At 47.6% G+C, this 72,089-nt stretch overlaps 1 protein-coding gene across 1 annotated transcript; it reads right to left on the bottom strand.

Moving 5' to 3' along the window:
- Positions 1–24,436: 24,436 nt before the first annotated feature.
- ltc4s (leukotriene C4 synthase) lies at positions 24,437–54,316 on the bottom strand. Its single transcript, XM_070877145.1, has 5 exons — positions 54,156–54,316; positions 34,204–34,303; positions 29,693–29,763; positions 28,293–28,374; positions 24,437–24,660 (listed from the first exon to the last, which is right to left on the bottom strand). Exons 1-5 carry the CDS (start codon positions 54,211–54,213, stop codon positions 24,522–24,524), a joined length of 450 nt encoding a protein of 149 aa, XP_070733246.1. The 5' UTR covers positions 54,214–54,316; the 3' UTR covers positions 24,437–24,521.
- Positions 54,317–72,089: the final 17,773 nt, after the last annotated feature.

Genomic DNA, 72,089 nt, shown 5'->3' with positions numbered 1-72,089 from the left:
CAGGTGCCTAATGCCTAGTATTCTGGTATATTCTAAAGGTGCCTACCTCCTACAACAAACTAAAATAGTTGTAAAACGTTGGTGGTGAATCTTTTAAATTTCTGGCCTTTTTGGCCCATAAACAGCAGCCAGATGCTGCTGAGGGGCCTGGAGTGCCGGGCCCCTCTGAGGACAATGCTCCCAGTGTGAATTTAATCAGGGGAAAGAATGTCTTGAGAAGGGAGAATAAAAGGCCCAAAGATTTGGGAAAGGAAACACGGTGGTGGTTCAGTGCCAGATAAGGAGATACGAGCTTGGGATATTATCCAGGCAGTACACGAGGACTGTAGTGAGGGACGTTGCTTTGCCTGCCGACCAAAGCTGAATGTCGGGCTCGAGGTGACGGTCAGTGGGCGAGAGGAGGTGGAAAGACATTTACTGAGCCTGAAGGTTGGTGAGAGGCACTTGGATGTATCTCTGCTGGATTCTGAAGAGCTGATGGTCTCATTCTGAAACCTGTCTGTTTCCGTTCAGGTGCTGATAAAAAAGTTATAGGCATGGGACATTAAACTTTGCTCAGTAATAAAGAGGAGATACCATCCTGGAACACGGGTAGCCGATGGAACCCATTATGTAAAAGTGCTGTTCGCAGAGGGGGTGAAGTCACTGCCCGACAGCATGAAGTTCGAGACAATGGAAGGAGTGCAGTACTTCCGGGTTCTGCATGATAACCAGGTGAAGGTTTGCTATTACTGACTTGGACACGACCACCTTGGAAGAAGCTGTCCAGACCTGTACTGCAATAACTGCGGCAAGTCTGGACACATCGCTCGGAGCTGCAAGGCAGAGAGCTGTGCGGTTTGTCACAAAGGCCCCACCCGCTGTGAGTGTGAGGCAGAGGGAAGCCCCTAGAGCGATGAGGAGATGGGAGAAGGAGCAGGAGGTGGGAGTGGAGTGGCCGGAGGAGCGGAGCAGGCGGAGGACACAGCCGCCCGAACGGAATGAGGAAAGAGCGAAAAAGAGGCAGAAAATTGCGGAGCAGAAAACAGGATGGAGATAGTGGGAAAACCAAGTATGGTGGAAAAGGACAAAGTCAGCGAAGGACATCACGGGTCAGGGATAGAGTCGAGCCATAATATGGCTCACCTCTCCCTAAAGAATCAGGTGTCCGTGGGGGGAGCAGAGGCAGGTGCGGGGGGCAGGGTAAGTGTAAGTACTCCAAAGAGAGACGGGGAGTTGGACATCTTCGGGAGCAGGAAGGGGCAAGACCAGGAGAGGGTGCAAGAGGCAGGAGCCTTAAAGGGGCAGCAGGATGGGAGCAGGGAGTCAAAGACGGCAAAAGGGAGCAAGATGTGTGGAGAGGCGCCATTGTCCCAGAGAGAGAAGAAACGGAGAGCAAGGGTCAGCGGTGGGGGTGAGGCCGAAGGGAATGGCACTGTTGGAGAAACCACATTAGCAGGAGGACTCTCTCAGGGAGATTCTGTATCTGACGGGGAACAGGGACGGGAGATTACAGAAGAGCTGGAGAGTGAGGAGTCAGAGGGGGATGGAGACTGGGGGGTGGGGGGGAGGGGGAGCTTTGGCCACGGTCTGGGGATTGAAAGGGTTAAAAGTTTGAAGATTGCAGTTTGGATTAAAAACAGGATGTTTGGATCGAAAGAGGCTGCTACACGATCAGAGCCACTTAGCCATTCAAATGTGTCTCCCTGTGTGTATTCAGCACTTCATGATGGGAATCGATTTATGGCCGTGAGACTTGACTTCAGGATAATGAGTGGCTGGTCATTGTCTGTATATTGAGTATTTGAGTGTAACTTGTTACTATGCAAATAACAATTTGATGACATCGTCTGTATGTTAAAGGATGTGGTTTGTGTATAGTAATTCAGAAAGCAGTTAGCTGTGATTTCAGGACAATTCTACATCGTATGCATGTTAATTGTCTAAATGTACTATGCAAAGAAATAAGGGTTCAAAGGCTTTTTCGGTATAAAGATGAGAGTTTGGCACACACACATTGGACTGTTCTGACACTGGAATCTCATAAGCAGCCACGGAAATCAGAGCAAGCAGAGAGCTGCCTTTGCAAACAGGAAGTTGGTTTGTGAAGTGTTTGTGTCTTCACACTGTAACTTTCATACTGGGTTTGTATAGTATGAATGTCTGAATAAAAGATCAGATCCTGCATTTACTACAACTGAGTGTATAGTGTCTGTAAACACTCGAGTAATGACTCCACGAGGTGAGGTATTGTACTTGAACTGTGGTGACCTCAGTCCATTTATTGCAGCTCCTGAGTGAGGGTACAGTATGGTGAGCTCCCTTTTGTACCTGGTTACCTGCAGTGTGCAGGTGACCCCTCGGTCTCCACCAGTTGCACCCTCTGGTGGTACAGGCATAGAGTATACAGTGTGAAGGTACATCCAGTAATCTTATGTAACTGTACATTGAGTGTACAAGGACTATACTTATATCATACATACACAACATCATGTGTATGTGTGTGTGTGTAATTCGATGTTTAAAGCAACAAAGTGAAAAGAGCAAGACTGCCTTACAATAGGGGGCATTATGTGGAAAGGGCAGAAGGAGGGAGAAGGGGCAGTTCCTCGGCCTAAATTTAATGTAAGGAAGTGGCTGAAACTGCCGGGGAAGTTCAAACTGGAGGTTCAGAAGAAATCAACAGCTGTCCAAAAGGTTGTGGAGGAGCCCGAGAGGAGGGAAGGGCCGGAGATTAAATGATGATGGGGGGGGGGGCGGGATTATCGCGCACACTTCTTTTATTAGGAGCAATGATTACATTGGTCTCGATTAATGTGAACGGACTGAGGGGGGAGAAGAAATTGCAGCAGTTGCTGCAGTGTTTTAAAGACATGGACCTGTTGTGTCTGCAAGAAACCTTTTGGGATGAGGATATCCTCGAAAGGGTTCGGAAGGTTTGGAGAAGTGTTTGCAAGTTGCACAAATAATAACCGTAGAGGGGTGGCTGTGTTAGTGAGTTCGTCCATAAAAGAGAACGTTGCATTGGTGGACAAGGACACTGAGGGGAGATTTTTACAGCTAAAGGTACAAATGGATGAATTGAATTGTGATCTCTTTAATATCTATGCACCAAATGAACATTGCAAGCGGCGTGAGTTTTTTCGGTGGTTATTCAGAGAAGCGGCAGAGGCAGAAAACCCTTGTATAGTGCGGGATTTTAATGTATTTTTATCTCAGATAGATATTTCAGCCCAAATAACCTTTAAGGATGATAACTCTATGTTTCTATGGGGTATGGTGAGAAAGCAGGAATGGGGTACTGAAGTTGAATGTTCAGCCATGAACTCATTGAATGGCGGTGCAGGCTAGAAGGGCCGAATGGCCTACTCCTGCACCTATTTTCTATGTTTCTATGTTTCTAACTCCAGAGAGATGATTGTAAAAATGATGGAAAATTTACATTTGAGAGACTATGGAGGGATCAGAACCCCATAAAAAGGGAGTTCTCCAGAAGAGGTTGTGTGAGTGATGCTTTAAAACCGAGCCAAATAGATTGTGTGTTAATGCGGGAAGGGTTAAGTTCTGAGGTGATGGAGATCTATTATAAAAAGGTATTTTTTAGTGACCACTCAGCTTTGATTCTTAAAATCAGGACCAGCAGTGTTAAGATCGGTCCAGGGGTGTGGATTTTAAACAGTCAGTACCTGAAAGAAATTGTTTCTAAAGAAGAGATTTAAAATATAATGAAGAATGCTCGGAAGGAACCTTTATTCTTAGAAGAACAATTTCAAATATGAGGTAAAAGTTTTTTCGGTACGTTATGGGAACGAGAGAGCAACAGCTAACCGGCGTCAAAAAGAGAATATAAACCGAAGGTTTACAGATATCTGTAAAGCAGTTGGTGGAGGGGATAGAAGGGATCTGAAGAATTGGAGGCCCATCACATTATTAAGTGTGGATTCTAAGATCTTGGCGAGGGTTATGGCAAACCGTATGAAGGCGGTGATGCCAGAGATAGTTTCACCCTCTCAGTCCTATGGAGTCATTGGCCGGGACATCGCTGACTCTGGTCTCAATCCCAGATGTGATAGAACTCATGGAAGAGACTGGGAGGGAAGCTTATGTGATAAAGTTGGATCGATAGAAATCCTTTGATAGAGTCGCTCATGAGTTTTTCTTGATGGTTTTGGAAGCATTTGGATTTGGGAAAAATTCCATTGAGTCAATAAGGATTTTTTATTGTATTAAATGTAATGTTTTTTTTAAATCCAAGTATTTTCCAATACAGAGATCAATGAGACAGGGTTGTCCCCTGTCCCCACTGTTGTACACATTGGTAGCAGAACCAATGGGTTACATGATGCGAAAGGAACAAGGTATAGTCGGAATTGTGGTTCCCAGTTCTGGGCAGGTGTCAGTGATACACCAATATGCAGCTGACATGACCTTAACGTTGAGAGATGGGGGGAAAAGCTATGGGAGCAGTGGAGGAGTATTGTAGAGCTTCAGGAACCGGAGTAAATTATAGTAGGATGCGATTATTTGTACTGTAAAAATGACCGCCTTTTGTCTCTGATTGGCCCCCTTGGACGATAAGCCACACCCTGAAGTTCTCTGTAATGTGTAACTGGAACTGCCCAACCAAGTTCTCACTGACTTTGCAAATTGTAACTCGATCCATTTTGACTTCCAGAAGCCACAGAGGATAGATCTCCCCTGAAACCACCAAGTGCCGGCCGAAGTCCCTTACCCCAGCGCAGGTGCATCCCTCCACCCACCCCAGCCAAAGTCCCTTGACTCCACCCCAGGCTCTCTCTCATGGCCCCCTCCCCCCAGACTCTCTCTCTTCCCCCAACCCCTCCCCGAGACTCTCTCTCCCTCCCACCTTAGACTCTCTCTTCCACCCCGCAGACACACTCCCTCCCCAGGCTCTCTCTTCCCCCCCTACTCTCTATCTCTCTCTTTCCCCCCCTCCACCCCGACTCTCTCTCTCTCTCTCTCTCTCTTCCCCACCCCCCCCCCCTCTCCCAGCCTCTGTCTCTCTCCCTTCCTCCCACCCCAGGCTCTCTTCCCCCCACCAACGCTCTCTCTCTCCCTCACCTCCAGACTTGCTCTCTTCCCCCTTTCCCCCCCCCTGCCCACACTCCCGCAGGCTCTCTCTCTCTCTCCCACCACTCCTCGCACCCCCCACCCCCCTCCGCCCTTCTCGGTTGTGCGTCAGGGGCTCAGTGGGCAACGTGGTCGGAATGATTCAGGTTCGGGGTCACACTTCCGATCTGGCACTTCTGGTTCGGGCGGGGGGCGGGGGCCGGCTGATCGGGGGCGGGGAGGAGGATCGGGGGTTGGGGGCTGATCAGGGGCGGGTGGGAACTCGACAGAAAAAGCAAAGTACAAATATACACCATTTTTAAGATGGTGGAGGTTCTGGGAGTTTTGGAGGTTCTGGGGGTGCATAAAGGTTAGGGATGAAGTGGATCGATTAAATTAGGAACCAAAGACTATGAAAATGGGAAGATGGGAAAGAAGATGGTTGAAAGTGCAAGGAAGAGTGACAGTGGTGGCAGCTCTCCTGCTAACTGAACGATGGTATTTGACGGTGCAGGATATTCCTGAGTGGGTGGAAAAGTAGAGAATGGGGATTTAAGACCCCTCTGGTCAGGAGTTTGGGCAGAATATATTCCCTCAGCTGGACTTCAACAGGACTTGGAAGGGCGTGTGGGCGAATTTTAAATGTGCACCATGGATTGAACTGGATTACAAATTGGCTCATAACAGGACTTTTACCGTGATAGTCTTATGTAAGATTGGGCGAGTAGAGGTGGCAAGTTGCCCAGTGCATGCGACACGAGATCCATTTGTTGGTGTTATGTCCGCAGTTATAGGACTATATTCGACAGTTGTGACCTTTTCTTGCTGGTGAGGACCGATGAGCAAGAATGGGAATACCGTGGGACTCAATGTTGAGATGGGGATTGCAGGAGAGTCTGCCCGAATCGAGCGGAGCGGTAATTCATTTAATGTTCAGTTTGGCGAGATTTGAGATTGTGCAAAGAAGGAATGTTCTGTTTTTTTTTAAGGGGAGGAGAATAAATCTAAGAGTTACATAGAAACATAGAAAATAGGTGCAGGAGTAGGCCATTCGGCCCTTCAAGCCTGCACCACCATTCAATAAGATCATGGCTGATCATTCACCTCAGTACCCCTTTCCTGCTTTCTCTCCATACCCCTTGATCCCTTTAGCTGTAAGGGCCATATCTAACTCCCTCTTGAATATATGCAATGAACTGGACTCAACAATTCTCTGCGGTAGGGAATTCCACAGGTTAACAACTCTCTGAGTGAAGAAGTTTCTCCTCATCTCAGTTCTAAATGGCCTACCCCTTATCCTTAGACTGTGTCCTCTGGTTCTGGACTTCCCCAACATCGGGAACATTCTTCCTGCATCTAACCTGTCCAGTCCCGTCAGAATTTTATATGTTTCTATGAGATCCCCTCTCATTCTTCTAAACTCCAGTGAATACAGGCCCAGTCGATCCAGTCTCTCCTCATATGTCAGTCCTGCCATCCCGGGAATTAGTCTGGTGAACCTTCACTGCTCTCCCTCAATAGCAAGAACCTCCTTCCTCAGATTAGGAGACCAAAACTGTACACAATATTCCAGGTGAGGCCTCACCAAGGCCCTGTACAACTGCAGTAAGAGCTCCCTGCTCCTATACTCAAATCCCCTAATATGAAGGCCAACATACTATTTGCCTTCTTCATCGCCGAAGCTGCATGCTAACTTTCAATGACTGATGTACCATGACACCCAGGTCTCGTTGCACCTCTCCTTTTCCTAATCTGCCGCCATTCAGATAATATTCTGCCTTCGTATTTTTGCCCCCAAAGTGGATAACCTCACATTTATTCACATTATACTGCATCTGCCATGTGTTTGCCCACTCACCTAACCTGTCCAAGTTACCCTGCAGCCTTTTAGCATCCTCCTCACAGCTCACACCGCCACCCAGTTTAGTGTCATCTGCAAACTTGGAGATATTACACTCAATTCCTTCATCTAAATCATTGATGTATATTGTAAATAGCTGGGGTCCCAGCACTGAGCCTTCCAGCACCCCACTAGTCACTGCCTGTCAATCTGAAAAGGACCCGTTTATATCGACTCTCTGCTTCCTGTCCGCCAACCAGTTCTCTATCCACGTCAGTACATTACTCCCAATACTTTGCACACCAATCTCTTTGAAAGTCCAAATACACCACATCCACTGGTTCTCCCTTGTCCACTCTACTAGTTACATCCTCAAAAAATTTCAGAAGATTTGTCAAGCAGGATTTCACTTTCATAAATCCATGCTGACTTGGACCGATCCTGTCACTGCTTTCCAAATACAATGCTATTTCATCTTTAGTAATTGATTCCAACATTTTCCCCACTACTGATGTCAGGCTAACTGGTTTATAAATAACCATTTTCTCTCTCCCTCCTTTTTTAAAAAGTGGTGTTATATTAGCTACCCTCCAGTCCATGGGAACTGATCCAGAGTCGACAGACTGTTGGAAAATAATCACCAATGCATCCACTATTTCTAGGGCTTAAGTACTCTGGGATGCAGACTATCAGGCCCTGGGGATTTATCGGCCTTCAATCCCATCAACCGCCCTAAAACAATTTCCCGCCTAATAAGGATTTCCTTCAGTTCCTCCTTCTCACTAGACCCTCGGTCCCCTCGTACTTCCGGAAGGTTATTTGTGTCTTCCTTCATGAAGACAGAACCAAAGTATTTGTTCAACTGGTCTGCCATTTCTTTGTTCCCCATGATAAATTCACCTTAATCTGACTGCAAGGGACCTACGTTTGTCTTCACTAATCTTTTTCTCTTCATATATCTATAGAAGCTTTTGCAGTCAGTTTTTATGTTCCCGGCAAGCTTCCTCTCATACTCTATTTTCCCCCTCCTAATTAAACCCTTTGTCCTCCTCTGCTGCATTATAAAATTCTCCCAGTCCTCAGGTTTGCTGCTTTTTCTGGCCAATTTATATGCCTCTTCCTTGGATTTAACACTATCCTTAATATCCCTTGTTAGCCACGGTTGAGCCACCTTCCCCATTTTATTTTTACTCCAGACAATTGTTGAAGTTCATCCATGTGATCTTTAAATGTTTGCCATTGCCTATCCACCATCAACCCTTTAAGTATAATTTGCCAGTCTATTCTAGCCAATTCACACCTCATACGGTCAAAGTTACCTTTCCTTAAGTTCAGACCCTAGTCTCTGAATTAACTGTGTCACTCTCCATCTTAATAAAGAATTCTACCATATTATGGTCATTCTTCCCCAAGGGGCCTCGCACAACAAGATTGCTAATTAGTCCTTTCTCATTACACATCACCCAGTCTAGGATGGCCAGCCCTCTAGTTGGTTCCTCAACACATTGATCTAGAAAACCATCCCTAATACACTCCAGAAAATCCTCCTCCACCGCATTGCTACCAGTTTGGTTAGCCCAATCTATATGTAGATTAAAGTCGCCCACGATACCTGCTGTACCCTAATTGCATGCATCCCTAATTTCTTGTTTGGTGCTGTCCCCAACCTCACTACTACTGTTTGGTGGTCTGTACACAACTCCCACTAGCGTTTTCTGCCCTTTGGTATTCTGCAGCTCCACCTATACTGATTCCACATCATCCAAGCTAATGTCCTTCCTTACTATTGCGTTAATTTCCTCATTAACCAGCAACCCTACCCCACCTCCTTTTCCTTTCTATCTATTCTTCCTGAATGTTGAATACCTCTGGATGTTGAGTTCCCAGCCTTGGTCATCCTGGAGCCATATCTCTGTGATGCCAATTATATCATATTCATTAATTGCTGCCTGTGCAGTTTATTTGTCCACCTTATTACGAATACTCCTCGCATTGAGGCACAGAGCCTTCAGGCTTGTCTTTTTAACACACTTTGCCCCTTTAGAATATTGCTGTAATGTGGCCCTTTTTGATTTTTACCTTAGTTTATCTGCCCTCCACTTTTACTTTTCTTCTTTCTATCTTTTGCTTCTGCCCCCATTCTACTTCCCTCTGTCTCCCTGCATAGGTTCCCATCCCCTTGCCATATTAGTTTAACCCCTCCCCAACAGCACTAGTGAACACTCCCCCTAGGACATTGGTTCCGGTCCTGCCCAGGTAAAGACCGTCCAGTTTGTACTCATCCCACCTCTCCCAGAACCGATTCCAATGTCCCAGGAATTTGAATCCCTCCCTTCTGCACCACTCCTCAAGCCACATATTTGACCAGCACATGGCACTGGTAGCAATCCAGAGATTACTACTTTTGAGGTCCTACTTTTTAATTTAACTCCTAGCTCCCTAAATTCATCTTGTAGGACCTCATCCCATTTTTTACCTATATCGTTGGTACCTATATGCACCACGACAACTGGCTGTTCACCCTCCCCTCCAAAATGTTCTGCAACCGCTCCGAGACATCCTTGACCCTTGCACCAGGGAGGCAACATACCATCCTGGAGTCTCGATTGTGGCCGCAGAAACGTTCATCTATTCCCCTTACAATTGAATCCCCTATCACTAGAGCTCTCCCACTCTTTTTCCTGCCCTCCTGTGCAGCAGAGCCATGCACAGTGCCATGAACTTGGCTGCTGCTGCCCTCCCCTGATGAGTCATCTCCCACAGCAGTACCCAAAACAGTATATCTCTTTTGGAGGGGATGACCGCAGGGAACCCATGCACTACCTTCCTTCCACTGCTCTTCCTGTTGGTCACCCATCCCCTTTCTGTCTGTGTAACGTTTACCTGCGGTAAGACCAGCTCACTAAACGTGCTATTCACGGCATCCTCAGCATCGCGGAAGCTCCAGAGTGCATCCACACATAGCTCCAGTGCTGCAATGCGGTCTGTCAGGAGCTGCAGCAGGACACACTTCCCGCACGTCAGTCCCTCAGTTCCCACATAGCACAGGAGGAGCATGACATGTCCGAGCTCTCCTGCCATGACTTAACCCCTAGATTAACTTAATTTGACAACAATGACAAAGGTTACCTACTGATAAAGGAAAAGAAAAAGAAAAACTGCTCACCAATCATCAGCCAATCACTTACCCCCTTGGCTGTGACACCAGCTTTCGATTTCTTTCTACTTCTTTGTTTACCTTCTGCCCCTGCACCAGCTGTCCTCTCAGATGTTGCCGACGCTCCAACTGCCCGAACTCTCGCTTCCGCCAACTGTTGGGCCTTTTATTATATAAGCTAAAAGATTATAAGGCTCTATGGATGTTTTATTCAGAAAATAATTTAAAGATGGTATTTTATGATCAATTTGTAAAGCACAATAGATTATTATATGTTACAGGAGACAAATTAAACTTCAGGTTTTGATGTTAATATGTGTTAGAGGAACGGCTGTGCAGAGGGGCGGAATGGAGTTGTATAATACAATGGAATGATCACGATTTTGTAAATGTTTTTAATGTGCAATAAATATATATTTTTTTAAGTGGGTAGCACCCTTGCCTCTGAGCTAGAAGGTCGTGTGTTCAAGTCCCACTCCAGGGACTTGAGCACAAAAAAGTTTAGGTTGACACTCCAGTGCCGTACTGAGGGAGTGCTGCACTGTTGGAGGTTCCGTCTTTCAGATGAGACGTTAAACCAAGGCCCCGCCTGCCTTCTCAAGTGGACGTAAAAGATCAGAATGATTATTTGCACCAGTTTTTTTTTTTTTTTTTTTGAGCGTCCTTCTGTGTCTGTGCGCCCCTGGACTCCGCCCCTTTCCTCCCACACTTGCACAGATTCCTCGAACCCGACACCGGATGTATTGTGAGCTGCAGTCGTGCCATGTGACGCCCTGCCGCGTGTGTCTAGCTTTTGGATTTATGTTTTTAGGAATTTTGCCGAGTATATCGCTGCGATTAATCTCAGTCAGAGCATTTTGCTAGTGCAAATAAAAAATCCATAAAAGTTCCCATGGCGTTATTCCGAAGTAGAGCAGGGGAGTTCTCTCCCTGGTGTTCTGGTCAATATTTATCCCTCAAACAACATCACTGAAAAAACAGATGATCTGGTCATTATCACATTGTTGTTTTTGGGAGCTTGCTGTATGCAAAGTGGCTGCCGCCTTTCCTACATTACAACAGTGCCAACACTCCTAAAGTATTTCATTAGCTGTAAAGTGCTTTGAGACATCCAGTGATTGTGAAAGGCGCTATTTAAATGCAAGACTTACTTTCTTCTTTCTTTCTTTCCGTGCGACCGTCTCTGTGCTATAGCTACGTTGCAAAGTTGAATGGTTTACATTAACTCCAACTTTGGTTTTTTGGAGACCAGAAAGGGAGTCCTGGTCTTGATTGCTAATGTTACAGAAACCACAGCCAACAAACTGAAGACTTCTGGCACTTCACATTTTTGACACTCAGTTATAATATATCTTAAAAAATGTGATTATCTTGGCTCTACGTTTCCTGTCGGGTCAATGTTTTGCTAACAAAGAAAGTTTCAACTGACCTGGCAAAATTAGCTATCTCGAACTGGTTTACTTTCCTTCCTCCAATATTTCTGTTGCTGATTGTACGTTGAGCACTGAATTATGGCCCAGTCTAAACTTTTGGCTGCCTCCTCCATCTCAGATGGGGACTGCATTTCCAGCATATTTTAGAAATATAGAAACACAGAAATTTACAGCGCAGAAAGAGGCCTTTTCGGTCCATCGTGTCCGCGCCGGCCGACAAAGAGCCGCACGGCCCTCGGTCAGCAGCCCTGCAAGTTACATATAAAACTATAAACAGCAGAAAGGCAAAGAGCACCCAGTCCAACCAGTCCGCCTCACACAACTGCGACATCCCTTATACTGAAACATTCTACACTCCACCCCAACTGGAGCCAAGTGATCTCCTGGGAGAGGCAAAAACCAGATAAAAACCCAGGCCAATTTAGGGAGAAAAAATCTGGGAAAATTCCTCTCCGACCCATCCAGGCGATCGAAACTAGTCCAGGAGATCACCCTGGCCGTATTCTATTCCCTGCAGTACTTACCATTATATCTGCTCCGTCCAACAAAAGGTCATCCAGTCTAATCCCAATTACCAGCTCTAGGTCCGTAACCCTGCAGGTTACGGCACTTCACGTGCCCATCCAACCATCTCTTAAAAGTGGTGAGGGTTTCTGCATCCACCACTCTTCCAGGCAGCGAGTTCCAGATCCCCACAACCCTCTGCGTAAAGAAGCCCCCCCCCCCTCAAATCCCCTCTAAACCTTCCACCAACCACCTTAAAACTATGCCCCCTCGTTATAGACCCCTCCACCAATGGAAATAGACCCTTACTATCCACTATGTCCAGGCCCCTCAATATTTTGTACACCTCAATGAGGTCTCTCTCAACCTCCTCTGTTCCAATGAGAACAAACCCAGCCTATCCAATCTGTCCTCATAACTAAGATTCTCCATTCCATCCTAGTAAATCTCCTTTGCACCCTCTTTAGTGCAATCACGTCCTTCCTCCCACGCAGTATTCCAGCTGTAGCCTATACAATTTAAGCATAACCTCCCTGCTCTTATAATCTATGCCTCGGCCAATAAAGGCAAGCATTCCGTATGCCTTCTTAACCACCTTATCCACCTGGCCTGCTACTTTCAGGGATCTGTGGACAGGCACTCCAAGGTCCCTTTGTTCATCTGCACTATTAAGTGGCCTACCATCTAATGTGTATACCCTTTCCTTATTAGCCCTCCCAAAGTGCATTACCTCACACTCTCTGAATTAAATTCCATTTGCCACTGCTCTGCCCACCTGACCAGTAGATTGATATCCTCCTGCAGCCCATGACTTTCCTCTTCAATATCAACCACACAGCCAATTTTAGTGTTGTCTGCAAACTTCTTAATCATACTCTCTATATTCAAATCTAAATCATTGATATGTACCACAAAAAGCAAGGCACCCACTACTGAGCCCTGTGGAACCACTAGAAACATCCTTCTAGTCACAAAGACATCCATCAACCATTACCCTTTGCTTCCTACCTCCAAGCCAAATTTGGATCCAACTTGCCACTTTGCCCTGTATCCCATGGGCTGTAACCTGCGTGACCAGTCTACTGTATATTTTGTTCAATTTATATTTTCAAACTTGGATTTGTAATCTCCTCACTTCTCTCCTTCCCCTCATTTTCAATTATACACCTTCCTGTAACACAATGGTTTGCAAACATTTCGGATGCCCCTGTAAATACTGAGTCGGGAGGTGGAGGGCAATGTGGTGAGGCCTACAAGAGGCCCAACAGGAGCGTCGGAGAGGCCAGCCGCTGCAGCAGGGAGGCAAAGAGGTAGAAAGAAATCGAAAGGTGCGTCACAGCCAAGTGGGTAAGTGATTGGCTGGTGTTTGTTGAGTACATTTTCTTTTTCTTTTCTTTATCAGTAATTAACCTTTTAGCATTGTTGTTGCCAACTTAAGTTAATCTAAGGGTTAAGTCATGGCAGGAGAGCTCGGACATGCGTTATGCTCCTCCTGTGCTATGTGGGAAGTCAGAGACGCTTCCAGTGGCCCCGACGACTACATGTGCAGGAAGTGCATCCGTCTGCAGCACCTGACAGATCGCGTTGCGGCACAGGAGCTGCGGGTGGATTCACTTTGGAGCATCCACGATGCTGAGGATGACATGAATAGCATGATTAGTGAGTTGGCCACACCGCAGGTATAGGCTACACAACCAGATAGGGAATGGGTGACCAACAGGAAGAGCAGTGGAAGGAAGGTAGTGCAGGGATCCCCTGCGGTCATCCCCCTGCAAAACAGATACACCGCTTTGGATACAGTTGAGGGGGATGACAGCAGCAGCAAAGTTCATGGCACTGTGGGTGGCTCTGCTGCACAGGAGGGCAGGAAAAAGAGTGGGAGAGCTATAGAGATAGGGGATTCAATTGTAAGCGGAAAAGATTGGTATTTCTGCGGCCGCAAGCGAGACTCCAGGATGGTATGTTGCCTCCCTGGTGCAAGGGTCAAGGATGTCTCGGAGCGGGTGCAGGACATTTTGAAGGGGGAGGGTGAACAGCCAGTTGTCGTGGTGCATATAGGTACCAACGATATAGGTAAAAAAACAGGATGAGGTCCAAGACAAAATTAGGAAGCTAGGAGCTCAATTAAAAAGTAGGATCTCAAAAGTAGTAATCTCAGGATTGCTACCAGTGCCACGTGCGAGTCAGAGAAGGAATCACAGGATAGCTCAGATAAATACGTGGCTTGAGGAGTGGTGCGAAAGGGAGGGATTCAAATTCCTGGGACATTGGAATCGGTTCTGGGGGAGGTGGGACCAGTACAAACCGGACGGTCTGCACCTGGGCAGGACCGGAACCAATGTCCTAGGGGGAGTGTTTGCTAGTGCTGTTGGGGAGGAGTTAAACTAATATGGCAGGGGGATGGGAACCTATGCAGGGAGACAGAGGGAAGTAGAATGGGGGCAGAAGCAAAAGATAGAAAGAAGAAAAGTAAAAGTGGAGGGCAGAGAAACCCAAGGCAAAAAGCAAAAAGGGCCACATTACAGCAAAATTCTAAAGGGGCAAAGTGTGTTAAAAAGACAAGCCTGAAGGCTCTGTGCCTCAATGCAAGGAATACTCGAAATAAGGTGGACAAATTAACTGCGCAGATAGCAGTTAACGGATATGATGTAATTGGCATCACGGAGACATGGCTCCAGGATGACCAAGGCTGGGAACTCAACATCCAGGGCTATTCAACATAAAGGAAGAATAGACAGAAAGGAAAAGGAGGTGGGTGGCATTGCTGGTTAAAGAGGAAATTAATGCAATAGTAAGGAGGGACATTAGCTTGGATGATGTGGAATCGGTATGGGTGGAGCTACGGAATACCAAGGGGCAGAAAACGCTAGTGGGAGTTGTGTACAGACCACCAAACAGTAGTAGTGAGGTTGGGGACAGCATCAAACAAGAAATTAGGAATGCGTGCAATAAAGGTACAGCAGTTATCATGGGCGACTTTAATCTACATATTGATTGGGCTAATCAAACTGGTAGCAATACGGTGGAAGAGGATTTCGTGGCGTGTATTAGGGATGGCTTTCTAGACCAATATGTCGAGGAACCAACTAGAGAGCTGGCCATCCTAGACTGGGTGATGTGTAATGAGAAAGGACTAATGAGCAATCTTGTTGTGCGAGGCCCCTTGGGGAAGAGTGACCATAATATGGTAGAATTCTTTATTAAGATGGAGAGTGACACAGTTAATTCAGAGACTAGGGTCCTGAACTTAAGGAAAGGTAACTTTGATGGCATGAGACATGAATTGGCTAGAATAGACTGGCGAGTGATACTTAAAGTGTTGACGGTGGATAGGCAATGGCAAACATTTAAAGATCACATGGATGAACTTCAACAATTGTACATCCCTGTCTGGAATAAAATTAAACCGGGGAAAGTTGCTCAATCGTGGCTAAAAAGGGAAAATTAAGGATAGTGTTAATTCCAAGGAAGAAGCATATAAATTGGCCAGTAAAAGCAGCAAACCTGAGGACTGGGAGAATTTTGTAATACAGCAGAGGAGGAAAAAGGGTTAATTAGGAGGGAGGAAAGAGAGTACGAGAGGAAGCTTGCTGGGAACATAAAAACTGACTGCAAAAGCTTCTATAGTTATGTGAAAAGAAAAAGATTAGTGAAAACAAACATAGGTCCCTTGTAGTCAGATTCAGGTAAATTTATAATGGGGAACAAAGAAATGATGGACCAGTTAAACAAGTACTTTGGTTCTGTCTTCACAAAGGAAGACACAAATACACTTCCGGAAATACTAGGGGACCGAGGGGCTAGTAAGAAGGAGGAACTGAAGGAAATCCTTATAGGCGGGAAATGGTATTCGGGAAATTGATGGGATTGAAGGCTGATAAATCCCTGGGGCCTGATAGTCTGCACCCCAGAGTACTTAAGGAAGTGGCCCGAGAAATAGTGGATGCATTGGTGATCATTTTCCAACAGTCTATCGACTCTGGATCGGTTCCTTGGACTAGGGGAAGCTAATGTAACACCACTTTTTAAGAAAGGAGGGAGAGAGAAAATGGGTAATTATAGATGGGTTAGCCTGACATCAGTAGTGGGGAAAATGTTGGATTCAATTATTAAAGATGAAGTAGCAGCACATTTGGAAAGCAGTGATGGGATCGGCCCAAGTCAACATGAATATATGAAAGGGAAATCCTGCTTGACAAATCTTCTAGAATTTTTTGATGATAGAACTGGTAGAGTGGACAAGGGAGAACCAGTGGATGTGGTGTATTTGGACTTTCAAAAAGGATTTTGACAAGACCCCACACAAGAGATTGGTGTGCAAAAATTAAAGCACGTGGTATTGGGGGTAATGTACTGACGTGGATAGAGAACTGGTTGGTAGACAGGAAGCAGAGAGTCGGAATAAACGGGTCCTTTTCAGAATGGCAGGCAGTGACTAGTAGGGTACTGCAGGGCTCAGTGCTGGAATCCCAGCTATTTACAAAATACATTAATGATTTGGATGAAGGAATTGAGTGTAATATCTCCAAATTTGCAGATGACACTAAGCTGGGTGACAGTGTGAGCTGTGAGGAGGATGCTAAAATGCTGCAGGGTGACTTGGACAGGTTAGGTGAGTGGGCAAACGCATGGCAGATGTAGTATAATGTGGATAAATGTGAGGTTATCCACTTTGGTGGCAAAAACATGAAGACAGAATATTATCTGAATGGTGGTAGATTAGGAAAAGGGGAGGTGCAACGAGACCTGGGTGTCATGATTCATCAGTCATTGAAGGTTGGCATGCAGGTACAGCAGGCGGTGAAGAAGGCAAATGGTATGTTGGCCTTCATAGCGAGGGGATTTCAGTATAGGAGCAGGAGGTCTTACTGCAGTTGTACAGGGCCTTAGTGAGGCCTCACCTGGAATATTGTGTTCAGTTTTGGTCTCCTAATCTAAGGAAGGACATTCTTGCTATTGAGGGAGTGTGGCGAAGGTTCACCAGACTGATTCCTGGAATGGCAGGATTGACATATGAGGAGAGACTGGATCGACTGAGCCTGTATTCACTGGAGTTTAGAAGGATGAGAGGGGATCTCATAGAAACATATAAAATTCTGATGGGACTGGACTTGTTAGATGCAGGAAGAATATTCCCGATGTTGGGGAAGTCCAGAACCAGAGGACATAGTCTAAGGATAAGGGGTAAGCTATTTAGGACTGAGATGAGGAGAAACTTCTTCACTCAGAGAATTGTTAACCTGTGGAATTCCCTACTGCAGAGAGTTGTTGATGCCAGTTCATTGGATATATTCAAGGGGGAGTTAGATATGGCCCTTACGGCTAAAGGGATCAAGGGGTATGGAGAGAAAGCAGGAAAGCATTACTGAGGTGAATGATCAGCCATGATCTTATTGCATGGTGGTGCAGGCTCGAAGGGCCGAATGGCCTACTCCTGCACCTATTTTCTAATTTTGTACGCTCCCGGGGACCCCCTGTAACTACTGACACACTCCCGGGGACTCCCTGTAAATACTGGCACACTCCTGGGGACCCCCTGTAAATACGGACACACTCCCGGGGACACCCTGTAAATACTGACACACTCCCGGGGACACCCTGTAAATACTGACACACTCCCCGGGGACCCCCTTGTAAATACTGATACCTTCCCAGTGAGTATTGGTGCCTACATTGCAACAGTGACTTTCATTTGCTGTAAAGCACTTTGGGGTGTCCTGAGGTTGTGAATAGCGAAAGACGCTGTAGAAATGCGAGTCTCTGTTGCTTATACAGGTTGAACCTCCCTTATCCAGAACTCCCTTATCCGGAACCACCCCTCGTCCAGAACCATTCCTGGCCACTGGGTGGCGCATGCGCAGAACTCCGACATGAACAAATTGAAGTCCTTCCTCACTGCCGACTCCCAGAATCACTGGCCTGGCCCCGCGATCCACCACCACCACCACCTCCTCATGATCTTTCTGCCACACTCCAAGCCCCAAGCCAGCCAGCCTCGATATCCCCTTGCTCAGTACCTGTATCATCCAATTTAACGTGACCACCCGTCGTCCGGAAAAATCCCTTATCCAGAACAGGCCAGGACCCGAGGGTTCCATATAAGGGAGGTTCAACCTGTACTTCTAGGTCAAGTCACAAATCACCTCTTGATCGACTGGATAGCGAGAATCCGCAGTTCATGCTCCCATTGCGTCAAGTGAAAATGACTGGGCTATGTTCAAAATCATTTTAACTGGAGTCTTTGTGCAAGATGTGAGCTGTGAGGAGGATGCTATGAGGCTGCAGGGTGACTTGGATAGGTTAGGTGACTGGGCAAATGCATGGCAGATGAAGTATAATGTGGATAAATGTGAGGTCATCCACTTTGGTGGTAAAAACAGAGAGACAGACTATTATCTGAATGGTGACAGATTAGGAGAAGGGGAGGTGCAACGAGACCTGGGTGTCATGGTACATCAGTCATTGAAGGTTGGCATGCAGGTACAGCAGGCGGTTAAGAAAGAAAATGGCATGTTGGCCTTCATAGCGAGGGGATTTGAGTACAGGGGCGGGGAGATGTTGCTACAGTTGTACAGGGCCTTGGTGAGGCCACACCTGGAGTATTGTGTACAGTTTTGGTCTCCTAACTTGAGGAAGGACATTATTATTGAGGGAGTGCAGCGAAGGTTCACCAGACTGATTCCCGGGATGGCGGGACTGACATATCAAGAAAGATTGGATCAACTGGGCTTGTATTTACTGGAGTTCAGAAGAATGAGAGGGGATCTCATAGAAACTTTTAAAATTCTGACGGGTTTAGACAGGTTAGATGCAGGCAGAATGTTCCCAATGTTGGGGAAGCCCAGAACCAGGGGTCACAGTCTGAGGATAAGGGGTAAGCCATTTAGGACCGAGATGAGGAGAAACTTCTTCACCCAGAGAGTGGTGAACCTGTGGAATTCTCTACCACAGGAAGTAGTTGAGGCCAATTCACTAAATATATTCAAAAAGGAGTTAGATGTAGTCCTTACTACTAGGGGGATCAAGGGGTATGGCGAGAAAGCAGGAATGGGGTACTGAAGTTGCATGTTCAGCCATGAACTCATTGAATGGCAGTGCAGGCTCGAAGGGCCAAATGGCCTACTCCTATTTTCTATGTTGCTAAGATACTCAACGTTATTCAAACATTATCATAACTTATGTAAAAAGTAACTAATTACAGATGCAGACAGTATTTACTCATTACTGTGAAATAAAATTAGTATCCCATTCAGAGCCTTTACATTGCCCCCAGACGTGTAGGCTTTGGTGACAAAAGATCCAGGAATATCCAGGAGATGGTCAAGTAGCTGGAGTGGGATTGGAGCCCATAACCTGACTCGTATGACCAACCGAGCCAAGCTGGTACTTGGGAATGAGCGAGCAGGACTGGCACCCAAGATATGTTTTGGTTTCCAGCCAAGTGGGTGTTGATTGGAGGAACGAATATAAGAAATCGGAGCAGGAATAAGCCATTCGGCCCCTCGAGCCTGCTCTGCCATTTAATAAGATCATGGTTGATCTGATCTTGGCCTCAACTCCACTTCCCCGCCCGTTCCCATAACCCTTGACTCCCTGATCGTTCAAAAATCTGTCTGTCCCCGCCTTAAATACATTCAATGACCCAGCCTCCACACCACTCTAGGGTGAAGAATTCCAAAGATCTATGCCCCTCAGAGAAATTCCTCCTCATCCCCATCTTAAATGGGCAACCCCTTATTCTGAAACTATGTCCCGTAGTTCTAGATTTCCCCACGAGGGGAAACATCCTCTCGGCATCCATCCTGTCAAGCCCCCTCAGAATCTTGTATGTTTCAAAAAGATCACCTCTCATTCTTCTAAACTCCAATGAGTATCGGCCCAACCTGCTCAACCTTTCTTCATATGACAACCCCTTCATCTCAGGAATCAACCGAGTGAACCTTCTCTGAACTGCCTCCAATGCAAGTATATCCCTCCTGCATATAGTCTTGGTCTCCTTATATCTGTACTTCCTAATTACTTGCTGCACCTGCATGCTGAATGAGCACGAGATGGAGGCAGAAAAGCAGGGGGGGGGGGGGTGGGGAAGGGGAAAGAGAGAGAGATTTTCCCATATATGATGGGCAAATTTACACAAACAATCTCGACTCGGAATTCAGAAGTACAATTTCAAAAATTTTCAGATGACACCAAATCACCAAATTTGGTGCGGGGGGTAGTGGGGGTGGGGGGGGGGGGGAAGTTAATACAGAGGGCTGCGACAGAATACAGGACATTAATAAACTTGCAGAATGAGCGTGTAATTGGCAAATGAACCAATATAGATAGGTGTGAGGTGGTGCATTGTGGGAGGAAGGATAAGGAGGTCACACACTCTTTAGATAAGAAGAGTCTCAATGGGGAAGAGTAACAGAGGGATCTGGGGGCACAGACACACACATCACTGAAAGTAGCAACACAGGTTAGTAAGGTTATGGGGAAAGAAGCTAACTAAGAACTGGGGTTCATGTCTAGCAGTAGAATTATAAAGCAGGGAAGTTCTGTTAAACTTATATCGAACCTTGGTTAGACCACACTTGGAGCACTGTGCACAGTTCTGGTCTCCAGATTATAAAATGTATTTAGAGGCATTGGAGAGGATGTAAAAAATAATTACTAGAGTGATACCAAAACTGAGAGGTTGCAAGTATGAAGAAAGATTGAACAGCCTGGGGCTCGTTTCTCTAGAAAAGAGAGGACCAAGGGGTGACCTGATAAAGGTCTTTAAGATTATGGAAAGGTTTGATAGGGTAAACGTAGAGAAAATGTTTCTACTTGTGGGGGAGACCAGAACTAGGGGCCATCAATATCAGACAGTCAGTAATAAATCCAATGGGGAATTCAGGAGAAACTTCTTTACCCCGAGAGCGGTGAGAATGTGGAACTCACTGCCACAGGGAGGGGTTGAGGCGAATAGTATCGATGCATTTAAGGGGAAGCTGGATAAAGACATGAGAAAGGAATTGAAGGATATGGTGATGGGGTGAGATGAAGAGGGGAAATATATTGGAGAAGCCGAACGAGAGAGAGAGTCCTCACAGAATGAATCAGAGCTAGAGTTCGGTAAAACCTCCCATCTTCCAATACCTTCGGTGTCAAAAAGTTTCTTGTAACTTTTCCAGTGCTAATCCTGACTCTGCACACACCTGTTAGCAATCGAAACAGTCCTTCTCTTTCAAAAACATTTTTATAATTTTGAAAGCATCTATTGGATCCGTTCCTTCTCCGTTCTAGTGAAAGTTATTTTTAAGCCTTTCTTCCTAACAATAACCTCGAATTAGTAAAACTCTTTCAACCGTCCCCAGGCTCCAATATCCCTACCATAAGGGGGTGCAGAGAACGAAACACGATGCACTACCTGGTCATAATTACACCTTCTACAAATTAAGCATCGCGTCCTCGCTTTTCCATTGTGTCCTCGCTCAGGGTAGAAAACCCAGAATCCCACTTGCCTTCCCACGGTCTTCACTGTTCACACTCCGACTGTTTAACGATCCGCTTCTCATGCACTTTAAGCATCTTGCCATTTAAGGGTTTACTTCCTTTCCATGTTTTTTCCCCAAAACGTACTACATCACATTTCTCTCCGTTGAACTACAGCTGCCACTTATCTGCCCGCTCTGCTAACCCGTCTAGTCTCCTGTAGCCTCTTCCATTCTTCCGCACAGTTTACCACCTTCTTTCATTTGATATCAGCGATTTCTCTGTTTATTCCCATTTCCAAATGATTTATATAAATGGAAAGCACGAGAGATCCCAGCGCATCCTGATGGTCTGGGAAAACCCGCCCTTTTACTCTTACTCTTTGCTTTCTGCCCCTTAACTATTGTTCTTCCCAGGTGGCCACATTCCCCCAAAATCTGTTCCCAAAGCCTTGGTTTTAAGGCACATTGGGGTAAAAATTCATCATGGGGGCTCGCAACTGGGCGATGGGGAATGGGGGGTTAGTGAATGGAGGGGGGGTTAGTGAATGGGGGGGGGTTAGTGAATGGGGGGGGTTAGTGAATGGGGGGGGTTAGTGAATGGGGGGGGGGTTAGTGAATGGGGGGGGGGTTAGTGAATGGGGGGCGGGGGGGGTTAGTGAATGGGGGGCGGGGGGGGTTAGTGAATGGGGGGGGGGTTAGTGAATGGGGGGGGGTTAGTGAATGGGGGGGGGTTAGTGAATGGGGGGGGGTTAGTGAATGGGGGGGGGTTAGTGAATGGGGGGGGTTAGTGAATGGGGGGGGGGTTAGTGAATGGGGGGGGGGTTAGTGAATGGGGGGGGGGTTAGTGAATGGGGGGCGGGGGGGGTTAGTGAATGGGGGGGTTAGTGAATGGGGGGGGTTAGTGAATGGGGGCGGGGGGGTTAGTGAATGGAGGGGGGGTTAGTGAATGGAGGGGGGGTTAGTGAATGGGGGGCGGGGGGGTTAGTGAATGGGGGGAGGGGGGGTTAGTGAATGGAGGGGGGGGTTAGTGAATGGGGGGAGGGGGGTTAGTGAATGGAGGGGGGGGGGTTAGTGAATGGAGGGGGGGGGGTTAGTGAATGGAGGGGGGGTTAGTGAATGGGGGGAGGGGGGGTTAGTGAATGGAGGGAGGGGGGGTTAGTGAATGGGGGGAGGGGGGGGTTAGTGAATGGAGGGGGGGGGGGTTAGTGAATGGGGGGAGGGGGGTTAGTGAATGGAGGGGGGGGGGTTAGTGAATGGAGGGGGGGTTAGTGAATGGGGGGAGGGGGGGTTAGTGAATGGGGGGCGGGGGGGTTAGTGAATGGAGGGGGGGGGTTAGTGAATGGAGGGGGGGGGTTAGTGAATGGAGGGGGGGGTTAGTGAATGGGGGGCGGGGGGGGTTAGTGAATGGGGGGGGTTAGTGAATGGGCGATGGGGAATAATGAATGGGGCGATAGTGAATTGGACGATCCTGTTCTTAACCCGTCCAACTTTCTTCTGCCTCGAGGTCAAGAATAGAAAATCATGCGAAGAGCAAAAACAGGCTGCTGATTGGCTAGCGCCCGGTCTGCACTGCCGTCCAGGACCGGTTTACACCGGTCTCCGTTACCATAAACGAGGAGAAACACGATATGCATCAACACAATGTTTTCCCAACACGGCTCGTGTGGATCCACGTTAGAGTATTCACTGAAGAATTAAGGGGGGAGGGAGAAAGAGATCGGTAAATGCCGCTATTTGTTAAATAAAGGTGGTGCTTCAATTAGCTTGTTTTTTGCTCGCTGGTGTTATCCGGTTAAAGTCCACCCACGATTCTAAACATAACTCTCAGGGTTACAGGAATTACCACAAGTGTTACATTTCTGCCAGCAGGGAGTTCCAACAATCGCCCTCTTACGTGTGGTGTAACATTAGTCTGCAGATCAGGCAGGCGATGCTGTCTGGGGAGCATTAAAGATCAAGTGTTTAAAGAAATAGTTACAGCTCAACTTTACTTCCAAAGATCTCCGGCTTGCAAAGCATTTATTGTTGTTGGATTCGCTGCTGTTAAGAAGGATGTGCTGATGGGGCGAGACGAAGTAGGGTGGGAGAAAGCTCGTGTGAAGCGTGAACTCCCGCACCGAGTGGCCGGTTTCTGTGCTGTAAACGCTGTAATTAGGGCTGTTGGTGGACGGTATTTTCTAAGAATGATGTCTCTGACACTCGGCTCACCAAAACACGCTTCCAATTCGGGGCTGGTGGCGGCTTTGTACAACTGAGTGTCTCACTCGGCCATTTCAGAGGGCTATTGAGACCTGGAGTCACATATCGGCCAGACTGGGTACGGGCGGCAGATTTCCTACCCTAAATAGGACATTAGTGAACCAGATGTGTTTTTACGACAATCCGGTAGTTTCACGATCACCATGACTGACACCAGCTGTTTAATTCCAGATTTATTTAATTAACTGAATTTAATTTCCCCAGCTGCCGTGGATTTGAACTTGTGTCTCCGGATCATTGGTCCAGGCCTCTGGATTACTGGTCCATTAACATAACCGCTATGCCACCGTACCCTACAGGGACACCCTCAAAGCCTCCCTGATAAAGTGCAACATCCCCACTGTCACCTGGGAGTTCCTGGCCAAAGACCGCCCTAAGTGGAGGAAGTGCATCCGGGAGGGCGCTGAGCACCTCGAGTCTCGTCGCCGAGAGCGTGCAGAAACCAAGCGCAGGCAGCGGAAGGAGCGTGCGGCAAACCAGTCCCACCCACCCTTTCCCTCAACCACTGTCTGTCCCACCTGTGACAGGGACTGTGGCTCTCGTATTGGACTGTTCAGCCACCTAAGGACTGACTTCAGGAGTGGAAGCAAGTCTTCCTCGATTCCAAGGGACTGCCTATGATGATGATGATAGCACTGCAAACTAACTGTACATTAATGTTTGGAGAGACTGGCTTCAGGGCTTCAACCACAACAGCTCAAACAGAAGCAAAAAATTAATTAAAAAAATATCTTTTGCTTTTTAAGTTTAATTATCGCTTTCAGTGATTTTCCGACGGTCGACACTTGAGACGGATGTGGTCAACCAGGAATTGTTCACTGTTGGAGGAGGGTCTTTGCAGCAGCCACGGGATTGTAGCCCACATAGCGAGAGGACAACTGGCTGAGCACCCCGACCGAAGACAATCCAACTAGAATCCACAGCATCTTCCCACTAAAGTACAATGGAGCCAACCTGGGAGGAAGAGAAAATGAATTCTGCATCAGATGGACAAAGAAACACCAGAAAGTGCCTGAAATATAAAAGAAAAACAGGGGGGAAAAATGGTTTATGGATTTCATAGACTCGCATAGCGCAGGAGGCCGCCATTCGGCCCATCGTGCCTGTGCCAGTTCTTTGAAAGAGCGATCCAATTAGTCCCACTCTTACCGCTCTTTCCCCAAAGTTTTGCAAATGTTTCCTTTTCAAGTATTTATCCAAATTCCTGATGCAAGTTTCTTCAAATGCGATTTCCAGATCACAACAATTCGCTGCGTAAAAAAAGTTCTCTTCATCTCCCCCTCTGATTCTTTCGCCAATTATCTTAAATCCGTGACCTCTGGTTGCCGTCTTTCCCGCAAGTTTCTCCTTATTTACTTTATCAAATTCCTTCATAATGTTGAACGCCTCTATTAAATTTCCGCTTAACCTACTCTGCTCGAAGGAGAACAATCCCAGCTTTTCTACTCGACCTGTACCCATATCTTTAGAGAGTTCTGTACTTGCATCCTGCACCTCTCTGTTCTTTCACAGCAATCAGCATCTTCCCATTGAGGTTAGGCACCCATTCCTGGTTTTACCTTCCACTTCTTCAGAATTCCCTACCCCAGAGGGCTGTGGAGGCTCAGTCACTGAGTATATTCAAGGCTGAGATCGTGTGGAGTATTGTGTACAGTTTTGGTCTCCTAACTTGTGGAAGGATGTTCTTGCTATTGAGGGAGTGCAGCTAAGGTTCACCAGACTGAATCCCGGGATGGCAGGACTGACCTATCAAGAAAGACTGGATCAACTGGGCTTGTATTCACTGGAGTTCAGAAGAATGAGAGGGGATCTCATAGAAACGTTTAAAATTCTGACGAGTTTAGACAGATTAGATGCAGGAAGAATGTTCCCAATGTTGAGGAAGTCCAGAACCAGGTATCACAGTCTAAGGATAAGGGATAAACCATTTAGGACTGAGATGAGGAGAAACTTCTTCACCCAGAGAGTGGTGAACCTGTGGAATTCTCTACCACAGAAAGTTGTTGAGGCCAATTCACTAAATATATTCAAAAAGGAGTTAGATGTAGTCCTTACGACTAGGGGGATCAAGGGGTATGGCGAGAAAGCAGGAATGGGGTACTGAAGTTGTATGTTCAGCCATGAACTCATTGAATGGTGGTGCAGGCTGGAAGGGCCGAATGGCTTACTCCTCCACCTATTTTCTATGTTTCTATGATAGATTTTTGGACACTAAGGGAATTAAGGGATATGGGGATAGGTCAGGAAAGTGGAGTTGAGGTAGAAGATCAGCCACGATTTAATTGAATGGCGGAGCAGGCTCGAGGGGCCCTTACACTTACTCCTGCTCCTATTTCTTATGTTCCCTAAATTATACAGAATTACATACAATGTACGGCACAGAAACAGACCAATCGGCCCAACCGCTCCGTGCCGGGGTTTATGCTCCACACATGCCTCCTCCCATCCATCTTCATCTCACCCGGTCTCTCAATGCATTAACTTGCGTAGAATCACAGAAATTTACAGCACGGAAGGAGGCCATTCGACCCATCGTGTCCGCGCCGGCCAACCCAGAGCTATCCAGCCTAATCCCACTTTCCAGTTCTTGGTCCGTAGCCCTGTAGGTTACGGCACTTTTTAAATGTGGTGAGGGTTTCTGCCTCTACCACTCTTTCAGGCCGTGAGTTCCAGACCCCCACCCTCTGGGTGAAGACATTTCCCCTCAAATCCCCTCTAAACCACCTACCGATTACTTTAAATCTATGCCCCCTGGTTGTTGACCCCTCTGCTAAGGGAAATAGGTCCTTTCTATCTAGGCCCCTCAATTTTATACGTCTCAAAAAGGTCTCCCCTCAGCCTCCTCTGTTCCAAAGAAAACAGACCCAGCCTATCCAATCTTTCCTCATAGCTAAAATTCTCCAGTCCAGGCAACATCCTCGTAAATCTCCTCTGTACCCTCTCCAGTGCAATCACATCTTTCCTGTAATGTGGTGACCAGAACTGCACAAAGTACTCCAGCTGTGGCCTAACTAGTGTTTTATACAGTTCAAGCATAACCTCCCTGCTCTTGTATTCCATGCCTCGGCTAATAAAGGCAAGTATTCCATATGCCTTCTTAACCACTTTATCTACCTGGCCTGCTACCTTCAGGGATCTGTGGACCTGCACTCCAAGGTCCCCCTGTTCCTCTACACTTCTCAGTGTTGTACCATTTAATGTGTATTCCCTTGCCTTGTAAGCCCTTTCCAAATGCATTACCTCACACTTCTCCGGATTGAATTCCATTTGCCATTGTTCCGCCCACCTGACCAGTACATTGATATCTTCCTGCAGTCTGCAGCTTTCATCTTCATTTTAGAAGGATGAGAGAGGGGATCTCAGAAACATATAAAATTCTGACGGGACTGGACAGGTTAGATGTAGGAAGAATGTTCCCGATGTTGGGGTAGACCAGAACCAGGGGACACAGTCTAAGGATAAGGGGGAAGCCATTTAGGACTGAGATGAGGAGAAACTTTTTCACTCAGAGAGTTGTTAACCTGTGGAATTCTCTACCGCAGAGAGTTGTTGATGCCAGTTCATTGGATATATTCAAGAGGGAGTTAGATGTGGCCCTTACGGCTAAAGGGATCAAGGGGTATGGAGAGAAAGCAGGAAAGGGGTACTGAGTGAATGATCAGCCATGATCTTATTGAATGGTGGTGCAGGCTCGAAGGGCCGAATGGCCTACTCCTGCACCTATTTTCTATGTTTCTATGTTTCAACCACATGGCCCATTTTAGTATCATCTGCAAACTTCTTAATCATACCCCCTACATTCAAATCTAAATCATTGATATATACCACAAAATGCAGAAACCTTCACCACATTTAAACAGTACTTGGATGTGTACTTGAAGTGCTGTAACCTACAGGGCTACGGTTCAAGAGCTGGAAAGTGGGATTAGGCTGGGTAGCTCTTTGTCGAAATGGTCTCCTTCCATGCTGTAAATTTCTATGATTCTCTGAAGATGCTCCTTAAAATCTACCTCTTTGACCAAGCTTTTGGTCACCTGCCCTAATTTCTCCTTATGGGGCTCGGTGTCAATTTTTAAAATCTCATAACACTCCTGTGAAGCACCTTGGGACGTTTTACTACATTAAAGGTGCTATAGAAATACAAGTTGTTGTTGTAGATGTTTTGCCAGTGGTTTTGAATCTATGACCTCTGGTTATTGACCCACTCGCCAGAGGAAATAGTTTATCTCGATCGACTCGATCAAAACCTCCCATCATCTTGAACACCTCCTATGTGGTCACCTCTGAACCTTCTCTGTTCCAAGGAGAACAGTCCTAACTTTTCCAAACTCTCCTCATAACTGAAGTTCCCCTATCCCTGGTCACATCCTGGTTAAACCCCCTCTGCACCCTCTCGAAGGCCTTTACATCTTCCCTGAGGTGCGGTGCCCGGGATTGTCCGCATTACTCCAGCGGAGGCCCAAGTTCCAGCAGAATACGTGGGGCCTGGGCACAAGGTAGGCGATTGGTTTGCGACTGGCCCAGTGTCGCGGGAATCTCTTAACCCAATGCAAGTCAGTGCCAGAGAGGGGAAATTAACGTCTTACCTGTTCAACGCTGATTCAGAGTAGCCTTTGAAGTACTTGTACCTGCTGTACAAATACAGAGCGCCAACACAGACTGCTAGAACTGTACGGAAAAGAAAAGTAAAGGGTTAATGCCCACACGAGTCCCAACTAAAGATCGTCACCACTGAACGAAGGGTCCAACCTCCAACAGTTCTCAACCCACGGGATAAAACAACAACGCTTGTTGAGTATATTCAAGGCAGAGATCGCGCGATTTTTGGACTCCAGGGGAATTAAGGGATATGGGGATAGTGCAGGAAAGTGGAGTTGAGGTAGATACTGAGAGGGCTTGACAGGGTAGATGCAGAGAGGATGTTTCCCCTCGTGGGGGAATCGAGAACTAGGGGCATAGTTTCAGAATAAGGGGTCGCCTATTTAGAACTGAGGAGGAGGAGGAATTTCTACTTTGAGGGTCGTAAATCTGTGGAATTCTTTGCCGCAGAGAGCTGTGGAGGCTGGGTCATTGAATAAATTTAAGGTGGAGATAGATGGATTTTTGAGTGATAAAGGAGTAAAGGGTTATGGGGAGCGGGCAGGGAAGTGGAGCTGAGTCCATGATCACATCAGTCATGATCGTATTGAATGACGGAGCATGCTCGAGGGGCCGAATGGCCGACTCCTGCTCCTATTTTGTTTTAATGTACTTATGTTTTTTCTCTTTCAATAAAAATAATAGATTAAAGTCACTGCTGAGTGCCATACAATATGGAAGGGGAGAAGGGAGAATGGATCACCACTAGATTGCCGAAAGTGTTAAATCTTTATAAAACCCTGGTTTGGCCTCAACTGGAGTATTGTGTTCAATTCTGGCACCGCACTTCATGAAGGATGTGAAGGCCTTGGAGAGGACGCAGCGGAGATTGGTTCCAGGGATGAGGGACTTCAGTTCCGTGGATAGGCTGGAGAAGCTGGGGTTGTTCTCCTTGGAGCAGAGAAGGTTGAGGGGAGATTTGATCGAAGGGTCTGGACAGAGTAGAGAGAGAGAAACTGTTCCCATTGGTGGAAGGGTGGAGAACCAGAGGACACAGATTTAAGGTGATTGGCAGTAGAACCAAAGGCGACACGAGGGAAAACGTTTTTACGCAGCGAGTGGTGAGGATCTGGAATGCACGGCCCGAGAGGGTGGTGGAGGCAGACTCAATCGTGGCTTTCAGCAGGGAGTTGGATAAGTACCTGAAGGAGAAATTTTTCCAGGACTACGGGGAAAGGGCGGGGGAGAGTGGGACTGGCTGAGGTGCTCTTGCAGAGAGCCGGCCCGGGCTCGACGGGCCGAATGGCCTCCTCCTGTGCTGTAACCATTCTCAGATTCTTTTAACGTCTCATCTGAAAAGTGAATTTTATAAAGAAAGCAGTGGAGGGGTTAGATTTGTTTCGCTTACTCTCACTGAAGAAGACTCCAGCAATCCAGAAAACACTCAGGAACATGGGGAAATACTCCGATGAATTAACTCTGGAAGAGAAAATAGAAAATAAAACAGGTTTATTATGCTTGCAAAAAAAAGTTGGCCAAGAGAGATTCAGCTGTTCTGTGTCTGACCGAGTATCGTCGCTGAGAGCATGCAGAAAGCAAGCGCAGGCAGCGGAAGGAGCGCGCGGCAAATCAGTCCCACCCTCCCCTTCCCTCAACCACTGTCTGTCCCACCTGTGACAGAGACATAAATCTCGTATTGGTCTGTACAGCCACCTGAGAACTCACTTGTGGAAGCAAGTCTTCCTCGATTTTGAGGGACTGCCTATGATGACTAATCTATTTATTTAAAACATTTTAATTTTTAATCCTTTTCCACCCTAATCTTCTCCAATCCGGTCGTGCTGCCGAGACTGAGAGAGCTGAGATAATGAGTGTCCAGGGCTTCTTCGGCTGTGGGAGGAGGTTACACAGACACAGAGACAGACAGACAGACAGACTATGACGACGATAATGACAACTTGCATTTATATAGCACCGTTAACGTAGCAAAAAGCCCCAAGGCGCTTCGCAGGGGTGTTACAAAACAACGTTAGACACCGAGCAGATACCTAAAAGCTGGATCAATGAGTTATGTTTTAAGGAGCCTCTCAAAAGAGGAGTCGTCGGAGGAGGAGAGGTTTAGGGAGGGAATTCCAGAGCTTGGGACAAGGCACGACCGCCAATGGTGGAGCGAAGGATATCGGGGGATGCGCAAGAGGCCATAATTGGAGGTGCGCAGAGATCTCGGTGGGTTGCAGAGCTGGAGGGGTGAGGTCACTGAGGGATTTGAACACAAGGATTGGACAGACAGACTGACGGGGAAATCTGTCATTTAAAAACCCCAGAAAATACAACAGGTCAGTCAAATTATAATTGTAAAAGTTAGAGGAATGGGAGGAGGCCATTCGGCCCCTCGAGCCTGTTCCAGCGTTGAATTAGATCAGGGCTGATCTGTATTTTAACTCCCATCTACCCGCCTTGGTTCCGTAACCTTTAATCCCTTTACCCAACAAAAATCTCAGTTTTTACATTTTCAACTGACCCCTGACCTCAACAGGTTTTTGGGGGAGAGAGTTCCAGATTCCCAGCACCCTTTGTGTGAAGAAGTGCTCCCTGACATCACCCTGAACGGCCGGGCTCTAATTTTAAGGTGACGCCCCCTTGTTCTGGACTCCCCCCACCAGAGGGAATAGTTTCTCTCGATCTACCCTTAACAAATTCTTTAAACCACCTCAATCACATCATCCCTTAATCCTCTACACGTGAAGGAATATAAACCCAGTCTGTGCAATCTGTTCTCATAATTTACCCCTTTTAGTCCCGGGTATCATTCTGGGGAATCTGTGCTGCTCCCCCTCAGAGGTCGATATACCCTCCCCGAGGGGCGGGGCCCAGAACTGAAACATAGAAAATAGGTGCAGGAGTAGGCCATTCGGCCCTTCGAGCCTGCACCACCATTCAATATGATCATGGCTGATCATGCAACTTCAGTATCCTATTCCTGCCTTCTCTCCATACCCCTTGATCCCTTTAGCCGTAAGAGCCACATCTAACTCCCTCTTGAATACATCCAATGAACTGGCATCAATAACTTTCTGCGGTAGGGAATTCCACAGGTTAACAATTCTCTGAGTGAAGAAGTTTCTCCTCATCTCGGTCCTCAATGGCTTACCCCTTATCCTTAGACTGTGACCCCTGGTTTTGGACTTCCCCAACATCGCGAACATTCTTCCTGCATCAAACCTGTCCAGTCCCGTCAGAATTTTATATGTTTCTATGAGATCCCCTCTCATTCTTCTAAATTCCATTGAATACAGGCCCAGGGGTGTATAACGGGCGTAAAGTGGGCGGGGTGCAAAGCAGGCGATCGATCCAATCATCTCAGCTTAAGCTGGACAACTGATAGGAAACAGAGAGAGTGGTGAACGGTTGTTTCTCGGACTGGAGGAAGGTGTACAGTGGTGTTCCCCGGGGTCAGTACTGGGAACACGGCTTTCCATGATATATATTAATGACTTGGACTTGGGTGTACAGGGCACAATTTCAAAATGTGCAGATGACACAAAACTTAGAAGTATAGTGAACAGTGAGGAGGATAGGGATAGACTTCAAGAGGACATAGACAGGCTGGTAGAACGGGCAGGCACGTGGCAGATGAAATTTAACGCAGAAAAGTGCAAAGTGATACATTTTGGTCAGAAGAACGAGGAGAGGCGATATAAACTAAAGGGGGCGCATGAACAGAGAGACCTGGGGATATGTGTGTACAAATTGTTGAAGGTGGCAGGGCAGGTTGAGAAAGATGCTGGGCTTCATAAATAGAGTCGCAGAGTACAAAAGCAAGGCGGTTATGATGAACCTTTATAAAACACTGGTTCGGCCTCAACTGGAGTAGTGTGTCCAATTCTGGGCCCCGCACTGTAGGAAGGATGTGAAGGCCTTGGAGAGGGAGCAGAAAAGATTTCCGAGAATGGTTCCAGGGATGAGGGACTTCAGTTCCGTGGATAGACTGGGGTTGTTCTCCTTGGAGCAGAGAAGGTTGAGAGGAGATTTGATCGAGGTGTTCAAAATCATGAGGGGTCTGGACAGAGTAGACAGAGAGAAACTGTTCCCATTGGTGGAAGGGTCGAGAACCAGAGGACACAGATTTAAGGCGATTGGCAGAAGAACCAAAGGCAACATGAGGGAAAACGTTTTTACGCAGCGTTAATTAGAATCTGGAATGCACGGCCTGAGAGGGTGGTGGAGGCAGACTCAATCGTGGCTTTCAAAAGGGAATTGGATAAGTACCTGAAGGAAATAAATAATTAGCTAGGCTACGAGGAAAGGGCGGGGGAGTGGGACTGGCTGAGGTGCTCTTGCAGAGAGCCGGCAGGGGCTCGACGGGCCGAATGGCCTCCGACTGTGCTGTAATGATTGTTTCTTCCCCAGGGGTCGGTAATAGGACCACTGCTTTTCTAGATATACATTAATGGCTTGGATGTGGGCAATTGTGGCTCAGTGGGCAGCACACCTGCCTCTGAGTCACAAGATTGTGGGTTCAAGTCCCACTCCAGAATCTCAAGCACATAAATAGGCCGACACTCCAGTGCAGTACCGAGGGAGCGCCGCACTGTCGGAGGGGCAGTACCGAGGGAGCGCCGCACTGTCGGAGGGGCAGTACCGAGGGAGCGCCGCACTGTCGGAGGGGCAGTACCGAGGGAGCGCCGCACTGTCGGAGGGGCAGTACCGAGGGAGCGCCGCACTGTCGGAGGGGCAGTACCGAGGGAGCGCCGCACTGTCGGAGGGGCAGTACCGAGGGAGCGCCGCACTGTCGGAGGGGCAGTACCGAGGGAGCGCCGCACTGTCGGAGGGGCAGTACCGAGGGAGCGCCGCACTGTCGGAGGGGCAGTACCGAGGGAGCGCCGCACTGTCGGAGGGGCAGTACCGAGGGAGCGCCGCACTGTCGGAGGGGCAGTACCGAGGGAGCGCCGCACTGTCGGAGGGGCAGTACCGAGGGAGCGCCGCACTGTCGGAGGGGCAGTACCGAGGGAGCGCCGCACTGTCGGAGGGGCAGTACCGAGGGAGCGCCGCACTGTCGGAGGGGCAGTACCGAGGGAGCGCCGCACTGTCGGAGGGGCAGTACCGAGGGAGCGCCGCACTGTCGGAGGGGCAGTACCGAGGGAGCGCCGCACTGTCGGAGGGGCAGTACCGAGGGAGCGCCGCACTGTCGGAGGGGCAGTACCGAGGGAGCGCTGCACTGTCGCAGGGGCAGTACTGAGGGAGCACTGCACTGGCGGAGAGAGAGTATCGAGGGAGCACTGCACTGTCGGAGGGGCGGTACTGAGGGAGCACTGCACTGTTGGAGGGACAGTACTGAGGGAGCGCCGCACTGTCGGAGGTGCCGTCTTTCGGATGAGATGTTAAACTTAGGCCCCGTCTGCGCTCTCAGGTGGATGTTAAAGATCCCATGGCACTATTTTGAAGAAGAGCAGGGGGAGTTCTCTCCAGTGCCCTGAGCCAATAGTGATCCTTCAATCAACATGACTAAAACAGATTATCTGGTCATTATCATATTGCTGTTTGTGGGAGCTTGCTGTGCACAAATTGGCTGCTGCGTTTCCCACATTACAACAGGGACTACACTCCAAAAAGCAGCGGGATGACCAGTGTTCGTGAAAGGCACTGCACAAATGCAAGTCTTTTTTTCTATGATTCTATGGACGCGTTAGCTTAAAACTTCCCCCTAACTGTGTTTGTGTAGACAGACCAGTGAGGAATATGGTGAGCAGCAATGCGATTGACACCAATCAAAAGAGGAACGGTTTGTTGGCCCATTGGGCCATTTCCTGCTGCTAAACCCGCTGTGTGAATTCACACTTGGCCGCACTGCACTGTCGCTCTCAGCTTGTGCTGACGTCAGGTTCCCTCCCGTACATTTAAAGAATGTGTGCGCCTTACTGTGCTCTGTATACTCTCTCGAAGTTCTCATTGCCAGTTACTGCGGGTGGCGAAATATGAAACCTCCTTCTCGCAAGGATTACTTGAAACGAAAAGTAAGCTACAAGAGAGAGAGAGAGAGAGAGAGAGAGATGACATAAGCACATACCAGAACAAATAAAAACATTTTTTTTTAATGTATTTGCTTCATGGGTTCTTTGCTGAAGAATTCACAGCAACACATTGCTATTAAGAACTAGTTGGTTTATTTCAAAAGATTTAACAATCACACTACACATTACCGGTTCATCCACCAGGCTCTCAACCACCTGCCCCATCGTGGATTCCGCCGAACCCAACTGGCCGGGGTTTTATTGAGTTTTGTGAACATCACGTGACTGGCTAGGCCACTCCCAACTCAACAGCTCTACAACTATTTTTAAAGTAACTTTCAATCAAGTGTCCTTTTTTTTTGAGGGCACCAAAAATCACAATTTTCAATTGAAAATTAACGGGAACCTTTTCCAAATCAAATCAAATTAAAATTCTGTTCCCTGTTGAGATGATGCACTCCAGTCCCTCCGGTGCCCACCTCTCGCGGAAGGCCACAAGCGACAACAGCTCTACAACTATTTTAGTTGATAAATATTAATACAAGTGCCCGCTGATTAAAGGGGGGCACTAAAACCGACAACTAAATGAATTAAACTTTGGACAGTCAACTCAACAGCTCCACAAACCTGTGCGCATACTCACCAGTGCATACATTATACATTAAAGTTGGCTATTTAGATTTGTTATTCTCATTTAAAACTCTGCACACCTACATTTGAACACATTACCCTGATGGTGGAGATGATTGAGCAACTGAGCTATACAAACCAGCAACTGAATCAACTTGCATTTATATAGCACCTTTCACGACCTCAATGTCCCAAAGCGCTTTACAGACAATGAAGTACTAGAAACATAGAAACATAGAAAATAGGTGCAGGAGTAGGCCATTCGGCCCTTCGAGCCTGCACCACCATTCAATAAGATCATGGCTGATCATTCACCTCAGTACCCCCTTTCCTGCTTTCTCTCCATACCCCTTGATCCCTTTAGCTGAAAGGGTCATATCTAACTCCCTCTTGAATATATCTAACAAACTGGCCTCGACAACTTTCTGCGGTAGAGAATTCCACAGGTTAGCAACTCTGAGTGAAGAAGTTTCTCCTCAGCTCGGTCCTAAATGGCTTACCCCTTATCCTTAGACTGTGACCCCTGGTTCTGGACTTCCTCAGTATTGGGAACATTCTTCCTGCCTCTAACCTGTCCAATCCCGTCAGAATTTTATATGTTTCGATGAGCTCCCCTCTCATTCTTCTAAACTCCAGTGAATACAGGCCCAGTCAATCCAGGCTCTCCTCATATGTCAGTCCTGCCATCCCGGGAATCAGTCTGGTAAACCTTCGCTGCACTCCCTCAATAGCGAGAATGTCCTTCCTCAGATTAGGAGACCAAAACTGAACACAATATTCCAGGTGAGGCCTCACCACTGCCCTGTACAACTGCAGTAAGACCTCCCTGTTCCTATACTCAAATCCCCTAGCTATGAAGGCCAACATACCATTTGCCTTCTTCACCGCCTGCTGTACCTGTATGCCAACTTTCAATGACTGTTGCACCTCCCCTTTTCCTAATCTGTCGCCATTCAGATAATATTCTGTCTTCCTGTTTTTGCCACCAAAGTGGATAACCTCACATTTATCCACATTATACTGCACCTACCATGCATTTGCCCACTTACCCTGCAGCCTCTTAGCATCCTCCTCACAGCTCACACCGCCAACCAGCTTAGTGTCATCTGCAAACTTGGAGATATTACACTCAATTCCTTCATCTAAATCATTGATGTATATTGTAAATATCTGGGGTCCCAGCACTGAACCATACGGCACCCCACTAGTCACTGCCTGCCAGGTTGGTATGCATATCCTGCCAATGGATTTGCAGGATCTTGCGAAGGCAGCGCTGATGGTACTTCTCCGGCGCTTTGAGATAACAGCGCATTGAAGCCATGCTATCGGTGTCTGGGACAACACATTGCTCAAAGTTGTCCATATGCGAAGGCTTGTACTTCTTTCAATTTAGTATATTGTATTCGCTGCTCACGATGTGGTCTCCTCTACATTGGCGAGACCAAGCGTAGATTGGGTGACCGCTTTGCTGAACACCTCCATCCAGTCTGCAAGTGTGACCCCGAGCTTCCGGTTGCTTGTCACTTTAATTCTCTACTCCACTCTGATATTTCCGTCCTCAGACTCCTCCACTGTTCCAATGAAGCTCAAGGTACAGTACCTTATCTTTCGTTTAGGCAGTTTACAGCCTTCTGGACTCAACATCGAGTTCAACAATTTCAGACCATAACCCCTGGCTCCCTTTCCCTCCCACCCATCTTATGTTTTTTTTTAAATTCTTTTTTCTCTTTGTCGATAATGGCAACTGGTCATTATCCCACCATTCACACCCTATCCAGATGAACCTTTTTCTAACTTCTGTCATCATTTCAATTCGGCCCATCATCCCTTTTGTTTCTCTAATCTCTCCTGTCTTCCACCCTGTCACAGACCTTCCCCTTTTGTTCTTTTCTCCCCTCCCCCTTTCAGTGCTTAATTTTCGAACATTCAGCAGTCCTGACGAAGTGTCGTCGACCCGAAACGTTAACTCTGTTTTTCTCTCCACAGATGCTGCTGAGATTTCCAGCATTCTCCGTTTTTATTTCAGTTTCCAGCATCCACAGTATTTTGCTTTTGTGAAGGCAGAGTGTTTCTTCTGCAAGAAAACTGAGCATCTTGCTAAGGCATGTCGACTGAAGAGTAAACCGATGTTCAATGCTAGAAGTAGAAACGGCCAGAGACTACGTAGCATTGAAGAGAAGCACGAGAAGATTCTGGAGATGCACGTCATCAGGAGCACGAGGGTATCTAACAGCGATTCGCAATGAATCGTCGTCCAAGTAGACGTTGCAGGAACCAGGATATCGACACTGGTGCATCCGTGAGCGTAGTACCAGAATCGCTATATCTCGACAAGTTACGTGATTTTCCACTGGAGAAGTCAAAGATAGAGCTACAAGGCTACTCGGGAGAGAACATTCCATTGGTAGGATGCATCACCGTACCGGTGAAATACAAGAATCAGTTTCAGAGCTTGCCTCTCTTAGTAGTGGCAGGAGACAAGCCTGCCTTACTAGGTAGAAATTGGTTGGGATCACAAGCTGGATTGGAGTGAGATTTTTCGTATTGAAGCGAGATTTGCATCGAAGGATGACATGAAACAGTATCCAAAGGTGTTCTGCAAAACGGGCAGTCTGATCCAAGGCTTCAAGGCGAGTACCAGGGTACAGAAGCTCATTAGACCAATTCAAGTCCCATATCATACGCACTCAAGCAGAAAGTTGAGCAAAAACTCAAAACACTAGAAACTGAACATTATCTCTAAGATAGATCTAAGTAATTGGGCTACACCCATTGTTGTTGTACTCAAGTCCGATGGTCAGGTAAGATGGTCAGGGTGATTATCAAGTAACCGTAAACCAAGTTCCACAGGGTAATATACCCAATACATTGCCAAATGTAGAAGATTTGTTCACAATGCTGACAGGTGGTCAGATCTTCTCAAAGTTGGATCTGACAAATACCTACTTACAACTTTAACTAGATGAGGAGTCCAAGTCATGCTTGACTATAAATACTCATCTAGGCCTATCTCAATTTAATAGGCTACTGTTTGGAGTGTCTTCCACCCCAGCCATATTCCAAGGGGTGATGAACCAGATTTTGAAGAGGTAGTATGTTATTTGGATGACATACTAATTTCAGCACCAAACAGGAAAATCCATGATAACATGTTGAATGAAGTCCTCAAATGGCTAGAGAAGCACAGAGTACGAGTGTCTGCTCACAAGTGAGAGTTATTTCAAAACTCAGTGGAGTACTTGGGGCACAGAGTAGACAAAGATGGTTTACATCCAACCAGGGAAAAGCTGAAAGATAGAAAGAGAATTATGATCGAGGTAGAGTGAGAGAGAGAGAGAGAGAGAGAGAGGTGTGAAATTGAATCAGAAGGTGAGAGTGAAGAACCATTACCATAAATGGTTAAAGTGTTTATCAGGAAGAGTGGTGAAGATATGTGGCCATCGCACATATTTGGTCAAGATGTTTGATCATGGACAGGTTAGGTTTGCTCACATCGGTCATATTTTACCTACAGATGTGGAAGGAGTTGAAGGTTGGAATGATTCGATTAGTTCTGATGAGTCAGACAGTCTTGCTACAAGTAGAGTACTCGCAGCAAATCCTACATCAGATGTACGAGAAACAAGTCCAGGAGAAAGTCAGAATTTATGTCCAAGTCCGAGTCAGGCAGACAAACAGTCTGAAGTTGTAGAGAGTCCAAATGTAAATCAAGGGCATCCCTTGGAGAAAAACACTCCTCAGGCTCAGCGTAGAATGAGTCTACGTTCTAAAACAAGTTTGGTTCAAGGGCGAAGGTATCCTCTTCGAAACAGAAAACGAGTGGTTAAGTTTGATTTGTAAATATGGCAACATAAGTCCATATCTTTCATTACGTATAAACATGTAAGTTATGGATGGTTATTTTGTTACGATTACTTCTTCATTAAGGAGGGAGAAATGTAATAGAGCTCCCCTAGTGGACTACTGCTCCACCTAGGTGACAACAACCGATGTAATACAACTACTCATGTAAATACAGTAAAAGAATCATATGACAAGGTCACATGACAAGTTCCTGTAGAGCCATCTTGTGTATGTATGTGTTTGTGATGTCATAAAGAATATATCACAACAGGAAAGATGTGATTCCACTAGAGAGGGTACAGAGGAGATTTACGAGGATGTTGCCTGGACTGGAGAATTTTAGTGACGAGGAAATATTGGATAGGCTGGGGTTGCTTTCTTGGAACAGAGGAGGCTGAGGGGGAGACCTTATTGAGGTGTATAAAATTATGAGGGGCTGGATAGAGTAGATATGAAGGGTCTGTTTCCCTTAGCTGAGGGGTCAACAACCAGGGGGCATAGATTTAAATAATTTGTAAGAGGTTTAGAGGGCATTTTTTCACCTGGAGAGTGGTGGAGCTCTGGAATCACTGCCTGAAAAGTACTTGGATGTGCACTTGAAGTGCCATAACCTACAAGGCTACGGACCAAGAGCTGGAAAGTGGGATCAGGCTGGGTGGTTCTTTGTTGCCTGGCGCGGACATGATGAGCCGAAATGGCCTCCTTCCATGCTGTAAATTTCTATGACGAGTCTGTTTCAGCTCAACAGTTCAAAGGGACTCAGTGAAGAGGAATTTTGAAGGATTGTCCAGGTGGGGAAACAGAGGAAGAAACTGCGTTAATGGAGTTACAACGTGGCAAGGCTGCCCCTCGTTTAAATGGCACCTCCCTAAAGCTGATGCTGCGTCCATGCAGGGCCCACAGGGAGATTCTCTTCCCAAGCTGACTCCAGTGCATCACTCCACATACCTGTTTACCTTGCAGGTGCATCCATTTCAATCTCTCCAGGCAATTCAGCATTCCCGTTGCTTGCTCGATGGCAGTTTTCAAGTCTTTGATGGCATCCCTCATTATTTGGGCTTCCAACAGGTGTCATCAGCCACGTTTTCGGAGGGGGGGTGTCCCCCTGTCACCAAGGAGCCAGTCGCGAACCCTGCTGCGAGGTCTGAAAAGCTCGGGAAGGGTGGACGGGCGCAGGATGAAAGCATCGTGGCAACTGCCCAGGAATCTTGCACACACACCTCCGCGCCGATCTTCCTGTGGTGGTACACGAGCTGAGCATTGATGGAGTGGAAGCCTGTAGGGTGATCTGGGTGGGGTGCCTTGATGGGCAATTGTCCGTGTCAGCCGACCAAGAACTATCCAGCCTAATCCCATTTTCCACAGCCCTGTAGGTTACGGCACTTCAAGTGCACATCCCAAGTACTTCTCCAATGCAATGAGAGGTTTCTGCCTCTCCCACCCTTCCAGGCAGTGAGTTCCAGACCCCCACCACCCTCTGAGTGAAAAATCTTCTCAACTTCCCTCTAATCCTTCTACCAATTACTTTAAATCTGTGCCCCCTGGCCATGTGTGCAATAGATGTCTCCCTGGACCAGTGGAAAGCCAGTCAGAACATCCGTTGCAAAGTGCCCTGGCAACCACAGCATTGGTTAGTAGCTGATTGCGAGATTCTGCAGATATCTCCTGCAGATCCCTGGAAGGTGCCAGAGGCAAAGAAATTGAGGGCAGTGGTGACTGAAGGCCACTGGCAAAGCATGCCCACTGGCTCCACTTGGCCGTGGGCGTACTTCCAGGGGGCTGCAAATATCAGCGATACCCTGTCGCGATACCCTGAGGCACTGGTATTCAGTCATGTCCAGGAAGCTGAACCTCTGTCCATAGTGGCAGCTGTGGCTCAGTGAGCAACACTCTCGCCTTTGAGTCAGAAGGTTGTGGGTTGATGTCCCACTCCAGGGACTTGAGCATATAAATCTAGGCTGACACACCGAGTACTGAGGGAGCGCCGCACTGTCGGAGTGGCAGTACTGAGGGAGCGCCGCACTGTTGGAGGGGCAGTACTGAGGGAGTGCCGCAATGTCGGAGGGGCAGTACTGAGGGAACGCCGCACTGTCGGAGGGGCAGTACTGAGGGAATGCCGCACTGTCGGAGGGGCAGTACTGAGGGAGTGCCGCACTGTCGGAGGGGCAGTACTGAGGGAGCGCCGCACTGTCGGAGGGGCAGTGCTGAGGGAGTGCCGCACTGCCGGAGGGGCAGTACTGAGGGAGTGCCGCACTGCCGGAGGGGCAGTACTGAGGGAGAGCCACACTGTCGGAGGGGCAGTACTGAGGGAGAGCCGCACTGTCGGAGGGGCAGTACTGAGTGAGGGAGTGCTGCACAGTTGGAGGGGCAGTGCTGAGGAAGCGCCGCACTGTTGGAGGTGCCGTCTTTCAGATGAGACGTTAAACCGAGGCCCTGTCTGCCCTCTCAGGTGGATGCAAAAGATCCCATGGCCACTATTTCAAAAAAGAGCAGGAGGAGTTCTCCCCGGTGTCCTGGGGCCAATATTTATCCCTCAATTAACATCACTAAAAACAGATTATCTGGGTCATTATCACATTGCTGTTTGTGGGAGCTTGCTGTGCGCAAATTGGCTGCCACGTTTCCCCCATTACAAGAGTGACTACACTCCAAAAGTACTTCATTGGCTGTAAAGCGCTTGGAGACGTCCGGTGGTCATGAAAGGCGCTATATAAATGCAAGTCTTTCTTTCTGATTCTGTCAGGGGGTATCGCCTCTTGCAAGCTGTACCCACTGTGCTCGTCCCCGCTCTCCTATGGAGCAGGTCGCAGTGGATAAAGCTTCTACTTCACCTGCTGTTGCTGCTCACCTCCATCCCCACCCGAGGTCCACGGTAAAGCTGCACGTGGCACCCACGCTGAACTGACTCTCAGATGGAAAGTGCGTAAATCAGGCTCACAAAAACCTACGGCAGCAGAAATGACCTCCAGAGAGGCGGAAATCAGCACCAGTGAAAGCACACTCTCCAGAAGCCTTTCACTTAGGCACTTGGGCAGTTGTGAGGTCTGAGTAATAAGAACATAAGAAATAGGAGCAAGAGTCGGCCATGGAAACATAGAAAATAGGTGCAGGAGTAGGCCATTCGGCCCTTCGAGCCTGCACCGCCATTCAATGAGTTCATGGCTGAACATGCAACTTCAGTACCCCATTCCTGCTTTCTCGCCATACCCCTTGATCCCCCGAGTAGTAAGGACTACATCTAACTCCTTTTTGAATATATTTAGTGAATTGGCCTCAACAACTTTCTGTGGTGGAGAAATCCACAGGTTCACCACTCTCTGGGTGAAGAAGTTTCTCCTCATCTCGGTCCTAAATGGCTTACTGATAGAGAATTCAAACAGGCTGCATTTAGACATGCTGTGAAAATTCACAGACAAGTCAGAGATGCTACATGCATTTCAGCCACATTGCGTTAAGTCAACAATCAACTTGACATTTTCGGACCTTGGGTAGTGAGCCAATAAGGTCAAAGACGGCGAGTTCTTTTCTGTAAATTGATCCAGGTATAAAATACAGCCATTTTGACCATGTGGTTTCAGTAAGACAAAGAAACTGGCAATCAGCCAGCAGCTTGTTACTCGCTGCCAAGATTAAAAAGTTAAAACTACCATCGGAGTTCGTATTCCATTGGAAATTAAGAGATCTAACACTTACCCCTTATCCTTAGACTGTGACCCCTGGTTCTGGACTTCCCCAGCATTGGAAATATTCTTCCTGCATCTAACCTGTCTAAACCTGTCAGAATTTTAAACATTTCTATGAGATCCCCTCTCATTCCTCTGAACTCCGGTGAATACAAACCCAGTTGATCCAGTCTTTCTTGATATGTCAGTCCCGCCATCCCAGGAATCAGTCTGGTGAACCTTCGCTGCACTCCCTCAATAGCAAGAATGTCCTTTCTCAAGTTAGGAGACCAAAACTGTACACAATACTCCATGTGTGGCCTTACCAAGGCCCTGTACAACTGTAGCAACACCTCCCTGTCCCTGTACTCAAATCCCCTCGCTATGAAGGCCAACATGCCATTTGCTTTCTTAACCGCCTGCTGTACCTGCATGCCAACCTTCAATGACTGATGTACCATGACACCCAGGTCTCGTTGCACCTCCCCTTTTCCTAATCTGTCATCATTCAGATAATAGTCTGTCTCTCTGTTTTCACCATCAAAATGGATAACCTCACATTTATCCACATTACACTTCATCTGCCATGCATTTGCTCACTCACCTAATCTATCCAAGTCACTCTGCAGCCTCATAGCATCCTCCTCGCAGCTCACACTGCCACCCAACTTAGTGTCATCCACAAATTTGGAGATACTACATTTAATCCCCTCGTCTAAATCATTAATGTACAATGTAAACAGCTGGGGCCCCAGCACAGAACCTTGCGATACCCCACTAGTCACTGCCTGCCATTCTGAAAAGTACCCATTTACTCCTACTCTTTGCTTCCTGTCTGACAATCAGTTCTCAACCCACGTAAGCACACTACCCCCAATCCCATGTGCTTCAACTTTGCACATTAATTTCTTGTGTGGGACCTTGTCGAAAGCTTTCTGAAAGTCCAAATACACCACATCAACTGGTTCTCCCTTGTCCACTCTACTGGAAACATCCTCAAAAAATTCCAGAAGATTTGTCAAGCATGATTTCCCTTTCACAAATCCATGACCCATCATGTCACCTTTTTCCAAGTGCGCTGCTATGACATCCTTAATAATTGACTCCATCATTTTACCCACTACTGAGGTCAGGCTGACCGGTCTATAATTCCTTGTTTTCTCTCTCCCTCCTTTTTTAAAAAGTGGGGTTACATTGGCTACCCTTCCACTCGATAGGAACTGATCCAGAGTCAATGGAATGTTGGAAAATGACTGTCAATGCATCCACTATTTCCAATGCCACCTCCTTAAGTACTCTGGGATGCAGTCCATCAGGCCCTGGGGATTTATCGGCCTTCAATCCCATCAATTTCCCCAACACAATTTCCCGACTAATAAGGATTTCCCTCATTTCCTCCTTCTTACTAGACCCTTTGACCCCTTTTATATCCGGAAGGTTGTTTGTGTCCTCCTTAGTGAATACCGAACCAAAGTACTTGTTCAATTGGTCTGCCATTGGGCCCCTCGAGCCTGCCCCGCCATTTAATAAGATCATGGCTGATCATCGACCTCAACTCCACTTCCCCGCCCGATTCCCATAGCCCTTGATTCAACTAGACCCCAAAAATCCATCTATCTCAGTCTTGAATATATTCAGAGACTCAGCATCCATAGCCCTCCGGGGCAGAGAATTCCAAAGATTCACCACCCTCTGAGTGAAGAAATTCCTCTTCATCTCAGTCCTAAATGGCCGACCCCTTATCCTGAGACTGTGAGCCCTGGTTCTAGACTCCCCAGCCCAGGGGAAACATCCTCCCTGCATCTACCCTGTCAATCCCCCTCAGAATCTTGTATGTTTCAATGAGGTCACCTCTCATTCTTCTAACAGTGTGCGCAAATTGGCTGCCGCGTTTCCCACATTACAACAGTGACTACACTCCAAAAAGTACTTCATTGGCTGTAAAGCGCTTTGAGGCGTCCAGTGGTCGTGACAGGTGCTTTATAAATGCAAGTCTTTCTTTCTTTTTTGGAGTATCAGTCTGAATTTTGTGCTCGAGTATCTGGAGTGGGCCTTGAACCCACAACCCTGTGACCCAGAGGGGAGAGAGCTACACACTGAGCCACAGCCGACATACAAAAAAAACCACCAGCTATGCAGAACTCAGTAAAATTTGGAACTGAAGATATAAACAATGATAACGTAATTATACTCATAGCCGGAAAATGAAAGAGGGAACCGGCATTGAAATAGTATCTGATCACATTCTTGAGATTTGCCACAGTGATTCACAGCCAAATAAGTACTTTCTGCAATGCAGCCAGTGCAGTTACATAGGAAAAACACCAACTATATGCGTGTTACAAAGAGGAAGAGAGATGACTGCAGTGGTGCAACGGTTGTAGGAGAAATGTTGTGTAGGACATGGGGAAACTCTTCACTCTTTTCCCCCATTGCCCCATGATATCTTTCACATTCACCTGAAACTACAAATGACGTCTCTGATTAATGTCTCATCCAACAGCACTGCCTCAGGGCAGCACTGATGTGTCAGTCGAGATGGTGCTACCAAGTATATGTGGAGTGCCAACATTCCGGCTATTGTGCTGAAAACTTGTGCTCCAGAACCAGCCGCACCCCTAGCCAAGCTGTGGGGATCTACCCGACAATGTGGAAAACTGCCCAGGTATGTCCTGTCCACAAAAAGCAGGACAAATCCAATCCGGCCAATTACCCCCCCCCCCCCCCCCCCCATCAGTCTACTCTCAATCATCAGCAAAGTGATGGAAGGTGTCATCGACAGTGCTATCAAACGGCACTTACTCACCAATAACCTGCTCACTGATGCTCAGTTTGGGTTCTGTCAGGACCACTCGGCTCCAGACCTCATTACAGCCTTGGTCCAAACATGGACAAAAGAGCTGAATTCCAGAGATGAGGTGAGAGTGACTGCCCTCGACATCAAGGCAGCATTTGACCGAGTGTGGCATCAAGGAGCCCGAGTAAAACTGAAGTCTATGGGAATCAGGGGGAAAACTCCCCACTGGCTGGAGTCATACCCAGCACAAAGGAAGATGGTTGTGGTGGTTGGAGGTCAATCATCCCAGCCCCAGGACATCGCTGCAGGAGTCCCTCAGGGCAGTGTCCTAGGCCCAACCACCTTCAGCTGCTTCATCAATGACCTTCCCTCCATCATAAGGTCAGAAGTGGGGATGTTTGCTGATGACTGCACAGTGTTCAGTTCCATTCACAACTCCTCAGATAATGGAGCAGTCCATGCCCGCATACAACAAGACCTGGACAACATTCAGGCTTGGGCTGATAAGTGGCAAGTAACATTCACGCTACACAAGTGCCAGGCAATGACCTTCTCCAACAAGAGAGTCTAACCACTGCCCCTTGACATTCAACAACATTACCATCGCCAAAACCCCCATCAACATCCTGGGGGTCACCATTGACCAGAAACTTAACTGGACCAGCCACATAAATACTGTGGCTACAAGAGCGGGTCAGAGGCTGGGTATTCTGTGGTGAGTGTCTCATCTCCTGACTCCCCAAAGCCTTTCCATCATCTACAAGGCACAAGTCAGGAGTGTGCAACAACATCCAGAAGCTCGACACCACCCAGGATAAAGCAGCCCACTTGATTGGCACCCCATCCACAACCTTAAATATTCACTCCCTCCACCACCGGCGCACCGTGGCTGCAGTGTGTACCATCGACAAGATACACTGCAGCAACTCGCCAAGGCTTCTTCAGCAGCACCTCCCATATGCTACACCAGGCCTACCTCTAAATCGTGAAGTGGAAGAAATAACTTGAGACCAAAAAGTCTCTTCAGACTGGTGTTAGAATTGAAGATTAATTCCGCGGCACAAGAGCTAAAGCAACTTGAAGAGCGTGAACATAAATAACTGATATTTAGCTCCAAACATCTGAAGGCCAAGAACGGCCGATCAGACTCCAATCATGGGAGGATAAATGTGAAGGAGGGTTTCATCCAAGAGTTGAGACAAAGAATCTGACATATCATAGGTTAAACAGTCTTGTGCATATCCTACACTAGGCCCTAAAGAGAGAATAAAAGAAAGATTGAGAAGGCGTTTCAGGGCAGACGGTGAAGATAAGAGCTGTTCGTGCCACTAGTTGTCTGTCCGATCAGGACTAGTACCAGCTACTTGTCATGGTTGTATGTCTATCCTGATTGTGTGTTGTGTTTGACTAATATTTGAACTACCGCTCCTTTAAGTAAAATGCCTCATGGCTCCCAAGACCCTTTGGGTATCTGTGTGTGACCTATGATTCTAAATCTTACACACTCGAGACTGGAGCACGAAATCTAAGCTGACTCTCCTAGTTAGGCACTAAGGGAGCGCCGCATTGTCGGATGTGCCGTCTGTTGGATGAGACGTTAAACCAAGGCCATGTCTGCTCTCTCAGATGGACATGAAAGGTCCCATAGTATATTCGAAGAAGAGCAGGGGTTGTTCTTCCCGGGTGCCCTGGCAAATACTTTAGCCCTCAACCGACAGTATGGAAAAACAGATTAATCAATGATTCACCTCACTGCTGTTTGTGGCATTTTGCTGTGTGCAAATTGGCATTTGCCTACAAAACACTAGGATCGTCCTGGGGCAGCGATGGTATATCTCCAGTGATCTGGGATGTCTACTGTATACGGTCCATCTCTGAGCCATACAGGAGGGCGGGTATCACTACAGCCCTGTAGACCATGAGCTTGGTGCCAGATTTGAGGGCCTGGTCTTCGAACACTCTCTTCTTCAGGCGGTGTTTGCCCTTGCTGATAATAGGCTCCTGAGGTATGGAAAGTGGTCCACATTGTCCATGATGACTTGGGGGCAGTGCTATATGGTGGGGTCAGGTTGGTGGAAGAACTTTGTCTTACGGATGTTTAGTGTAAGGCCCATGCTTTCGTACGCCTCAGTGAAGATGTTGACTCTGACTTGGAGTTCAGTCACTGAATGTACACAGACGCATGCATCGTCCACGTAGTGTAGCTCGATGACAGAGGCTGGGACAGTCTTGGATCTGGCCTGGAGACAACACGGGCCACATTGTCCGCATGCCTGACATGAGACTCCCAAAGCAAGCGCTCTACTCTGAACTCCTACGCGGCAAGCGAACCACAGGTGTGCAGAGGAAACGTTACAAGGACACCCTCAAAGCTTCCCTGATAAAATGCAACATCCCCACTGACACCTGGGAGTCCCTGGCCCAAGACCGCCCTAAGTGGAGGAAGTGCATCCGGGAGGGCGCTGAGCACCTCGAGTCTCATTGCCGAGAGCATGCAGAAAGCGAGCGCAGTTAGCGGAAGGAGTGTGCGGCAAACCTGTCCCACCCACCCTTACCCTCAACGACGATCTGTCCTACCTGTGACACAGACTGTAATTCCCTTATTGGACTGTTCAGTCACCTGAGAACTCACTTTCAGAGTGGAAGCAAGTCTTCCTCGATTCCGAGGGACTGCCGATGATGAAGATGACAAAACACGAGTGGCTGCATGTGTCAGCATTCTACAGTTGCCAGCTCAGTACTTTCCTTGCCAAGTCAAGCAAATCTCAAGTTCCACCCTTGGATCTGATCAGCTCAGAAGTGAATGGGCTAAGGTTTGGCAGATGGAATACAATGTCAGAAAATGTGAGATCATCCACCTTGGGGGAAAAAAAAAAAACAGTAAAAGGGAATATTATTTGAATGGGGAGAAATTACAACATGCTGCGGTGCAGAGGGACCTGGGGGTCCTTGTGCATGAATCCCAAAAAGTTAGTTTGCAGGTGCAGCAGGTAATCAGGAAGGCGAATGGAATGTTGGCCTTCATTGCGAGAGGGATGGTGTACAAAAGCAGGGAGGTCCTGCTGCAACTGTACAGGGTATTGGTGAGGCCGCACCTGGAGTACTGCGTGCAGTTTTGGTCACCTTACTTAAGGAAGGATATACTAGCTTTGGAGGGGGTACAGAGACGATTCACTAGGCTGATTCCGGAGATGAGGGGGTTACCTTATGATGATAGATTGAGTAGACTGGGTCTTTACTCGTTGGAGTTCAGAAGGATGAGGGGTGATCTTATAGAAACATTTAAAATAATGAAAGGGATAGACAAGATAGAGGCAGAGAGGTTGTTTCCACTGGTCAGGGAGACTAGAACTAGGGGGAGCCAATTTAAAACCGAGTTGAGAAGGAATTTCTTCTCCCAGAGGGTTGTGAATCTGTGGAATTCTCTGCCCAAGGAAGCAGTTGAGACTAGCTCATTGAATGTATTCAAGTCACAGATAGATAGATTTTTAACCAATAAGGGAATTAAGGGTTACGGGGAGTGGGCGGGTAAGTGGAGCTGAGTCCACGGCCAGATCAGCCATAATCTTGTTGAATGGCGGAGCAGGCTCGAGGGGCTAGATGGCCTACTCCTGTTCCTAATTCTTATGTTCTTCTGTTCTTATGTTAAGAGCGAGGTTAAGAGCGACGTTCTGCAATTCAACACTTGACATCAGAACATAGGCACAGGAGGCGGCCACTGAGCCTCTCGAGCCTGTTCGGCCATTCAGTGAGATCATGGCTGAGCTGCGGTCCAACTCCATTTAGTTATACATTTAATTGAACTGTTAAAATTGTTTACAAAAACAAAATACTGCAGTGGCTGGAAATAATGAAACAGAAACAGAAAATGCTGGAAATGCTTGACAGGGCAGGAGAGAAACAGAGTTAACGTTTCGGGTCGATGACCCTTCGTCAGAACTGGAAAAGGCCAGAGATGTGACAGGTTTTAAGCAAGTGCAGGAGCTGGGAAAGGGAGGAGGGGTGTAGAGGAGGAGGAAAGAACAAAAGGGAAGGTTTGTGACGGGGTGGAAGGCAGGAGAGATTAAATTACAAAAGGGATGATGGTGCGAGGCAAAAGGAGATGGTAATGGGTCAAGTAAAGGAACAAAAGATGGATCTAGCGAGGGTGTAAATGGGAAATGGCAGATTCAGCAACTGCTGCGGTCTGAAGAAATGGGGGCAGAGGTTATTTTTATGTCTTGAATAGAGCAATGTGACGGAGTACTGTAGACGTAAGTGTGACCTTGGCCTCTTTATTCTAACTCCAGAGTGCTGGTACTCTGAGGCCTGCTAATATAGTGGTCCCAAGGGATGCTGGGATCCCTTGGGACTCCAACAAATATGCCCTCTGGTGGCGGTAGAATGCTAGTTACATGGTGTTGCATACATAACAGTTACAGTCTGAAATTGTTGAACTCAATGCTGAGTCGGGAAGACTGTAAAGTGTCCAATCGAGAGGCGTGATGCTGTTCCTAGAGCTTATGTTGAGTTTCATTAGAAGAGGTCAGAGTGGGAGTGGAGCGGAGAATTAAAGTGACAAGCGACCGGAAGCTCGGGGTCACACTTGAGGACCGAACGGAGGTGTTCTGCAAAGCGGTCACACAATCTACGCTTGGTCTCCCCAATGTAGGAGACCGCGTGGTGAGCAGCCAATACACTTGAAAGAAGTACGAGTAAATTGCTGTTTCGCCTGGAAGGAGTGTTTGGGGCCCTGGACAGTGGGGAGGGAGGAGATAAAGGGGCAGGTGTTGCATCTCCTGCACTTGCACGGGAAGGTGCCGTGGGAAGGGGAGGGGGTGTTGGTGATTGAGAAGCGGACCAGGGTGTCGCAGAGGGAGCGGTCCCTTCGGAACACAGAGGGGAGGGGAGGGGAAGATGTGATTGGTGGTTGGGATCACACTGGAGGTGGCGAAAAAGGCAGAGGGTGACGCGTTGAATGTGGAGGTGGGTGGGATGAATGGTGAGGACAAGGGGAACCCTGTCATGGTCCTGGGAGGGAGGGGAAGGGGTGAGAGCAGAAGTGCGGGAAATGGAATGGACACAGTTGAGTGTCCGGCTGTGTCCGGTCAACCACAGGAGATAGGAATCCTCAGTTTAACAGCTCATCAGAAGCCAGTGGTCCCCCTCAAGTGGGGCTTGAAGCCATAACATTCTGGCTCGAGCATTAATGTGTCTCGGTGTCAACTTTACGCTCCCGTGAAGCACCTTGGGATGTTTTACGATGTTAAAGGTGCTATATAAATGCAAGTTGTTGAATAAGAACATAAGAAATAGGAGTAGGCCATAGGGCCCCTCAAGCCTGCTCCGCCAGTTAATACGATCATGGCTGATCCGATAATGGACTCAGGTCCACTTCCCTGCCCACTCCCCATAACCCCTTGTCGGTTAAGAAACTGAAGCCCTCTTCTCCTCCAGACCTAGTCACAGTCTCACATCCAGCGGTTATTCCAAATATAACTATCCGTTCCATCACCTCAAACCAGATGGCCACAGACTCAAGCAAGCTCGGCATGTGACTGGCCATGCTGTCCACCTTCAGATCACTTTTGCCACCAAAGTCCTCTAACTATTCCAGAGTATTCCTGGTGGGCAAAGCAATACCAAACACTCCTCCGTCACAATCCACGTTCAGCGGCCTCCCCGCCCAGATGCCCCATTGGTGGCAGGCATGAGGAATTCTTCATCTCCAAATTTGAGGCTTTTGCTCAGTTGCCTTAGCTTCACCACCCCTCTCACCACCCCTCCCAACCAGGTCATCACCAACCCCTTCCCCCACCCCAAACCCAACCCCATCCCATCACACCCCTCCATCTCATCACCAACCCCACCCAACCATCTCATCACCAACCCCATCTCCAATTACCCATCCCCAAACCCACCCCATCGCATCACATCACCAACCTCCCACCCCCACCCCATCTCATCACCAACCGCTCCCCCCACCCCACATCCAATCTCATCCCACCCCCCATCTCATCTCACCAAACCTCCCCCCCACCAGCCCCACCCCACCAACCCATCCCCCCTCCCCATCAGCCCCACCCCCACCCATCCACCTCCAAGCATCATCCGCCCAACCACCACTACAACAGTGACAACATTTCCTATAAAGCACTTTGGAACATCTGGAAGTCGTGAAATGTGCTATAGAAATGCAAGTCTTTCTTTCATTTAACCTCGGTGACAGCTGTGGCTCAGTGGGCAGCAGCATTGCCTCCGAGTCAGAAGGTTGTGGGTTCAAGTCCCACTCCAGAGACAGGAGCACATAAATTTAAGCTGACGCTCCCAGTGCAGTACTGAGGGAGCGCCGTACTGTCAGAGGTGCCGTCTTTAGGATGAGAAGTTAAACCGAGGCCCCCTCTGCTCGCTCAGGTGGATGTAAAAGATCCCGTGGCACTATTTCGAAGAAGAGCGGGGGAGTTCTCCCCGGTGTCCTGGGGCCAATATTTATCCCTCAATCAACATAACAAAAACAGATTATCTGGTCATCATCACATTGCTGTTTGTGGGAGCTTGCTGTGCGCAAATTGCCTGCCGCGTTTCCCACATTACAACATTGACCACACTCTAAAAGTACTTCATTGGCTATAAAGCACTTGAGACATCCGGTGGTTGTGAAAGGCGCTATAGAAATCCAAGTCTTTCTCTCTCACCTGCTCACACTCATGTTCCAGGAGTCACTTGGCTGCTAGCTTATTTAAACAGGCATCATAAATATAACATGTGTTTTCTCCCCATTTAAAAAATAAAGCACTGTCTAATTTAGGTAATGTTTGCTTTGCAGGCCAACCGGAGATTGAAGCTGGTCTGCATTTTCTCAAGAGTCTGTTGCACAATTAATTATTAAACACATAGTCCCATTCTCCGCATTCTTAACATGGCTGGACCTTGCATTCTACACATCCTAATTACCTGGCATGCATCCCTCCGCAAAACGTCATTTAAAATTCTTATCCTTTTGTTCAAATCCTTCCGTGGCCTCGCCCCTCCCTATCTCTGTAATCCTCCCCCACCGAGATGTCTGCGCTCCTCCAATTCTGGCCTCTTGCACATTCCTGATTATAACCACTCCACCATCGGTGGCCGTGCCTTCTGTTGCCTGGGCCCCAAGCTCTGGAACTCCCTCCCTAAACCTCTCTACCCTCCTTTTAGACGCTCCTTAAAATTTATCCCTTTTGACCATTTTACTGCTTTAAAGGCGCAGTATAAATTGTTATTTTACAGCCCTGTGAAAGCCGATAGGGACAGGTTCAACAGTCACAAGAAGAAATAAGGTGTGGGATGCCAATGGGGAACTCAAAAAACAAGTGTCTAAAATCTGGGGGTGCAGGGGAGGGACACCCCATGGAAAGGGGTGATTCCCGTCCTGTTTGTTTGCCCGTGATTGGCTCGCCCAACTTGGAAGAAATAATGACGGATGTGAAAGAAGTCATTGATCTACTGAAGCAAAATCAGCATCGAGAAAGCACAGCCCTTTCCCTTCTCCTTGCATGAAGGCACTGCCAGTGTCCCAGGCCCCAGCATCTCACCAGAACCAGATCCCACCATCGAGGCATTGAAAGTATTGGTAAAGGAAAAACTTGCATTTCTATAGCGCCTTTCATGACCTTAGGACATCCCAAATCGGTTTAGAGCTAATTAAGCACTTTTTGAATTGTAATGTCGGAAACACGGCAGCCAAACTTGTGCACAGCAAGCTCCCACAAATAGCAATGAGATAAATGGCCAGATAATCTTTTTTTTGAGCGATGTTGGTTGAGGGATAAATATTGGCCACAGGACACCGGGGATAACTCCCCTGGCTCTTCTTTGAATGAGATCTTTAATGTCCACCTGAGAGAGCAGACGGGGCCTCGGTATAACGTTTCATCTGAAAGACGGCACCTCCGACAGTGCGGCGCTCCCTCAGCACTGCCCCTCCGACAGTGCGGCGCTCCCTCAGCACTGCCCCTCCGACAGTGCGGCGCTCCCTCAGCACTGCCCCTCCGACAGTGCGGCGCTCCCTCAGCACTGCACTGGAGTGTCAGTCTAGATTTATGTGTTCAAGTTGTTTTCTTTAGAACAGAGGAGGTGGAGGGGAGATTTAGTTGAGGTGTATAAAATTATGAGGGGCCTGGATCGAGTGGAGTAGGAAGGACCTATTTTCCTTAGCAGGGAGGTCAACAACCAGGGGGCACAAATTTAAAGTAATTGGTAGAAGGGTTGGAAGGCGGTGGGGGTCTGGAACTCACGGCCTGAAAGGGTGGTAGAGGCAGAAACCCTCACCACATTTAAAAAGTACTTGGATGTGCACTTAAAGTGCCGTAACCTACAGGGCTACGGACCGAGAGCTGGAAAGTGGGATTAGACTGGGTAGCTCTTTGTCGGCCGGCACGGACACGATGGGCCGAATGGCCTCCTTCCGTGCTGTAAATCTCTCTGATTCTATGATCTGAAGTCTCTGGAGTGGGACTCAAACCCTCAACCTTCTGAGTCAGAAGATCATCATATATCATAGGCAGTCCCTCGAAATCGAGGAAGACTTGCTTCCACTCAAAGTGAGTTCTCAGGTGACTGTACAGTCCAATACGCGAATTACAGTCTCTGTCACAGGTGGGACAGACAGATCCACATCAGTGGCAGGTAAGGGGACCTAGACCCCACTCCCTGGGCTATTTGACTCAGTGCCCATACATTTGACCCATTGAAACCTGTGTGGGAGGGAACCCATTCACAACAGCTAGGCTGGTGCGGGCTGCAATAAGGATTAACTAGTTTACATAGCCGCCGTCCCCACAACGCTACATCCTAATAGATCAATATATTGATCGATCAGCTGAAACCAGGCGAGGGAATTAGACCGAAACCGTTGCACATGGAAATGCCATTCAATTTACAGCCAGAACTATGCAGCGTGAGCGACTCTACCTTGCTCCAAGACGCCCAATATCGTGATCAGCGCCAACAGCGCGTAGTCATCCAACATTGTGGCAGGTTGCTGCCCGGGACGGAGGCTGCTGACTCGAAGCTCACACGATCAACAGGCAATAAACTTCACCACTTCCCAGATTGCTCAGATAGAGAGGGTGTCGGAGGGAGGTGCAGTGGGCGGGCGGAACAGCGTCAGAGGCAACACACCGCTGTCCAAACTCACCCTGCACTGAACCACACATCTTCAACTGCAGGCGCCCCCTACCGCCCTCTGTAAAACCAGAGCCAGTCTCCCTACACACACACACACACACACACACACTCACTGCAGTATCACTGTCCCTGGCTATCGAAATGTAGGTTATTTTTTGAAGAGGAAGCTAAGATCTTGAAATTCAGGAAATTCAAATCAATAGGGTTTCTGTATGCAAGGGACACTGTAAATAGACACACGCACTCACCGGGGACCCCCTGTAAATACAGACACACACACACTCTCCGGGGACCCCCTGTAAATACAGACACACACACTCACCGGGGACCCCCTGTAAATACAGACACACACACTCTCCGGGGACCCCCTGTAAATACAGACACACACACTCACCGGGGACCCCCTGTAAATACAGACACACAATCCCCAGGGACCCCTGTAAATACAGACACACAATCCCCGGGGACCCCTGTAAATACAGACACGCACTCCTCGGGGACCCCCTGTAAATACAGACACACACTCCCCGGGGACCCCCTGTAAATACAAACACACACTCCCCGGGGACCCCCGTAAATACAGACACTCTCCCGGGGACCCCCCGTAAATACTGACACACTCCCGGGGACCCCCCGTAAATACTGACACACAGTAGAGTGGACAAGGGAGAACCAGTTGATGTGGTGTATTTGGACTTTACAGAAAGCTTTCGACAAGGTCCCACACAAGAGATTAATGTGCAAAGTTAAAGCACATGGGATTGGGGGTAGTGTGCTGACGTGGATTGAGAACTGGTTGGCAGACAGGAAGCAAAGAGTAGGAGTAAATGGGTACTTTTCAGAATGGCAGGCAGTGACTAGTGGGGTACCGCAAGTTTCTGTGCTGGGGCCCCAGCTGTTTACACTGTACATTAATGATTTAGATGAGGGGATTAAATGTAGTATTTCCAAATTTGCAGATGACACTAAGTTGGGTGGCAGTGTGAGCTGCGAGGAGGATGCTATGAGGCTGCAGAGTGACTTGGATAGGTTAGGTGAGTGGGCAAATGCAAGGCAGATGAAGTATAATGTGGATAAATGTGAGGTTATCCACTTTGTTGGTAAAAACAGAGAGACAGACTATTATCTGAACATAGAAACATAGAAAATAGGTGCAGGAGTAGGCCATTCGGCCCTTCTAGCCTGCACCGCCATTCAATGAGTTCATGGCTGAACATGCAACTTCAGTACCCCATTCCTGCTTTCTCGCCATCCCCCTTGATCCCCCTAGTAGTAAGGACTTCATCTAACTCCTTTTTGAATATATTTAGTGAATTGGCCTCAACAACTTTCTGTGGTAGAGAATTCCACAGATTCACCACTCTCTGGGTGAAGAAATTCCTCCTCATCTCGGTCCTAAATGGCTTCCCCATTATCCTTAGACTGTGTCCCCTGGTTCTGGACTTCCCCAACATTGGGAACATTCTTCCTGCATCTAACCTGTCTAACCCCGTCAGAATTTTAAACGTTTCTATGAGGTCCCCTCTCATTCTTCTGAACTCCAGTGAATACAAGCCCAGTTGATCCAGTCTTTCTTGATAGGTCAGTCCCGCCATCCCGGGAATCAGTCTGGTGAACCTTCGCTGCACTCCCTCAATAGCAAGAATGTCCTTCCTCAGGTTAGGAGACCAAAACTGTACACAATACTCCAGGTGTGGCCTCACCAAGGCCCTGTACAATTGTAGCAACACCTCCCTGCTCCTGTACTCAAATCCCCTCGCTATGAAGGCCAACATGCCATTTGCTTTCTTAACCGCCTGCTGTACCTGCATGCCAACCTTCAATGACTGATGTACCATGACACCCAGGTCTCGTTGCACCTCCCCTTTTCCTAATCTGTCACCATTCAGATAATAGTCTGTCTCTCTCTTTTTACCACCAAAGTGGACAACCCCACATTTATCCACATTATACTTCATCTGCCATGCATTTGCCCACTCACCTAACCTATCCAAGTCGTTCTGCAGCCTCATAGCATCCTCCTCGCAGCTCACACTGCCACCCAACTTAGTGTCATCCGCAAATTTGGAGATACTACATTTAATCCCCTCGTCTAAATCATTAATGTACAGTGTAAACAGCTGGGGCCCCAGCACAGAACCTTGCGGTACCCGACTAGTCACTGCCTGCCATTCTGAAAAGTCCCCATTTACTCCTACTCTTTGCTTCCTGTCTGACAATCAGTTCTCAATCCACGTCAGCACACTACCCCAAATCCCATGCTTTAACTTTGCACATTAATCTCTTGTGTGGGACCTTGTCGAAAGCCTTCTGAAAGTCCAAATATACCACATCAACTGGTTCTCCCTTGTCCACTCTACTGGAAACATCCTCAAAAAATTCCAGAAGATTTGTCAAGCATGATTTCCCTTTCACAAATCCATGCTGACTTGGACCTATCATATTACCTCTTTCCAAATGCACTGCTATGACATCCTTAATAATTGATTCCATCATTTTACCCACTACCAATGTCAGGCTGACCGGTCTATAATTCCCTGTTTTCTCTCTCCCTCCTTTTTTAAAAAGTGGGGTTACATTGGCTACCCTCCACTCCATAGGAACTGATCCAGAGTCAATGGAATGTTGGAAAATGACTGTCAATGCATCCACTATTTCCAAGGCCACCTCCTTAAGTACTCTGGGATGCAGTCCATCAGGCCCTGGGGATTTATCGGCCTTCAATCCCATCAATTTCCCCAACACAATTTCCCGACTAATAAGGATTTCCCTCAGTTCCTCCTCCTTACTAGACCCTCTGACCCCTTTTATATCCGGAAGGTTGTTTGTGTCCTCCTCAGTGAATACCGAACCAAAGTACTTGTTCAATTGGTCCGCCATTTCTTTGCATGAACGGTGACAGATTAGGAAAAGGGGAAGTGCAACGAGACCTGGGTGTCATGGTACATCAGTCATTGAAGGTTGGCATGCAGGTACAACAGGTGGTTAAGAAAGCAAATGTCATGTTGGCCTTCATAGCGAGGGTATTTGATTACAGGGGCAGGGAGGTGTTACTACAGTTGTACAGGGCCTTGGTGAGGCCACACCTGGAGTATTGTGTACAGTTTTGGTCTCCTAACTTGAGGAAGGACATTCTTGCTATTGAGGGAGTGCAGCGAAGGTTCACCAGACTGATTCCCGGGATGGCAGGACTGACATATCAAGAAAGACTGGATCAACTGGGCTTGTATTCACTGGAGTTCAGAAGAGTGAGAGGGGATCTCATAGAAACGTTTAAAATTCTGACGGGTTTAGACAGGTTAGATGCAGGAAGAATGTTCCCAATGTTGGGGAAGTCCAGAACCAGGGGTCACAGTCTAAGGATAAGGGGTAAGCCATTTAGGACCGAGATGAGAAACTTCTTCACCCAGAGAGTGGTGAACCTGTGGAATTCTCTACCACAGAAAGGCCAATTCACTAAATATATTCAAAAATGAGTTAGATGTAGTCCTTACTACTAGGGGGATCAAGGGGTATGGCGAGAAAGCAGGAATGGGGTACTGAAGTTGCATGTTCAGCCATGAACTTATTGAATGGTGGTGCAGGCTCGAAGAGCCGAATGGCCTACTCCTCTGCACCTATTTTCTATGTTTCTATGTTCCCTGGGGCCCCTGTAAATACTGATACAGGTGGTCCCCGGGAGTGTAAATACTGACACACTCCTGGGGACCACCTGTAAATACTGACACACTCCTGGGGACCACCTGTAAATACTGACACACTCCTGGGACCACCTGTAAATACTGACACACTCAGAGTAGAGTGTGCATGGACTGTGGGAGGGGATTCAATGGGTGAATGATAGGGGAGAGTGTCCATGGGCTGTGGGAGATGTAAATGTGATGGACTGAATGGACTTTCTGTATTCCAACCTTTCTTGTGTGATGGTCCTCTCATGTCAGGCGCGAGCAACAAAACTGCTAACCAAAAGTGTATATGCAATTAACCAACGATTGTTTGTGTAACATCCTGTTGCAGACTTCATTTCTCACCAAAGCCACAGTACAATTTACTTCAATTGATTTACTCAGCCGATACCACCTAAAACAACACAGTTAGAAGCTAAATGTCTTTAATTGCTGATTTTTTAAAACCCGGCCAGTACTAAGTTGCAGGGTTAATAAAGTTGCAAACTCCTTCAAACAATCAAAAAATACAGAGATAGTATTACAGCACAACCAGGCAGTTCAGGTCGATGTCACTTCTATTCTCCAGGAGACAACCAGTCTAATCCCACACTCCCCACACCCTTTAATATCCCACCCAGTCTAATCCCACTCCCCACACCCTTTAATATCCCACCTAGTCTAATCCCACTCTCCCCTCACCCTTTAATATCCCACCCAGTCTAATCCCACTCTCCCCTCACCCTTTAATATCCCACCCAGTCTAATCCCACTCTCCCCTCACCCTTTAATATCCCACCCAGTCTAATCCCACTCTCCCCTCACCCTTTAATATCCCACCCAGTCTAATCCCACTCTCCACCTCACTCCCCATATCCTTTAATATCCCACCCAGTCTAATCTCGCTCTCCGTACCCTTTAATATCCCCCCCAGTCTAATCTCGCTCTCCCCTCACTCCCCATATCATAGAAACATAGAAACATAGAAAATAGGTGCAGGAGTAGGCCATTCGGCCCTTCTAGCCTGCACCGCCATTCAATGAGTTCATGGCTGAACATTCAACTTCAGTACCCCATTCCTGCTTTCTCGCCATACCCCTTGATGCCCCTAGTAGTAAGGACCTCATCTAACTCCTTTTTGAATATATTTAGTGAATTGGCCTCAACAACTTCCTGTGGTAGAGAATTCCACAGGTTCACTACTCTCTGGGTGAAGAAGTTCCTCCGCATCTCAGTCCTAAATGGCTTACCCCTTATCCTCAGACTGTGACCTCTGGTTCTGGCCTTCCCCAACATTGGGAACATTCTTCCTGCATCTAACCTGTCTAACCCCGTCAGAATTTTAAATGTTTCTATGAGGTCCCCTCTCATTCTTCTGAACTTCAGTGAATACAAGCCCAGTTGATTCAGTCTTTCTTGATAGGTCAGTCCCGCCATCCCGGGAATCAGTCTGGTGAACCTTCGCTGCACTCCCTCAATAGCAAGAATGTCCTTCCTCAGGTTAGGAGACCAAAACTGTACACAATACTCCAGGTGTGGCCTCACCAATGCCCTGTACAACTGTAGCAACACCTCCCTGCCCCTGTACTCAAATCCCCTTGCTATGAAGGCCAACATGCCATTTGCTTTCTTAACCGCCTGCTGCACCTGCATGCCAACCTTCAATGACTGATGTACCATGACACCCAGGTCTCTTTGCACCTCCCCTTTTCCTAATCTGTCACCATTCAGATAATAGTCTGTCTCTCTGTTTTTACCACCAAAGTGGATAACCTCACATTTATCCACATTATACTTCATCTGCCATGCATTTGCCCACTCACCTAACCTATCCAAGTCGCTCTGCAGCCTCACAGCATCCTCCTCGCAGCTCACACTGCCACCCAACTTAGTGTCATCCGCAAATTTGGAGATACTACATTTAATCCCCTCATCTAAATCATTAATGTACAGTGTAAACAGCTGGGGCCCCAGCACAGAACCTTGCGGTACCCCACTAGTCACTGCCTGCCATTCTGAAAAGTACCCATTTACTCCTACTCTTTGCTTCCTGTCTGACAACCAGTTCTCAATCCATGTCAGTACACTACCCCCAATCCCATGTGCTCTAACTTTGCACATCAATCTCTTGTGTGGGACCTTGTCGAACGCCTTCTGAAAGTCCAAATATACCACATCAACTGGTTCTCCCTTATCCACTCTACTGGAAATATCCTCAAAAAATTCCAGAAGATTTGTCAAGCATGATTTCCCTTTCACAAATCCATGCTGACTTGGACCTATCATGTCACCTCTTTCCAAATGCACTGCTATGACATCCTTAATAATTGATTCCATCATTTTACCCACTACCGATGTCAGGCTGACCGGTCTATAATTCCCTGTTTTCTCTCTCCCTCCTTTTTTAAAAAGTGGGGTTACATTGGCTACCCTCCACTCCATAGGAACTGATCCTTTAATATCCCACCCAGTCTAATCCCACTCTCCACCTCACTCCCCATATCCTTTAATATCCCACCCAGTCTAATCCCACTCTCCCCACTCCCCACATCCTTTAATAACCCACCCAGTCTAATCCCACTCTCCCCATACCCTTTAATAAGCCACCCAGTCCAATTCCACTCTCCCCTCACTCCCCGTAACCTTTAATATCCCACCCAGTCTAATCCCACACTCCCCATATCCTTTAATATCCCGCCCAGTCTACCCACCCCTCCTGCTCGCTACCTATTTTGTTAATGGACGTCTTTTTCAAATAATTATCTGAATTCCCATTTAATAGACTAGGGCACTTTCACCAACATTTTGTGACAATTAGTGCCACACTCCAATGACACTCTTGTGCAAGTACCTTTTATTCTAATCTCTCCTTTTTATTATCTTAAATTTGTGGCCTCTTTGTTCCATCACACCGAGTACTGGAATCAACCCATCAATAGCACTCCTCCCATAAACAAGCACATTCTTGACCAGGACAAAATCTTTGCCGAAGAGTGGTGCAGTGTTACCTTGGATACGTTTTGTGCCGATCGTGAAGCTGTCTGACATCCACTCTCGGGGCGGTACTTAAAGGGGAGGGAGCCAGCGACCCGGGTTGCCATCTTTTTTTTGTGGGCCGACTTGTGGGTCAGCTCGACCATGGCAACCCCTCCTCACATCCTGTAGCCTGGCGCTCCGTCTTGGCCCTGTCCCACGTTGCCCTGGGGAACCAGTGGAGGCCATCAGAGGCTGTGCAAAGTGCGCAGTGGCCCTCCCCTTCAAGCAAAGAGGAGGGGCATTGAAGCACATCAGCGCTAGTTCTTGACTCGCCACCCCAGTTACCATCCCCTAAGGAAGTGGAGCTTGGGAGATTGTGCTCTGCTTCCTTTGAGGGGCCGTAAGCCCAATTCCACGAAAGGGGGAGCAGGACTTCCATGCCGGGCGCTAAAATGTCCCAGTCCCGGAAGGTTACCGCCCCCAAGTCAGGATGGTGTGCGACTTGGCAGGGAACGTGGAGGAGGTGGTGGTGTTCCCATGCGCCTGCTGCCCTTGTAGGCGGTAGAGGCCGCGGGTTTGAGAGGTGCTGCCGAAGAAGCCTTGGGAGTTGCTGCAGTCCATCTGGTAGATGGCACACACTGCATTTGTGATTTGTTGTCGGACTGCTTTTGTCCTCTGCTAGGCTGTTGGGATCTGTCTGGCTTTTCCTGTTTCCCAGGCCAATTTAGGGGCGTTGGCTGGAATCTGGGCAATTCCTCTCTGGCCCAGTTAGGCGATTGAAACTAGCCCTACACGTCACTCTTGCCCCTGAATTCCCTGCAGTATCGACCTTCGGTAAGAGGGTGATCTCCGCCGCAGCCAGAAACAGGATCGGCTCTCGCTCGAAGGAATTCAGCCAATCAGCTTCCACTGCACGAGACGGCAGCCTCTTTCAAAGGTTCGCTATTAACATAGAAAATAGGTGCAGGAGTAGGCCATTCAGCCCTTCGAGCCTGCACCACCATTCAATAAGATCATGGCTGATCATTCACCTCAGTAGCCCTTTCCTGCTTTCTCTCCGTACCCCTTGGTCCCTTTAGCCATAAGGGCCATATCTAACTCCCTTTTGAATATATCTAACGAACTGGCCTCAACAACTTTCTGTGGTAGAGAATTCCACAGGTTCACAATTCTCTGAGTAAAGAAGTTTCTCCTCATCTCGGTCCTAAATGGCTTACCCCTTATCCTTAGACTGTGACCCCTGGTTCTGGACTTCCCCAACATCGGGAACATTCTTCCCGCATCTAACCTGTCCAGTCCCGTCAGAATTTTATATGTTTCTATGAGGTCCCCTCTCATTCTTCTAAATTCCAGTAAATATAAGCCTAGTCGATCCAGTCTTTCTTCATATGTCAGTCCTGCCATCCCTGGTCCTCCCTTACCTATTCAACTGGAACACAATCTATTCCCTTCATCATCGTATAAACCTCAATCAGATCACCTCAACATCGAGTTCAACAATTTCAGACCATAACCTCTACCCATTTTTGGCCCCCTGATCTAATGTAATTTTTTTCCCCTCCGTTTCCCATAGCAGCTGGTAATTATCTTGCTGTTCACACCCTACCGAGACAAACCTTTTTCTAACATATAAACAAAATACTGCGGATGCTGGAATCTGGACTAAAAACAGAAAATGCTGGAAATCTCAGCGGGTCGGGCAGCATCTGTGGAGAGGAAGCAGAGTTTAAAGTTTCTGGTCGACGACTCTTCGTCAGAACTGGAGAGTGTTCGGAACCAACGGATTCTTAACCTGCACTGAGAGGGGGAGGGGAAGAAAGAACAAAAGGGAAGGTCTGTGATAGGATGGAAGGCAGGGGAGATTAGAGACACAAAAGGGATGATGGGCCGAATTGAAATGGTAATGGCAGGAGTTAGAAAACTATTAGTCGAGTTAGGGTGTGAATGGCGGGATAATGACCAACTGCCATTGGAGACAAAGAGAAAAAAATAAACAGATTCTGAGGGGGGCGCGGGAAGAAGCCAAAGATTGGTAGTGGCTACGCTCTGAAATTTTTGAACTCTATGTCGAGTCCAGAACCTTTTTCTAACTTCTACCATTACCATCTCAAGTCGGCCCATCATCCCTTTTGTCTCTCTAATCTCTCCCGTCTTCCACCCTATCACAGACCTTCCCTTTTGTTCTTCCCTCCCCTCCCCCTTTCAGTGCTCCTTAAGAATCTGTTAATTTCGAACATTCGGCAGTTCTGAGAAAGGGTCATCGACCCGAAACGTTAACTCTGCTTTCTCTCTCCACTGTCGCGGCCTGACATGCTGAGATCTCCAGCATTCTCTGTTTTTATATCACCTCCAAGTCTACGCTTCTCTAGAGTGTAAACTCCCAACTCTTGTAGTCTATCTCGATAACAAAGATGCTTTAGACTGGGGATTAGTCCAGTGGTCTTCCTCTGTAACCTTTCAAAAGCCCCAATATCACCTGCCAATATCTGATCAGAGGGGTCCATACCTGAACTTATACTCATCTGGGGAAGGCTTTGAACTAAATCGGCAGGGGGTTGGGAATCAAGATGTAGTATTAAAAAGTAGAAACAAGGTGTGCAAAGGACTGGGAAAGACAATTAGAGTTAGAAATAATACAGAATTAGCTGGGGTCATAGAAAATACAAAGAGGTCCAGGTTAGGTTTGGAGTGCATTTGAGTAAATGCAAAAAGTGTGGTTAATAAGGTTGGTGAGCTGCAGCGACATGGAGATATGATGTACTGGCGATGGTGGAAATCTGGCTCAAAAAAGTGGAGGATTGGAGGCTCAATATTCCTGGATACAAGGTATTCAGGAAAGATAGGAAAGGAAAAAAGGAGCGATAGCAGCGTTGATTGAGGAAAATATTCCAGCGCTACAAAGAAAGAATGTCCCAGAGGTGTCACAGAACATAAGAAATAGGAGCAGGAGTCGGCCATACGGCCCCTCGAGCCTGCTCCGCCATTTAATACGATCATGGCTGATCCGATCATGGACTCAGGTCCACTTCCCTGCCCGCTTCCCATAACCCTTATTCCCTTATCGGTTAAGAAACTGTCTATCTCTGTCTTAAATTTATTCAATGTCCCAGCTTCCACAGCTCTCTGAGGCAGCGAATTCCACAGATTTACAACCCTAAGAAATTCCTCCTCATCTCAGTTTTAAATAGGCAGCCCCTTATTCTAAAGATTATGCCCCCAGTTCTAGCCTCCCCCATCAGTGGAAACATCCTCTCTGCATCCACCTCTATTTGGTTGGCGTTAGGAGACAATAAAATAGCTATTATGCTACTTGGTGTATTTTATAGGCCACCAAAATTGTGGGAAGGAGATGGAGGAGCAGACTTCCAAGGAAATTACTGAGAGGTGCAAGAACTATGGAGTAGTGATAAAGGGAGACTTTAACTACCCCAATATTGAATGGTGCAGTGATTGCATTAAGGACGGGGCCCAGGTACAGTGAATGACAGGGGCAGAGGAGTGAAGAGAGTTCGGGGCCCAGGAGAGGCGAGGGCCCAGGGGCAGCACGGCCCAGCCCACACTGTGATGTATGTGCGCACTAGGTCCGTGCAGCAGAGGTCCGTGCAGCAGAGCTGGTCTCCAGTAGTCTTTGTTAACCCTTACCACTGGACCAAGACCTCGCTCTGTCAAGCCCCGTGTGGTGGCTGGTGTGCAACGGTCACCCCACGTTAAAAAAATCCACCCACAGGCATCTTCCATCCTTCAGAATGTAGTTCGCGACCTGGAATATCAGGTCCTTCATTGAAACACCTGTAAACGCATCCCTTTTTGGTGCACTGGCAAGTCATCCTCGAGACGAGGGGAAGAAAAATACAAGGAAAAATGTGCACTCAAAGCGTCGTAAATTACAGGGCTGCGGAACAAAAGCTGGAAAGGGGGATTAGGCTGGATAGCTCCTTGTCGTTCTGCGCGGACACGATGGGCCGAATGGTCTCCTTCCGTGCTGTAAATTTCTATGGTTTTTATGACTAGGATTGAATATAAAAAGTGCAGAGAAGTGAAAAACGAAATAAGAGGGGCAGAGAGACAGTAAGAGAATAGATTGGCGGCTAACATAAAAAGGGAACCCAAAGTCCTCCACCAGCCTGTCCTCGCCGCACAGCACTGCCCCCCCAGTCATCAAGATCCACGGTGCAGTCCTGGACAACGTGGACCATTTCCCATACCTCGGGAGCCTCTTAACAAGAGCGTCCTCGATCAGGCCAACATCCCCAGTATCGAAGCACTGACCACACTCGATCAGCTCCGCTGGGCAGGGCCACATTGTTTGTATGCCAGACATGAGATTCCCAAAGCAAGCGCTCTACTCGGAATTCCTACACAGCAAACGAGCCAAAGGTGAGCAGAGGAAACGTTACAAGGACACCCTCAAAGCCTCCCTGATAAAGTGCAACATCCCCACTGACACCTGGGAGTCCCTGACCAAAGACTACCCAAAATGGAGGAAGTGCATCCGGGAGGGCGCTGAGCACCTCGAGTCTCGTCGCCGAGAGCATGCAGAAACCAAGCGCAGGCAGCGGAAGGAGCGTGCGGCAAACTATTCCCACCCACCCTTTCCTTCAACCACTGTCTGTCCCACCTGTGACAGGGACTGTGGTTCTCGTATTGGACTGTTCAGCCACATAAGGACGCATTTTAAGAGTGGAAGCAAGGCGTCCTCGATTCCGAGGGACTGCCTATGATGATGATCCGAAGGTGTTCTATAGGCATATTAACAGTAAAAGGATAAAAGGATTGTTAAGAGGAGCGGGTTGGGGGGAGGTGGGGAGCGATCAGGAATCAAGAGGAGGATCTAATAGTGGAGGCAGAAAGCATGACTGAGGCACTAAATGAGTACTTTGCATCGAGGAAGGGGACTTTGCCAAAGCTATGCTCAAGGAGGAGGTTGTCACAATATTGGAGGAGATAAAAATAGATAAAGAGTGGATACTCGACAGGCTGGCAGTGCTTAGAGTGGATAAGTCACCCAGTCCGGAGGGAATGCATCCTAGGTTAAGGAGGGAAGTAAGGGTGGAAATTGCAGAGGCTTTGGCTCCAATGGTCCAATCCTCCTTACATACAAGGATGGTGCCAGAGGATTGGAGGATTTTGAATGTTACAACCTTGTTCAAAAAAGTGGTGAGGGATAAACCTGGTAATTACAGGCCCGTCAGTTTAACCTCGGTGGTGGGGATGCTTTTAGAAACAATAATCCAGGAGAAAATTAGCAGCCACTCAGACAAATATGGGCTAACGGATTTGTTAAGGGCAAATAGTGTTTGACTACCTTGATTGTTACGTAACAGAGATGGTTGATGAGGAAAGTACAGGTGATGATGTGTATACAGACTTTCAAAAGGCATTTGACCAAGTTGCACATAATAGACTGGTTATCAAAATTGAAGCCCATGGGATGAAAGGGGAAATAGCAACACGGATATAACATTGGCTAAAGAGACCAGAGAATTGTGGCTGGAAGAAGGTATACAGCGGTATACTAGGACCACTACTGTTTTTGATATACATTAATGACTTTCTGATATACATTAACAAGAGGGAACATTACCTCCTACTTTCAAAGATCTATGTATGGGAACCCTCAGGTCTCTCTGTTCCTGCATCCCCTTTAAAATTGTAGCATTTAGTTTACATTGCCAGACCCAATCTGGGTCTCTTCTCCAGACTGGCTACTCTGGGTATTGGGTTCCTTGAAAAGAGTCGACCGAGAGGGGATACGACCCAAGTGTTTAAACTTTGAGAAAGGTTTGGACAAGTTTGATCCAAGTAAGCTTTATAGTCATACAGAATTTAAGCAGAAGGGGTCACATTCACAAGGCAAGGACAAGAAAAGATTGCAGGGGAGACCTTTCTACTAAAAGGGTGGCGTGTTGGTGGAACAGGTTACCACAACTTTAATGTGTTTATAGGAGGAACTGGACAGATTCTTGGCAATAATTTGGTTCAGGGTTATTAGAAATACACCGAGAACAGGTTGGATAGGTGGCCTAGATAGGAACAGGTGGCAGCCATTCAGCCCCTCGAGCCTGCTCCATCATTCAATTAGATCATGGCTAATCTATACCTCAACCCCTTTTTTCTGCTTTTGCTACATATCCCTTGATACCCATGGACTCCACCCAGCCATTTCATCTCCTTCCACAGCCCATGTACAGTATATGCCACATGGACTCGACCTTGTCCATTTAATCCCCTCCCACAGCCCATGGACACTCTCCCAGAGCATGGACTATACCCACCCAATGAATCCCCTCCCTCAGCCCATGGGCACTCTCCCCGAGCATGGACCCTACCCACCCATTGAATCCTCTCCCACAGCCAATGTTCACTCTCCTCCATCATGGACCCTACCCACCCATTGAATCCCCTCCCACAGCCAATGTTCACTCTCCTCCATCATGGACCCTACCCACCCATTAAATCCCCTCCCTCAGCCCATGGGCACTCTCCCCGAGCATGGACCCTACCCACCCATTCAATCCCCTCCCACAGCCCATGTACACTCTCCCCCATCATGGACCCTACCCACCCATTGAATCCCCTACCACAGCCCATGTACACTCTCCCCTATCATGGACCCTACTCACCCATTGAATCCTCCCACAGCCCATGTACACTCTCCCCCATCATGGACCCTACCCACCCATTGAATCTCCTCCCACAGCCCATGGGCACTCTCCCCTATCATGGACCCTACCCACCCATTCAATTCCCCCCCCCCCCGCCCTCTGCCATGGTCCTCGCAGCTCAGCAGCCATTCATGTTCCACAACATGGACTTGCCGCTCCCAGTGCTAACAGACCCCAATTTGTTTGATTCAGTCACCGTCAGTCAGTGGCTCTGATAATATAAAGTGTGTTCATTGGTAATGACATTTCTACTGCTCTCATGGACGGCCTCCCATCTTCCACCTTCTATAAACTTGAGCTCATCCAAGACTCTGCTGCATGTATCTAACTCACATTCATCCTCCTCCCATCACTCTGTGCTCGCAGACCTATGCTGGCTCCTGGTTCAGCAATGCCTCCAATTTAAAATTCTCATCCTGATTTTCAAATCTCGCCTCACCCTATTTTCAGAATGACAGGCAGTGACTAGTGGGGTGCCGCAGGGCTCAGTGCTGGGACCCCAGTTATTTACAATATATATTAATGATTTAGATGAAGGAATTGAGTGTAATATCTCCAAGTTTGCAGATGACACTAGGCTGGGTGGTGGTGTGAGCTGTGAGGAGGATGCTCAGAGGCTGCAGGGTGACTTGGACAGGTTCGGTGAGTGGGCAAATGCATGGCAGATGCAGTATAATGTGGATAAATGTGAGGTTATCCACTTTGGGGCAAAAACAGTAAGGCAGATTTTCTGAATGGTGACAGATTAGTAAAAGGGGAGGTGCAACGAGACCTGGGTGTCATGGTACATCAGTCATTGAAGGTAGGCATGCACTAAAGAAAGCAAATGGCATGTTGGCCTTCATAGCGAGGGGATGGAGTATAGGAGCAGAGAGGTCTTACTGCAGTTGTACAGGGCCTTGGTGAGGCCACATCTTGAGTATTGTGTGCAGTTTTGGTCTCCTAATCTGAGGAAGGACATTCTTGTTATTGAGGGAGTGCACCAGACTGATACCCGGGATGGCAGAACTGACATAAGAAAGAAAGACTGGATCAACTAGGCCTATATTCACTGGAATTTAGAAGAATGAGAGGAGATTTCATAGAAACATATAAAATTCTGACGGGGTTAGACAGGTTAGATGCAGGAAGAATGAACCCAATGTTGGGGAAGTCCAGAACCAGGGGTCACAGTCTAAGGATAAGGGGTAAGCCATTTAGGACTGAGATGAGGAGAAACTTCTTCACTCAGAATTGTGAACCTGTGGAATTCTCTACCACAGAAAGTTGTTGATGCCAGTTCGTTAGATATATTCAAAAAAGGAGTTAGATGTGGCCCTTATGGCTAAAGGGATCAAGGGGTATGGAGAGAAAACAGGAATGGGGTACTGAAGTTGCATGATCAGCCATCATATTGAATGGTGGTGCAGGCTCGAAGGGCCAAATGGCCTACTCCTGCACTTATTTTCTATGTTTCTACCTCTGTAACCACCTCCAGCCCTGCGACACTCAAAGAATCCTTATGTTTTCGGCATGGTCTCACAAACACAGGCTATAAGATGGCTGATAACTTTCGGAAGCCAGTCAGGTGACTCCCTCTTTATTGCTGTAAACAGCAGTGGCTGCAATGCCACAGTAGTCCACTGGGTGGAGCTATATATATATATTGCACTCTGCATTCCTCTAACGCTGGTCTCTTGTACATCCCCCACTTCCTTTGCCCCACCATTGCCAGCAATGTCTTCAGTTTCTTAGGCCCCGAGCTCTGGAATTAAGAACATAAGAATTTGGAGCAGGAGTAGGTCTGTCCCCGCCATTCAATATCACGGCTGATCTTCGACCTCAACTCCACCTTCCTGCCCGATCCCCATATCCCTCGATTCCCCTCGAGTCCAAAAATCTGCATCAACCCTGAATATACTCAACGACTGAGCCTCCACAGCCCTCTGGGGCAGAGAATTCCAAAGATTCACCACCCTCAGAGAAGAAATTCCTCCTCATCTCAGTCCTAAATGGCCGACCCCTTATCCTGAGACTGTGTGACCCCTGGTTCTAGACTCCCCAGCCCGGGGGGAAACATCCTCTCAGCATCTACCCTGTCAATCCCCCTCAGAATCTTGTATGTTTCAATGAGATCACCTCTCATTCTTCTAAATTCATCAGTTTCCACATGTACGCCGACACCCAGCTCTACCTCACCACTTCTCTCGACCCCTCCTCGGTCTCTAAATTGTCAGACTGCTTGTCCGACATCCAGTTCTGGATGAGCAGAAATTTTCTCCAATTGAATATTGGGAAGACTGAAGCCATTATTTTCAATGGCTCAATGACTCCATTCCCCAGCCACCAACTCCATCCCTCTCCCCAACTTCCGTCTGAGGCTGAACCAGACTCTTCGCAACCTTGGTGTCATATTTGACCTTGAAATGAGTTTTTGACCACATATCCGCAGCATAACTAAGACCATCTATTTCCATCTCCGTAACATCGCCCGTCTCCATCCTTGCCTCAGCTCATCCTCTGCTGAAGCCCTCATCCATGTCTTTTTGTTACCTCTAGACTTGACTATTCCAACGCACTCCTGGCTGGCCTGCCATAATCTACCCTACGCAAAGGGAGGTGATCCAAAACTCGGCTGCCCGTGTCCTAACTCACACCAAGTCCCACTCACCCATCACCAGTGTACATTGGCTTCCGGTTAAGCAACGCCTCAATTTCAAAATTCTCATCCTCCGTGGCCTCGCCCCTCCCCATCTCTGTAATCTCCAGCCCCACAACACCATCCTCTCCCAGGCACTCCTCCAATTCTGCCCTCGAGCATCCTGGGTTATAAATCGCTCCACCATCGGTGACCGTGCCTTCTGTTGCCTGGGCCCCAAGCTCTGGAACTCCCTCCCTAAACCTCTTCGCCTCTACCTCTCTCTCCTCCTTCAAGATGCTCCTTAAAACATATCTCCTTGACCAAGCTTTTGGTTGCCGACTGTAATTTCTACTTCTATGGCACGGTGTCAAATTTTTTATCTCATAATATTCCCGTGGAGCACCTTGGGACATTTCACTACATTAAATTCGCTATAAAAATACAAGTTGTTCCAGAGAGGATAGATCTAGTCTACTCAATCTCTCCTCATAGGATAACCCTCATCCCAGGAATCAATCTAGTGAACTTTCATCGCACCCCCTCTAAGGCATATACATCCTCCCTTCGATAAGGAGACCAAACTGTGCACAGTACTCCAGGGATGGTCGCACCAAGACCCTGTACAATTGTAGCAAGCCTTTCTTACTCTTGTACTCCAACCCTCCACCAATACAGGACAACATGCCACACAGAATTTTTTTCCCCCCCATTCTTGGGATGTGGGCGTCGCTGGCAAGGCTGGCATTTATTGCCCATCCCTAATTGTCCCTCGAGAAGGTGGTGATGAGCCGCCTTCTTGAACCGTGGTTTGATGACCTTTTGTTAGAAGACTTGCTTTGAGTTTTCAAGTTTCCAAGAAATCTCAAATCTGCACCACGAAAGCAACATCTGAAGAAAACCCAAAACCATTTCAACTGCCATTTCCCCTCCCACCACTTTAGTAACTAACATTTCTAAGCTTCAAAATAAGGCTTGCAACACAACAGATAATAAAAATGACACATCACAGCGACCTACATAAACCCGACTATAAGATTATCTTTGAGCATTTTCATTAACCTTTTTGCTCAGAGATGCTATCCTCTCTCCAAAAGCTGAGATAGCTGCTGCTCTGTATTGAAGGGAGTTTGCATCTGGTCTGCACTCGCAAGTCCCAGAAAGTCACAATCAGAGTAAAGATCGTCTCAGCATGCAACAGTATCAACACTGGAGAGAGCACCAACACCACGCGAGCTGCAGTGGTTCAGAGAATGGCCGACCACCTTCTCAGAGCGAGCAGAGATGGCCGATAATCGCAAGCCTTGCCCACATCCCAAAAACATTTTGTTAAATCAGATTGATGCACAGTAGCCCAATCAATTTGCAGACTTTGATCATCATAATCAGATTAGTATCCAGCCATACATGTGAGATATATTGATACACACCTCAAACTATGCTTCATCTTCAATCATGATGCATGCAACTTCTTTTGTACGATAACGTTTGGTGCTAACAAGATGCAAAGAGTATGATAAATTTATTCTACACTTCCTGACAAAGCACCTTGGGATTCCAAAGTGCTATTTGAACATTTTAAAAACACTATTAAGTGTTGTAAATGCAATGCTTAGAGTACATTCATAGTGCAAGTTTAACAGTGGAAAGAAACTACTTGACTTAGGATCATACTGTGCAGTGTACATTGGGCATCAAGGTTCGAACTGACTGAAGCAAAACACAGCTTCATTCCCTCCTCCAGTGCATCAGGATGTACCTCCACACTTGGTCTGTATTTAAAAGGACGAGTTGA

Source organism: Pristiophorus japonicus, chromosome 4, assembly GCF_044704955.1.
Source record: "Pristiophorus japonicus isolate sPriJap1 chromosome 4, sPriJap1.hap1, whole genome shotgun sequence".
NCBI lineage: Eukaryota > Metazoa > Chordata > Chondrichthyes > Pristiophoridae > Pristiophorus > Pristiophorus japonicus.
The sequence above is the reverse complement of the archived record's forward strand: the minus strand, read 5'-3'. Positions and strand labels throughout refer to the sequence as shown.

Bases quoted from the DNA above. Each gene is read 5' to 3' on its own strand.
- ltc4s (XM_070877145.1), bottom strand. From the start codon at position 54,213: ATGTTGGATGACTACGCGCTGTTGGCGCTGATCACGATATTGGGCGTC. The intron at 34,304-54,155 runs GTAGAGTCGCTC...TCTCTCTTGTAG, and splicing joins ATTGGGCGTCTTGGAGCAAG to CTTACTTTTCGTTTCAAGTA. The intron at 28,375-29,692 runs GTAAGCGAAACA...TTTTCCGTACAG, and splicing joins TGGAGTCTTCTTCAGTGAGA to TTCTAGCAGTCTGTGTTGGC.